Source organism: Fringilla coelebs (genome assembly GCF_963513975.1).
Source record: "Fringilla coelebs genome assembly, chromosome: 3".
In the NCBI taxonomy this organism is placed as follows: domain Eukaryota; kingdom Metazoa; phylum Chordata; class Aves; order Passeriformes; family Fringillidae; genus Fringilla; species Fringilla coelebs.
In genome coordinates this window covers 114,447,426-114,519,514 of record NC_140030.1, presented here as the reverse complement: position 1 = coordinate 114,519,514, position 72,089 = coordinate 114,447,426, and the positions used below count along the sequence as shown (strand labels likewise).

The window sequence follows — 72,089 nt, the reverse complement described above, 5'->3', positions numbered from 1 at the left end:
TATTTGGCCTATATTTAAAATTTCAGGTTTTTATTCCCATTTCTATACATACATTTGTTTTTTTTTAATTATCGTTATACTTATAATTTTACATTTAAATCCAAGTCCTAAATAAGGTGACAAAACAGCATCGAATTCCCACCAGTATCGTCCAAACGCATCAAGATACCTCCACCAGACAACCAACTGCCTAAAAAAAAAAATCGCAACACCATGCTCTTTTCACTAACAATTCTTATCCCAACACAAAAATAGAACCAATATAAAAGAAAGCCCTAGAGAAACACACACAGCAAACCACAAAAACTACTAAAAAAGAATCAAACCACCTTACCAAACTCCAAACCGTACCACTCACCCTGACCGTTACTAAAAAAAATAACTAAAACTCTAGCTCTACACTAACTCAAAGAATAACCAACACCCTATAAAAATAATTTTAAAAACTGAACTCATTAACGATATAAAAAACCCTGGAACGCTAAAGAATAAAAAATAACTACTCAAATTAAAAAGCTGCCTAAAAAGACCCACCATATAAATACCCACGTTCCCAAAAATAAAACTAATAAAAAACAACCAAATGCATCAAACAAAAAAAACAACAGGACAAAACAAACAAAAAAAGCCCCCAAAAGAAATAAACTTGATTTTGCAACAAAAAAATTATTCCTAACTGAATAAACCCACAGAGCCTCAATTTATCAAAATAAAAACACCACCTAGAAATAAACACAAAGCCTAAAGAGAAACGTAACCATAAACAATATCTCCCAGATTACCCGTAACAATAAACCAGACACGCCAATCAAAACAGACCACATAAGTAAAAGCCCTGCATGATAATAAACAAAAACGCTATTACAAATATTTTTAAAACCCCGCTGCTATTAACTACACCCACCTCAAACCCACCAAAACCAACACTACACACTCACGCCAATAAAAGCCACCACAACAGAACTTAAAACCGAACCTCTACTTCAGACTACGACCCATAACAACCACTGCGCACCTTTAAAACCATTGCGTACCCCGGCAAAAAAAAAAAAATAAACCCGACAACAAAACTCCATAAAAAACAACCCCTTATCACCACCGCCTGAAGCGAGAACCATCACGGTCAGGAAGAACACCGTATCCCTCGGCACACGCCAACTGCAAACAGAACCAAACGATACAATAGATCGCTAAAACCCACCTCAAACCCACGACACCAAAGACCTTTCCGCAATCGAAGCCCGCGCTCCCAGCACCGGACGGAGCGCGGCTCCCGGCAGGAAAGCGGCTCCTCCGGCGGCTCCTCCGGCACGCAGGGGCGCCGCCGCCCCGGAGACCCCCGCCCGCTCCCCCCTGCCCGCCGGGGCCGGCACCGGGCCCTGCGCGCCCCGGCGGCGCCCGAGCCTCGCGCCCGCGGCGGGCAGAGCGGCCGGCACCGGCCGGGCCAGCGCAGCGCCCGTGCCGCCTCTCCCGCCCGCCGGCCCGCCCGAGCTCCCCTCGGCTCCGCACGGCCCGCACCGGCGCGGCTCTGGCGCTCCCGCGGCAGCCCGGACGCGCCAAATTCCCCGGCCGCCTCAGCAAGTGCCCGGCCGCTGCCGGCAGGGCTCCCGAGCGGCGACGTTCCGGGCCGGGCCACGGGCACAAGAAGCGCCCTCAAATGCGGCGGCACGGCCCCATTTCAACCCTGCGAACGCTGCGACAGCTGCAGCTTCCTGCAATTGGACCCCGAAACTGACCCGCAGGCGGGGCTCACCTCACTTCACCAAGGGCAAATAAACGTGTTCTCCCCTTCAATTTCATCCCCGATAATAGCAGAAAAGAAGGGGCCTTCCTTAAATGAAATCCTTCAAATTGTGGAGAAAGGGGGATTTTGACCTCAGTTCAAACCCTTTAAAAGGAGGGACAACAGGGCTGCCCCCTCCATTTAAACCTTAGGATGATGAAAATGGGGTGGCAACCTTCAAATCAATCCCATAATACGACAACAATATTTTCCCCATTCCCCTTAAAATAGAACCCAGGGATTCCCTGTCACCCCTGTGGTACCCCTAACAGCCTGGAAAAGCCAGGTTTGCCTTCAATCAACACCCTTAAAACCACAAGTGAAGGGCGATCTCCCTCCCAGCTCAAACACAGACAATAATAGAAGAGTAGCTGCTTCCCTCTCCTTCATTTCTTTTCTCCTCATAAGCTCCATTTTTCTTTCCTGAAGGCACCGGGGAGGGACTGGAAAGACGAAATTTAAAAGGGAAAGGACAAAAGTCCCTGCTCCAAATCCACGCGGGCTCACCCGTTCGGATGCTGCTTCCCGCCACAAACATTCGTCCCTCGGCACCTCCTTTAGGCAACGCTCCAGCATCCAAGTGCGGATCCTGGTGCTCCCCCAGACCCTGCGAGAAGCTCTCACCGTCCTTCCAGGAGACAGCCCCGGGAGCCCCCATAAACCCCTCTACTCAGCAGCTCCACACAAAAGAGAGCTGAGGCAAACCCTCCCCCCTAAAACAGCCCCCGGCACGGGCTGGCCCCTCATCATCCTCACACCTGGCGCTGGTGCCACCCTCCAACAGCGCCTCTCCCCGTCCGGCACACAGCCCGCTTCTCACTGACCCACAGCAAACATAAATCTGCTACGCGTGTTGGCTTTTCTTAGTCCATCTGGTTACACGTTTAAAACACGTACGTGCGCCGATGGCATTGATGGAAAGCTTTCCAGTGGAGAAAACTGTCATTCAGGTAGCACACGTTGATAAATCTTCAGAAAAAGCAGAATCGGCGCCACCTCCTAAGACCCCTGCTGAGGAAACCAGCCCTCCTTAGGACACCCAATGCAGCAGACCTCGAAAAAGGAGGGGAAAAGTCAAGCCCAGAGTGGAAAAAGAGATTATAAGGACACCAGCCTTTAAAAAAGGCCTTGGCACAGGAACAGTGGGAACCAGTCACATTTCTTCTTTCCTCGCTTTCTGTGATGACATATATATGAAGCAAGAAAACCACATGAAACACAAGGCACAGCTAGGATTTCACAGGTCTTGGGTTTGGCATTCTGGATGACAAGCGCCTCTTCCAGGACTGCCACACGATTTGAGGACTGGCAGAGAACGGAGGCAAAAGTTGCCCGAGAGCCCTTTCTATTCCCTTCAGCCTTTGCAGCTGTTCTTATGGTTTCAGGTCCATTCCTAGATAAAAACGCTACAGCAATGTTTCCAAAACTACTACCCATCTCTTGTCAGAGTTTCCTACGTTGCTGGATAGAGTGGAGAGAGAGAGGGCTTCTTCCCAAATGATTTTAGAGACGACTTCCTATTCCATAAAAACGAATAACCTGACAGGTTTTAGAATTCTACACCCACCCCTCCCTGTGAATTTGGTGGCAGCTTTGGGTCCCTCTGGGGGGCGGCAGCCAGCATGACCCCCTCGTTCGCCACCCACCGCAGTGCGGCTCGCTCTCCTAGGGACCTTGGGGTGCCCCAAATGGCATCAGAGCCCCGAGTCTTCACCCCCCCTTATCCTCACCCCTAAAGAAGGCACAGAACGAGTCCAACTGCCCGGGACAGCACCGCAGCGCGTCCTTCAAGCCCCTTCCACACGTACATCCCCCCCAAAAAGGGATTCTGCTGCAACAAGAAAGGGGGGGCAGCCCCCAGAAGGGTTGAGGTTCCTCCCCAGCCCCGCTGTCACGGCCCAGGGGCAGAGAGAGGCAGTGGCACAGACGGCGGCGACCGCACCGCACGGCACAGAGCGGGGGCCTCTCTCAGCGTGATGTCAGGAAAGCCGCGGGTCCGGCGGCGTCGGGCGGGGTGTCTGACCGGCACGGGGGGATCCGCCGAGAGCCTCCGGCCCCATGCGGTGACTCCTGCAGGGGCCGAGGGGCGCCGGGCTCCCGCCCTCGGGGCTTTATTCTCCGGCACCCCGAGCCCCGCGGCTGTGGGAGAACGAAGGAAAGGGGGGACGGGGAGAGAGGAGCGATAGCAGGGGATGAGAAAGGGCAGGGGGGGAGGTCGGGCTGTGGAGGAAAGCGGGAGAGGAAGGGAAAGCTCGCGAGGGGGGTAGAGGGAGGGTGGACAGAGGAGGGGGAGAGGGGGAACAGAGGGGCGTAGCGCGGTAGGGACAGCACAGGAAGGAGCCGGGTTTGTGGGGGGAGAGGGAAACGGGGGAAAGGGAGTGAGAGAAGGCGAATACGGGGAGGAGGAAGGAGGGGGAGACAGAGGGACAGGCGGGGAAGCCTCACACAGCCCCGGCTGCACCCCGAGCCCGCCCCGGCCTTCCCGGGACGGTGCGCTGGGCGGAGCTCGCCTCGGTTCGGTGACACTTCTGCCACATTCAGCCATTATCGGCTACTCTCGGCTGCATTCGGCTCTTCAAGGGCCATTATCGGCTACACTCGGCCACATTCGGCCATTCCGCAGAGCTCAGCTCGGTTCGGCCCAGCCCGGCTGGACTCGGCTCACACATTTCCTGACGGCAGCCCCTAGGAATTCTAACGTGACACAAACTGCAACCTCCAAAAGGCTTGCGGGTTTTTAAAGAAATGTCAGTTTAACTTAACTCTCGGGACAGAGCTGAGGGCTCCTGTAGGATAAGAATATGTCCATGTACAAGCAATTCCTTCATTTGCATCCTGATTTTATGGAACCCCCCCCTCCCCCCAAATTCCATACATACCACAAGCAATGGGCACTGCCTGTTTGGCTGGCACTGCCTGTTTGCAGATCTGGACTGGCACGCTCAACTTCCCTCACAGCCACATTGAAGAACAATGTATCAGATTTCTCAGACAGTTCCCAATCAAACTCACCTATAATCACTGAGCAGAAAATCCTTTGGGGTTTAGTTCCATTTCTCACCTGTTCCAGGCAGAGGGAAGATGGGTTTGTGTTGCATGTGGCAACAGCAGCAGCAGGGATGGATCAGGGTTTTATTTGTTTGGTTGTTTTTTAATATAAAAAGGGTAATAAAAATGAACCAGGTCTGATGTAAATGTCTTGAAGTGCCATTCAAGCTTTTGGTACCCAAGAAGACCGTCCTGATTGCTTAGTCCAGTCTTCCTCTGTCTCCTCCTTCTTCGCACTTACACCCCATTGTAGGAAGCTCTCCAGGATTTTTTTCCCGTCTTGTATTAGAGAGAGGGTGGATACTAAACACACAGACATGCACAAACAGTCTGTCTTGCTCTCCAAAAAGATAAAAATGCCTGAATTAAATATTACATGAGTAGTACGCTCTCAAGCTGTTCAAGAAAAGGGAAAGTGGAGCTTTCATGTCCCTCTGAGAGATGTTGAATAAAATCTTCCCCCCGAGTTTGCACACAGTAATGAAATACTGATTTTTGTGACCAAACAAGGTAGGTCTGTATGAGAACAGCTCAGGAGGCTTTCAGGGCTCACCATGATCTCAGTCCCCTGAATTATTGCCCCGATGTAGGCTTTTTTTTTTTTTTTTTGCCAAAAGACATACCTGTTTCTTCCCTTTGTTTCCGAGTTTCCAAGTCACCCTGTAATTCGCAACCTGCACCCACCTGACACGGGGAGGCTAAATCCAGCTCCTGTGCTCCAAGCCACGTGTCCCCAGTACAAATGGAAGTCAGGAACACAGAAGCAGCTGTGGAAGAGAGAAAAATCTAAACGGATATTCTTCTGTTTCCCCACAGTATTACCAAGCCAAGCTGCTCAGTACCTCCAGGACTACGTTTGAAAAGAGTTCCCTAACTCTTTTCCCAGCTGGAACATCTGGAGTGGCTTTGCCCATGCAAAGGGCAACAATCCCATTCTCAAGAAGGAAAAAACCAGTTCCTACAAACTGTAAGAACATCAACTTCTCCTCCTACTTCCTCTTCTTCTGAAATATTCCATCTCATTCCCAAATTCCTTACAACTTCTGAGTTTAAATCCAAGCAAAAAGCAAAACTCGTGCATTGGATGCTCCTGTCAGATTCTCCATGTGACTCCACATTTTCTTACACCTTAAGTCTTCATGCTGTCCTGCCAGGATGAGTTTCACAGATGAATTGGCACCTGTGAAGAGAGGATTTCCCTCCCCCACTGCCATAATGACAGAATTAATGGGACAGAAATTTTACACGATGTCACTCCACAGAGAATACCTAATCCTTATCACTTGGCAGTTCAGCTCCTCCACATCACAAAGCTAAGCTAGGACAAGCCAGCCTCGGGCTTCACAAATGGCAAGGCAATAGGCAACGCTCTGAGGACACGCCTCAATAATATCATTACAATTTCCACATCAAGTAAGAGCACGGATGGCGCAGGATGCAGATTCTTTCCTCTCCCATGCTAGAAGCCCTCCAGGCCACAGTAGATGCTAGGGGTCTGTGTACAGGAGTTTTGAAAGTGAAGATGCTTAATTCTGCTAGCGAAGGCTAATAGAGGCCCTTTAAATAACAAACAGGTTTGTAAAGGTGCAGGTTGTCTCTGTCCCCACGCTGAGCCAGCCGGAGCCCTATGGCCATGGCCAATGGTGCCTTGGCTCTGGGCTAAACCTTTGTCACACCTTCTCCACCAGGCCAAGTGGCACCAGATTTACTTCCTAAAAAGAAAGACAAAGATCAGTGCTGGAACAGTCACACTTTACTACCCCCTGCAAACTCAAACAGGGACTGACCTCCTCAGGGGAACCCCCTCACCCAGACTGATGTCCTCTGGCACAGATCTTATCCTTCTGCACCTGAAAAAAAGTTATGACAAAAGTCAAAGGTCTGCAGGATAACTTCAGAGCTCCAAACATCTTGTGTCCATCTAGGAATACCAACTCAAGTCCAACTACACGCCACATTACAAATTTCAAGTCCCCAGGACTTGTCCTATTACACCAGGCCGGGCAGCAGGGCAGAGCAGCTCCAGCACAAACCTGTGCAGACACCCGTGACACAGGACAGGACATGACAGACAATGGGGACACAACACAGACAGAAACCTCTTGTCAAGAAGAGTGACTGCAAGGACTGAGAGAATGCAAAATGAGATGACTGAGGGGAGACCGATGGTGGGCTGATGAGGCTCAGAGAACCCTGGAGGAAGAAGATGCTAACAGAAGGATTGATTCCAAGAAATGCAAAGATGGATGCCCAAGAATCCTACTGTCAGAATCCTCTACCTGTCCTCAGATTCTTACAAGTCCTAAGCAGCCATAATGGATCCTTGCAGGGTGCAGCTGCCCATACAGCTCAGAACAAGACCTGAAATGCCATATGACTGGATGCTTCTAAGGAGAGATGAAATTTGATGCCTGCCTGAGCTCCCGAGTCAAAAATTCTATGTCATGGGTGCCAGGCCAAGGAACACAGAGATCACAGATGCTAAGAACGGTACCAAGGTTTTTGATAGGCCCCTCAAAGAGCTAAGGTAAAACACATAATATACCCAGACACATATAATGCACGATGGACAAGTGACACCACACACACCGGGGACTGCTCTGCCCTGCACACCTCAGAACTATGATCAAAAGCAACAACTGATGGGGCCTAAGGGGCCACTGCTTGGACATCCCTGACTCCAAAGCAGACTCAAAAACCTCTCCCGGTGACTCCCAACCCAGCACCCCACTTTCATCTCTTCCGCACGCCACAGCCCTGTACTTATCTCTCGGACAGCTGGGCATGGCAATCCATGCCCGGTGCAAAAGAAAGCGGCCTCGCCATCTGGGAAGTCCCTGCTGTCTCCAGGCCACTGCCTCTTACTCTGCCAAGAGAAAGAAAACCAAACATCAGGGCACAAGCTTAGCAGCTCATTGGCCAAAGCCCAACAAGTCTGCCACTCACCCCTCTCCTAAGTATGCCCGGCTCCTCCGGCCGCACGCTTCGGCCGGGCTCGGAGGCCAATGCCATTGTTGAGGGGTCTGCCTGGGTTAAGGGGAGACAAGGTGATGTGGCATTGCTGAAAACGGAGGGACCCGCGCTCCTAGTCCCTACCTCCCTGACACACCACAACCCCTCGGACATTCCTCGGGGCTACCAGGATGGACCATGAAATAGAAAATTTAAAGGCTTCCTCATCACAGAGGCCTGTAATACTTCCACAGGGCTCACATGTGCAGGAAAAGCTGTGCATCGGCCTGTTGGTGACGGGGGCTGGACACACACCGAGTCAATTGCCTAAAGCGCACAAACAGGAACGGAGGCTTAGAGTCGCAACACAAAGTGAGATTTCAGCAATAACAACTGCTTCTGTACACTACTCAATGCTCACCTTGACTGCTGATACCTACCTTGACTTCCTAAAAAGAAAGACAAAGAACAGTGCCGTAAGAGAATGCCACTTTGCACTCGCCCTGCAGAGACTAACAGTGACTGACCTGTTCGGGGAAACCTCCTCACCCGGTATGGAGCCCTGTGGAACAGATTTATTCCATATGAATCTGAAAAAAAAGTGAGAACAATAGTCCAAGTGTTGCAGGATAACTTAAGAGCTCCAGACATCTTGAGACCATCTACAAATCCCATCTATTTACCAACTACACCCCACACTACAAATTGCAAGTCCCAGGACTTATCCTATTCTGCCAGGCCTGGCAGCAGGGCAGAGCAGCTCCGGCACACACCGTGACACACAACAGGACATGACAGACAATGGGGACACAACACAGACAGAAATCTCTTGGCAAGAAGAATGACTGCAAGGACTGAGAGAATGCAAAATGAGGTGACCGAGGTGAGACCGATGGTGGGCTGATGAGACTCAGAGAACCCTGGAGGAAGAAGATGCTAACCAAATGACTTATTCCAAGAACTGCAAAGATGGATGCCCAAGAAATCTACAGTCAGAATCCTCTCTACTGTCAGAATCCTCTACCAGTCCTCAGATTCTTACAAGTCCTAAGCAGCCATAACAGATCCTTGTAGTGTGCAGCTGTCCATGCAGCTCAGAACAAGAACCTGAAAAGACATGGGAGCGGACGCTTCTAAAGAGAGAAGAGATTCTGATGCCAGTCTGAGCTCCTGAGTTAAAAGTTCTATGGCATTTGTGCCAGGCCAAGGAACACAGAGTACACAGATGCTATGAATGATGCCAGGGTTTCTGATAGGCCCCTCAAAGACCTAAGGTAACGGACATTAAATACCCAAACACCACAGAATGCACGATAGACAAGTGACACAACACACACACCGGACTGCTCTGCCCTGCGCACCTCAGCTCTGTCATCAAAAGTGAGAATTTCCTTTTAGGTGGCCCATGGGGCCACTTCATGGACACCCCCATCTTCAAAGACAAATCAAAATCCCCTCCTGGTGGGTCCCTACCCAGCACCCCACTTTCATCCCCTCTGTGGGTCGCAGCCCTCTACTTATCTCTCAGACAGCTGGGCATGCCAGTCTGTGTCAGGTGCACAAGAAGGCCACCTCGACCATCTGGGAAGTTCCTGCTGACACCAGGCTATTGTCTCTCAGTCTGCCAAGAGAAACGAAACCAAACATCAATGCACAACCTCAGCAGCACAGTGGCCAAAACCCAACAATTCTGATAGTCACCATTCTCCTGAGAATGCCCGGCTCCTCCGGCCGCATGCTTCAGGCACGCTGTCAGACCGACACCATTGTGGCAGGGTGCACCTGGGTTAAGGGGAGACAAGGTGATGTGGCACTGCTGGAACCTGAGTGCACCCTCGCTCCTCCTCCCCGACTCACCACAACTCCTCGGCCATTGCCAAAGGCTACCTGCGTGACACCTTTGAACACAAATGGCAGAGGCTTCATCACCGAGTCCTCTAATACGTCCACAGGGCTCACGGGAGCAGCAAACATGGTCCATCGGCCGATTAGTGAAGAAGTCTGGCACACTCCAAAGGGATTGCCTGAAGGGCACAAATGAGAATGGATGCTTAGAGTTGTACCAGAAAGTGAGACTGGAGCAATAACAACTACTTCTGTACACTAGTCACCTTGCCCAGCTCACCCTTAGTGCTGGTATCCAGATTTACCTCCTAAAAACAAAGACAAAGAACCGTGCTGTAACACAGACACCATTTATACTCGCCCTGCAGAGACAAACAATGACAGACCTGCTCAGGGTAACCCCCTCGCCCGGGATGGTGCCCTCTGGAACAGATTTATTCCATATAAGCTGAAAATACAGAGAAGAAAACAGTCAAAATATTGCAGGATAACATAAGAGCTCCACACATCTTGCGTCCATCTACAAGTCCCATCTAGAGTCCAATTACACCCCACATGACAAATTTCAAGTCCCTGGGATGCCTCCTACTACACCAGGCGATGCAGCAGGGCAGAGCAGCTCCAGCACAAACCTGTGCAGACACCGGTGACACAGGACAGGACATGACAGACAACGGGGACACAACAGGGACAGAAACCTCTTGGCAAGGAAAAGGACTGCAAGGACTGAGAGAAAGCTAACTGACATGACCGAGACTGATGGTGGGCTGATGAGGCTCAGAGAACCCTGGAAAAAGATGCTAACCAAATGACTTATTCCAAGAACTGAAAAGATGGATGCCTGAGGAATCTACAGTCAGAATCCTCTCTACTGTCAGAATCCTCTACCTGTCCTCAGATTCTTACTAGTCCTAAGTAGCCATAAGGGATCCTTGTAGTGTGCAGCTGTCCATGCAGCTCAGAACAAGAACCTGAAAAGACGTGGGAATGGATGCTTCTAAAGAGAGAAGAGATTCTGATGCCAGTCTGAGCTCCCGAGTCAAAAGTTCTAAGGCATTGGTGCCAGGATAACAAATGCAGATCACAGATGCCAAGAATGCCAGGGTTTCTGATAGGCCCTTCAAAGGACTAAGGTAAAAGACACGGAATACCCAAACAACACAGAAGGCACGATAGACAAGTGACACCAAACACACACCGGACTGCTCTGCCCTGCGCACCTCAGCTCTGTCATCAAAAGTGAGACTTTCCTCTTAGGTGGCCTTAGGAGCCACTTCATGGACACCTCCAGCTCCAAAGTGGACTCAAAATCCCCTCCTGGTGGGTCCCTACCCAGCACCCCACTTGCATCCCCCGCTCTGTGGGCCACAGCCCTTTACTTATCTCTCAGACATCTGGGGATGCCAGTCCGTGTCAGGGAGAAAAGAAGGCAGCCTCGGCATCTAGGAAATTCCTGCTGCCACTGTTGTTCAAGAAATTCCTGCTGTTTCTTCTTAGTCAGCTACATTGAAGACAACCAAACATCAAATGCAGGATCTCAGCAGAACAGGGGCCAAAACCCAACAATTCCAGTACTCACCATTCTCCTAAGAATGCCCGGCTCCTCGGGCCCCACGCTTCAGCTGCGCTCAGAGGCCGACACCATTGTGGCAGGGTGCACCTGGGTTAAGGGGAGACAAGGTGATGGGGCATTGCTGAAACCTGAGGGGACCCTCGCGCCTTCTCCCTACTTCGCCGACTCACCGCATCTCCTCGGCAGCTGCCAAAGTCTACCTGGGTGACACCTTGAAATGGAAAAGGCAGAAGCTTCCTCACCAACTCCCGTCATACTTCCAGAGGGCTCACAGGAGCAACAAACCCGGTGCATCGGCCGCTTGGTGACTGGGCTTGGCATGCTCCGAAGGGACCGCCTAAAGCTCACAAACAAGAACGGAGGCTTAGAGTCGCACCAGCAAGGGAGCCTTGAGCAATACCAACTGCTTCTGTACACTACTCAATCCTCACCCTGGCCACCTCACCTGGACAACTGATATCCAGCTTTACTCCCTAAAAAGAAAGACAAAGAACTGTGCTGTAACAGAGTCCCACTTGACACTCCCGCTGCAGAGACAAACACTGACTGACTTGCTCGGGGGAACCTCCTTACCCAGGATCCGGCGCTCTGGCACAGATTTAATCCATCTGAATCTGAAAAACATGTTAGAAGAAAAGTCAAAGTGTTGCAGGAGAACTTAAGAGCTCCAGATATCTTGGGTCCACCTACAAATCCCATCTAGAGACCAACTACACGTCACATTACACACTGCAAGTCCCCGCAACTTTGCCTGTTGCACCAAGCTATGCAGCAGGGCAGAGCAGCTCCAGCACAAACCTGTGCAGACACCTGTGACACAGGACAGGACATGACGGACAATGGGGACACAACAGGGACAGAAACCTCTTGGCAAGGAAAAAGACTGCAAGGACTGAGAGAAGGCAAAATGAGATAACTAAGATGAGATCGATGGTGCGCTGATGAGGCTCAGAGAACCCTGGAGGAAAAAGATGCTAAGTGAATGCAGTTCCTGGAATAAATCAAAGATGGATGCCCGAGAATCCTACAGCCAGACTCCTCTCCCTGACCTCACATTCTAACAAGTCCTCATCTGCCATAATGGATCCTTGCAGGGTGCAGCTGTCCAGACAGCTCAGAACAAGACCTGAAAAGACATGGGGATGGATGCTTCTAAAGAAAGAAGAGATTCTGATGCCAGTCTGAGCTCCTGAGTCAAAAGTTCTTAGCACAGGTGCCAGGACAAAGAACACAGATCACCAATGCTATGAATGATGCCAGGGTTCCTGATAGGCCCCTCAAAGGACTAAGGCAAAAGACAGGACATACCCAAACAACACAGAATGCACGACAGACAATTGACACCACACACACCGGGACTCCTCTGCCCTGCGCACCTCAGCTCTGTCATCAAAAGTGAGAATTTTCTTGTATGTGGCCTAAGGAGCAACTTTGTGGACACACCCATCCCCAAAGCCAAATCAAATTCCCCTCCCGGTAGGTCCCTACCCATCACCCCACTTTCATCCCCTCTGTGGGTCTTGGCCCTCTACTTATCTCTCAGACATCTGGGCATGCCAGTCTGTGTCAGGTGCACAAGAAGGCCACCTCGCCATCTGGGAAATCCCTGCTGTCACCAGGCTCTTGTCTCCGAGTCTGCCAAGAGAAAGGAAACCAAACATCAGTGCACAACCTCAGCAGCACAGTGACCAAAACATAATTCTGCTACTCACTGTTCTCCTGAGAATGCCCGGCTCCTCGGACTGCAGACTTCAGGCTTGCTCAGAGACTGACACCACTGTGGCAGGGTGCACCTGGGCTAAAGGCAGACAAGGTCATGCGGCATTGCTGAAACCTGAGGGGACCCTCGCTTCCCATCCTCCCGACCTCCCCGACTCACCCCAACTCTTAGGTAATTGCCAAAGGCTACCTGGGTGGCACCTGTGATTTGAAAGGCAAAGGCTTCATCACCAAGTCCTCTAATGCGTCCACAGGGCTCACAGGAGCAGCAAACCCGGAGCATCGGCCGATTGGTGACGGCGCTTGACAGACTCCAAGTGCATTGCCTAAAGCACACAAACGAGAAGAGATGCTTAGAGGTGCACCAGAAAATGAGACTTGAGCAATAACAACTGCTTCAGCACACTATTTAATGCTCACCTTGCCCACTGCTCACCACTTTGACTGCTGATACCTGTCTTGACTTCCTAAAAAGAAAGACAAAGAACCGTGCTGTAACACAGTCACCATTTACACAGCTGCTGCAGAGACAAACACTGACTGACCTGATCAGGGGTAACCCCCCACCCGGGATGGGGCCCTCTGGAACAGATTTAATCCATATATATCTGAAAAAAAAAGAAGTTTGAATCAAAGTCAAAGTGCTGCAGGATAACTTAAAAGCTCCACGCATCTTGTGTCCATTGACAAATCCCATCTAGAATCCAACTACACACCACATTACCAATTTCAAGTACCCAGGAGTTTTCCTATTACACCAGGCTATGCAGCAGGGCAGAGCAGCTCCAGCACAAACCTGTGCAGACACCCGTGACACACAACAGGACATGACATGACAAAAAAAGGGGACACAACAGGGACAGAAATCTCTTGGCAAGGAAAATGACTGCAAGGACTGAGAGAAGGCCAAATGAGATAACTAAGATGAGATCAATAGTGAGCTGATGAGGCTCAGAGATCCCTGGAGGGAGACAATGCTAACTGAATGCAGTTCTTGGAATAAATCATAGATGGATGCCCGAGAACCCTACAGCCAGAATCCTCTCCCTGACCTCACATTCTAACAAGTCCTCATCTGCCATAATGGATCCCTGCAGGGTGCAGCTGTCCAGACAGCTCAGAACAAGAACCTGAAAAGACACGGAAGTGGATGCTTCTAAAGAGAGAAGAGATTCTGATACCTCTCTGAGCCCCCAAGTAAGGAGTTCTATAGCAGTGATGCCAGGAAAAAGAACATGAAGAACACAGAGATCACAGATTCCAAGAATGGTTTCTGATAGGCCCCTCAAAGACCTAAGGCAAAAGACAGGACATACCCAAACAACACAGAATGCACGATAGACAAGTGACACCACACACACCGGGACCGCTCTGCCCTGCGCACCTCAGCTCTGTCATCAAAAGTGAGACTTTCCTTTTAGGTGGCCTAAGGAGCCACTTTGTGGACACCCCCATCTCCAAAGCCAAATCAAAATCCCCTGCCGGTGGGTCCCAATCCAGCACCCCACTTTCATCCCCTCTGTGGGTCTTGGCCCTCTACTTATCTCTCAGACATCTGGGCATGCCAGTCTGTGTCAGGTGCACAAGACGGCCACCTCGCCATCTGGGAAGCTCTGTCTGACACCAGGCTGTTGTCTCTGAGTCTGCCAAGAGAAAGAAAACCAAACATCAGTGCACGATCATGGCAGCAAATTTCCCAAAACCTCACAATTCCAGTACTCACTGTCTCCTAAGGATGCCCGGCTCCTGGGGCCCAACGCTTCAGGCTTGCTCAGAGACCGACACCACTGTGCCAGGGTGCACCTGGGGTAAGGGCAAACAAGGTGATGTGGCACTGCTGAAACCTGAGGGGAGCCTCGCTCCTCCTCTCTGCTTCCCTGACTCACTTGGCTCTGGCCAAAGGCTACCCGGCTGACACCTTTGAACAGAAAAACAAAGGCTTCATCACAGAGTCCTGCAATACTTCCCCAGGACTCACAAGAGCAGCAAACTCGGTGCATCAGCCGGTTGGTGACGGGGGCTTGGCATTCTCCAACTGGATTGCCTAAAGCACACAAACACGAATGGAGACTTAGAGTTGCACCAGAAATTGAGACCTCAGCAATAACAACTACTTCTCTCTGCTGGTCACTGCTCACCTTGCCCACCTGACCTTAAATGCTCATATGTGGCTTTGCATCCTAAAAATGAAGACAAAGAACAGCACTCTGACAGAGCCACCCTTTACACTTCTGCTGCAGAGACAAACAGTGACTGATCTGCTCAGGGGAATCCCCTCACCTGGGATGGGGCACTCTGCCACAGATTTTATCCTTCTGCATCTGAAAAAAAGTTAGGACAAAAGTCAAAACTTCACAGCTCCAAACATCTTGTGTCAATCTAGGAATACCATCTAGAGTGCAACGCCACACCACAAACTGCAAGTCCCTAGGACTTTTCCTATTCCACCAGGCTAGCCAGTAAATTTCATAACCTAAACTAAAAGTTATACTTCTGCTTCCACAGAAAAGAAATCACAGGAGATTGCTACTTACTGTGTCAAACCTTTTTTAAAACACACAAGAAAAAACTAACACAAACAGTTCTAAAACCAAAACAAAACTTATAAGCAACTCCAACTAAAACCACACATCCAAATACACTGTTTATTGGCTACCAATCCTAAAAACCCATTTTCTACATCCATGGTTAGTATACTTGGTAACAACAAAACTTAGCCCTCAAAAAATTGAAATTGCAAATCAAACAATCCAATACATAAGATAAATTCTTAAAAAACCATTTATACGCTCTTACCTGAAAAACATTCAACCACTCAAATAAAAATCACTAAAATTAACACAATATATACACAATTCTATAATATTTAGTTAGAAAACTCAGAAAAAACCACAAAAAAGATACCTCAAGGAAGCAAAATTATAATTTAAAAGAATCAAAATGACCAGGACTGATCATAAAAACACACGAAAAAAAACCCCAAAATGACTCAAACACAAATTCGATCCTGAATAACAGCTCTTACGAGAGTGACGAACCGGGTCTGACGGCCAGTTGCTGAGGGGGTCTCGGCCCAATTCCACCGGACCGCCTGAAGCGCACAAAGGAGAGCGGAGGCTGAGAGATGCAGCAGAAAGCGAGACCTGCGCAACACCAACCGCTTCCATCCGGGGGCCACTGCTCACCTTGCCCACTTACCTTCACTCCTCCTGCTTCACTTCCTAAAAATAAAGGCAAAGAACAGTGCTGTAAACTCATAGTCACCATGTACGCTTCCCCTGCAAAGGCAAACGGTGCCTCACCTGCTCCAGAGAAGCGAACACCAGGCACGGGACGCTCTGCCATGGGTTTCATCTGGCAGCACCTGAAAGAACGGGAGGACAAAAGGCAGACCGCTGCAGGATAACTTAAGAGCTCCAGACATCTTGTGCCAATCTGCAAATCCCATCTCGAGTCCAGCTACACCCTGCATTACCAATCTCCAGGACTTGTCTTAATATGCCTACAGCAGGCTGGGCAGCAGAGCAGAGCAGCTTCGGGCCAAACACCCAGACACCAGTGACACAGAACAAGACAAACGAGGGGACACAGCGGGGAGAGAAAGCTCTCGGCGAGAAGGATGCCAGCGAGGACCGAGAGAAGGAGGGATGAGATGACCTAGGTGAGAGTGAGGGCGAGCCCACGAGGTTCAGAGAACCCTGGAGGAACAAGACACTACCTGAAGGACTTAGGGCAAGCACGGCAAAGAAGGGTGCCCGAAGATCCTACCATCAGAATCCTCTAGCTAGCCTGGAATCTGCGCAAGTCCCAATCAGCCAGAATGGATCACTGCGATGCACAGCTGTCCTGAACAGCTCCGAACAAGACCTGAGAAGACGTCTGACTGGATGGGTCTGAAGAGAGATCCTATGCCAATGCCTGCCCAGGCTCCTGGGCACAGGCTTGGAAGGAATCAGCACTGGGCCAAGGAATACAGAGATCTCGCTTGCAAAGATGGACACCGGGGTTTCTGATCAGCCCCTCAAAGGATTAAGGCGAAAGAGGCACAAGGGACAATAAGACACAGAAGGCACGAGAGACAAGTGACACAAGTGACATGCAGCACGGGGACTGCTCTGCCCTGAGCACCTCAGCACCGGGCCCACCTCTCCCACATGCCCGCCCCCAAAGCGGCCACTCCAAAGGCCCTCCCAGCACCTCGCTTTCATCCCCTCTGGGTTACATAGCCCTCGACTTATCTCTTGGACGTCTGGAGATGAGAATCCACGCCTGGTGCGAAGGAAGGCCGCCTCGCCCGCCGGGAATTTCCCGCAGTCACCCCGCTGAGGTCCCTTGGTCAGCTACAATCAAGAACACAGACATACATTTAAAAAAAGAACAAAACCCAAATATTCCACCAAAAATAGTCAACTCCCTTTACCCCAACTAAACTCTTGAACGCAATTAGAAAGACCCCATGCCCAGTCTCCTTAAGAAAAATTCTGAAATCTCTGTCAAAACCCCCTTAAAGCTAAAAAAGTTGCACCTCTAACCAAATCAAAACAAAAAAAACCTGTCTTTTGAGCTATATAAATTAATTACCCTAACACATTCAAACCACCAACAATAACAACCCTAGTTAACATTAACACTCTTACGCAGTCCCTGCTACCCTCATCGCAACATAGAAGACAAAACCTACTTCTATTCCTAACTGAACACAATTATCACAAAACTTAACTGGAATAAAAGCTAAAAAAACTCACTAAAAGTAAGAATTTAGGTCTATTCTGATACAAAAATTCATACATTCTATACATGAACTTCCCCCAAACCAAATATTTTAAGAACCAAAAAAAAAACTCCAAGAAACATTTAAAATAACTTCTATCAAGCCAAAGAACATAAAACAATTAAACACCTCATCTCAGCTATCTAGGACCAGCTACAACAAAATGTGTTTAAAAGAAAACCTAAATACCCATTGCCATCTCACAACAATACACCTCCAGCAACACCAAACAACTCAAAATAGTGTAACTCCCATCCAAGAAATACTCCATTAACTAAAACACCAAAAAGGAATCAATAAAGCCCACTCAGCCTTCCACAACCCCATTCAACCTATACACAAATCTAATAGAAATAGAAACTTACAAAATTTACTATATACTATCATACCTTAAATAACTCCACCATTCAACACTACTGTAACAACAACTTATTACAACTCCAGTACAACCTAAAATCCAAAGCAACAAAATAACACGCCACTATTTACATTACCAATACCTTTTTCTCCAGTCCTCCAACAACCGAATGCAAACCTCAATTCACCTTCACTTAAGAAACATACAATACACCTATAACCAGCTACCCCAAAAATAAAAACACAATCCTACCATCTACCATAAATTCATCCAAATTGAACTAAAAAAAACCCCTCTGAATAACAAAATATTTTCAAAACTCATTCCCATTCTCCTTAAAAAAAATTTACCATCGAATAAAGCAAAATCCTAAGCCTAATGAAAACACCAAATTCCCCAAAATAAAATGACAAAAGAAACAGCATCAAATTCCCACCAATATCATAAAAAAGTCAGAACAGCTCCACCAGCCAACAACAAAACACAGCCGACAAGAAAACTCCAAAGCACCTCAAAAACAAACACTAAAACACAACTCCTACTACCCTCCCAAGTACTGTGACTAAAACACATATTCGATACAAAAACCTCCTCTGCTCTGCCATCAATTCCACATAAAACAAATAAATTACTCTCATCATACAGCACACCCTTATCGATAATCTGTTTCACCCTCAAACCTTGAAAATAGTATCAAAATACCCCAAAATAACAACTTCAATCTCTAATGAAAAAACTGATCTCTAACTAATAAAAAACCCCTAAATTACACAAACTGGAAAAACTCCACCATGCAACCAACTACCAGGAAAAAACCCTCACTATGCCCTTCTAAGATTTCTTATCACAGCACAAAAATGGAACAAAAATAGAAAACAACCCTATAGAAATCCACACAGCAAATCACAAAAACAACTAAGAGAAAATAAACCCAACCAAATTACTGAACTCCAAACCGTACAACAGACCCTGAATGGTACTAAAAAAAATAACCAAAACACTACTACTTGAACTCAGAGAAACCAATGCTCTATAAAATTAACTTAAAACTCCAGACAAATTGATGATAGAAACAATATCTAAGCCACTAAAAAATAAGAGCATAACTAGTCAAATAAAGAAAATAGCTTAACAAATCCACCATATTTATATTTAGTTTTTATTGATGCAATATATTATAAATATGTAAGAAACATAACATTCAAAAAACATTATTTTTATGTATCATATTTGCTGCTGCAACTCATTTTTTCTTATTTTCAATTTTTATATCTATGTAGGTATTTATCATCTATTTCCATACCTAAATTTCAACCTTTATATTATTTGTATTCATAATTTCTTTGATATAAAACCTGCCTATTGCCAAATAAAAAACAAAAAACCATTTTGTTTTAAACTGTTTTAAAAATATATTTACATTTAATATTTTTAATCTATGATATGATACTATACCGATGTCCTATAAACATATATTCTTAATATATTTTTCCTATGATAGGATATATGCAGTATCACTAGTATTATGGATCGTATCTATTTTTATTATTTAATACTTATGAATGTTTTATCTCTTTATAAATGGATGCATATATTTGTAATACATTTTCAGATTTATATTTTGGATGGGTTTTAAAAATAGTTATAATCTATATTCATATTTACTTTTATAAACATATAACATATTCAATATTAAACAATATAGTAACTTATTGCAATATATATTATGAATTATACACAATATATATTATATATTATAAAAAATCATTAGTAGCTGACATAGATAATATCATATATATTGTAATTTATAATACTACTTATGTTTTATTCCTCTATATTCGGTCTATATTTAAAACATGAGTTTTCTGTTCCTATTTCTATACATGTATTTGTTTTGTTCAAATAGAGTTATAATTCTACATTTAAAATCCAATTCCTAAATAAAATGACAAAACGAACAGCTTCAAATTCCCACCAATATCGTCCAAAAAAATCCAAATACCTCCACCAGCCAACCAGCTGCCTGCAAAAAGAACCCACACAAGATTCTTTTCATTAACAACTCCTACCACATCAGAAAAGTAGAACGGAAATGGAAAAAAAACCCAGAAAAAGACACACAGCAAACCATAAAAAATACTATAAAAAACAATCAAACCAACGTACTAAATTCCAAAACGTTCCACTGACCCTGAATGTTGCTAAAAAAACCACGAAAACTCGGCCTCCACACTAACTCAAAGAATAACCGATACTCTATAAAAATAATTCAATCAACGGAAGTATTTCACAAGGTATAAAAATCTCAACCACTGAAGACACCCACCACATAAATACCCATGTTCCCAAAAATAAAACGAATAAAGAAAAACCAAATGCATCAACAGGCAAAAAAAACCCCAAAACAAAACCAACAAAAAAACCCCACAACCAAACAAACAAAAAAAACCAACCAAAAACCCACGGACAAACAGCACTCTAAACCCCTGTGGTACCCCTAACAGCCTGGAAAAGCCAGGTTTGCCTTCAATCAACACCCTTAAAACCGCAACTGAAGGGCGATCCCCCCCTCTCAGCTCAAACACAGACAATAATAGAAGAGAAGCTGCTTCCCTCTCCTTCATTTCTTTTCTCCTCATAAGCTCCATTTTTCTTTCCTGAAGGCACCGGGGAGGGATTGGAAAGACGAAATTGAAAAGGGAAAGGACAAAAGTCCCTGCTCCAAATCCACACGGGCTCACCCGTTCGGATGCTGCTTCCCGCCACAAACATTCGTCCCTCGGCACCTCCTTTAGGCAACGCTCCAGCATCCAAGTGCGGATCCTGGTGTTCCCCCAGACCCTGCGAGAAGCTCTCACCGTCCTTCCATGAGACAGCCCCGGGAGCCCCCATAAACCCCTCTACTCAGCAGCTCCACACAGAAGGGAGCTGAGGCATACCCTCCCCCCTAAAACAGCCCCCGGCACGGGCTGGCCCCTCATTATCCTCACATTCACACCTGGCGCTGGTGCCGCCCTCCAACAGCGCGTCTCCCGTGAAGGGGGGAAGAACAGTGGACAGAGGAAGGAGAGAGGGGGAACAGAAGGGAGTAGCGGGACAGGGACAGGACAGGAAGGAGCAGGGTTTGTGGGGGGAGAGGGAAATGGGGGAAAGGGAGCGAGAGAAGGCCAGGAAGAGAGGAGGGAAGGAGGGGTAGAGAGAGGGACAGGCGGGGAAGCCCCACAGAGCCCCGGCTCCACCCCGAGCCCGCCCCGGCCTGCCCGGGATGGTGCGCTGGGCGGAGCTCGGTTCGGCGACACTGTCCGGCAAAATTTTTTTGCTATTTTTTGCTAACCTCGGCTATTGTAGGCTGTATTCAGCTGGATTCGCCTCTTGGGCGCCGCTGGGCGCGGTTCGAGCCAACTCGGAGCCGCTCTGTGTGTTCGGCGCGGCTCGGTTGGGCACGGCTCCCCTGAGGGCGGCTCGGCTCCCTGAGGGCGGCTCGGCTCCCTGAGGGCGGCTCGGCTCCCTGAGGGCGGCTCGGCTCCCTGAGGGCGGCTCGGCTCCCTGAGGGCGGCTCGGCTCCCTGAGGGCGGCTCGGCTCCCTGAGGGCGGCTCGGCTCCCTGAGGGCGGCTCGGCTCCCTGAGGGCGGCTCGGCTCCCTGAGGGCGGCTCGGCTCCCTGAGGGCGGCTCGGCTCCCTGAGGGCGGCTCGGCTCCCTGAGGGCGGCTCGGCTCCCTGAGGGCGGCTCGGCTCCCTGAGGGCGGCTCGGCTCCCTGAGGGCGGCTCGGCTCCCTGAGGGCGGCTCGGCTCCCTGAGGGCGGCTCGGCTCCCTGAGGGCGGCTCGGCTCCCTGAGGGCGGCTCGGCTCCCTGAGGGCGGCTCGGCTCCCTGAGGGCGGCTCGGCTCCCTGAGGGCGGCTCGGCTCCCTGAGGGCGGCTCGGCTCCCTGAGGGCGGCTCGGCTCCCTGAGGGCGGGAAAGCGCCGCCCCTCACGTTCAACTCGCTCGGCTCGGGGCTCTCCCACTGCCGCGTCCCGCGGGCTCGGCCTTCGCAGGGACACGGACGGCAGCGCGGGGTTGGGCAGGAGCTAATTGGGCAGTGACCGTACTCACGCTAATTAGCGGCACGAGAGCAGGCGGCTTGGTTCGGCTGAGCTCGCTTCGCTTCAGCCAGGCCCGGAAACTTCGCCTCGGGTTGGGTCGAGGCCGCAAGGTTCGGCTGGTCTCACCTTGGTTCGGCTGAGCTCGTACGAGTCGTCCGAAGGCGGCGACGTTCGTTCCTGTTCAATTAAACTGGGCTAAATTCGGCTTGTTTCGGCTCTTCGGCTGAGCTCGGCTTGGCTCGTCTAAACTCGGTCATATTCGGCTCTTGGTGTAAAATCGCCTAATAGCGGACACACTCGGCTATCATCGGCTCTTCGGCTAAACTCGGTTATTTTCGGCTAAACTCGGCTATCATCGGCTCAACTCGGGGGGGCTCCAGTACCGCTCTCTGCGCACAAAGCGGCAGACTTACCGGGGTGCGTGTGCGTGTCTTCGCCTCGGGGCTGCGGGCAGCGAAGGCGGCAAAAAAGGAACAGGAGCCAGCTCCGCCAAAAACTCCTCCGAAATAAATGCCAAAAACCTGCCTCTAACCCAACAAGAACGAAACAAGCCCGCTTTATTCAAAACCATATTTAAATACATTTATTATTTATATTTTTCATATTTATATTCAAATGCATCTTTATAACGGACATTGATGTGTTATGTAATTTATATATTACGTCTATTCCTATTGTTTGTATTAATTTATTTTTGTGGTTTTATAAATATCTTGATATATTGATTGTATATTTCTACATTTAGATTTCTAGTCCAGTAGTAATTGTATTATTTAAAACAAAAGCCCATCTCTATCCCACAAAATATCAAAAAAGCCTTCTTTTAAACTATATTGAAATATTTTTATATTCATACTTTTTATTTATTATTATATTCACATTTGTATTTATAGAGACTATCGATGTCCAATATTTAAAATTACATATAATATAGATAAAATGCCAAAAATAACTTTAAATTAATATTAAAAATATGTATCATATCTATGGCTACAACTTTTTTATATTGTTAATTTTTATGTAAAACTTTCTGTATTTTTATTTCTATATTTAAACTTCCACCTTTATACTACCTGTTTTTAAATTTTTGTAATCGAAACCCTGCCTATTGCTAAATAATAATTATTTAAAACCCATTATATAAACTACTTTAAAAATATGTTTATATTAATATTTTTCATATTGATGTTTGTAATTTGTTATATCTTATATAACATATTGACGTACTGTATTTATATCTTTATCTATAGATTTCCTATAAAATATTCGAATAAGATTTATACAGTATTACTTGTATTACATATTGTACAGATTTTCATTTTTTCTATCTATTATTTTTTTTAATATACGTTTGCATATATTTGTAACACATTTCTAGATTTATATTTTTTTTGGAACTTTTGTTTATATCTGTAATCTATTTTTATATATTCCTATAGACATATTAAATACTAAATAGTAAACAACATTGTAACTTATTCTACTGTATAAGACTATTTTTGCTACAAGTTTCATTTTTACATATCCGGTCGATATTTAAAATTTTAATTTTTTATTTCCATTTCTATACATCTAATTGTTTTGTTTATTTATCGTTATAGTTCTAATTTTACATTTAAACTCCAATTCCTAAATAAAACTACATACAAACAGCATCGAATTCCCACCAATATCGTCCAAAACATCAAGATACCTCCACCAGCCAACTAACTGCCTCCAAAAAAATCGCCAGACCATGCTCTTCTCACTTACAAATCTTATCACATTAAAAAATAGAACAAATAGAAAAGAAAACCCTGTAGAAACACACACAGCAAACCACAAAAACTACTATAAAAAAATCAAACCAACTCGCTAAACACAAAACCGTACCAGTGACCCAGAACTTTACTAAAAAAGAAAAACAAAACTCTACCTCTACATTGACCAAAACTCTATAAAAATAACTTTAAAACCCGAAGTAATTAACAATATATAAAAACCGACACCACTAAAGAAAAAAAAAAACTACCCAAATTTAAAAACTGCCTAAAAAGACCCGCCATATAAATACCCGTGTTACCAAAAATAAAAAAAATGTAAAACGGCTCACCACCACAAACAAAAAAAAACAAACAACAAAGCAAACAAACAAAATCCTTAAAACTAAATCAACTCAAAATTGCAACAAAAAAATTAATCCTAACTGAATAAACCCACAGTGCCTCAATTTATCAAAAGAAACATGCCGTCTAGAAATAAAGACAAAGCCTACAAAGAAACGTAACCATAAACACTATCTCCCAAAAGATCCGAAACAATAAACCGTACACTCCAATCAAACAGACCAAATAAGTAAAAGCCCTGTAAGATGATAAACAAAAGCGCTATGATAAATATTTTTTAAAAACCCCTCACCTATTAACTACACGACGCCACCTCAAACCCACCAAAAGAAACACTGCACACTCACGCTAATAAAAGCCACCGCAACAGAAGGTAAAATCTCTGCTTCACGCTACGAGCCATAAAACCCCCTGTACACCTTTAAAACCATTCCGTACCTCAGCACAAAAAAAAAAAAGAGAACAAAAACAAAAAAAATAAACCCGACAACAAAACTCCATTAAAAAAAAACCCTTATCACCACCTCCTGACCCGAGAACCATCACGGTCAGGAAGAACACCGTATCCCTCGGCACACGCCAACTGCAAACAGAACCAAACGATACAACAGATCGCTAAAACACACCTCAAACCCACGACACCAAAGACCTTTCAGCAATCGAAGCCCGCGCTCCCGGCACCGGACGGAGCGCGGCTCCCGGCAGGAAAGCGGCTCCTCCGGCGGCTCCTCCGGCACGCAGGGGCGCCGCCGCCCCGGAGACCCCCGCCCGCTCCCCCCTGCCCGCCGGGGCCGGCACCGAGCCCTGCGCGCCCCGGCGGCGCCCGAGCCCCGCGCCCGCAGCGGGCAGAGCGGCCGGCACCGGCCGGGCCAGCGCAGCGCCCGTGCCGCCTCTCCCGCCCGCCGGCCCGGCCGAGCTCCCCTCGGCTCCGCACGGCCCGCACCGGCGCGGCTTTGGCGCTCCCGCGGCAGCCCGGCCGCGCCAAATTCCGCGGCAGCCCGGCCGCGCCAAATTCCGCGGCAGCCCGGCCGCGCCAAATTCCGCGGCAGCCCGGCCGCGCCAAATTCCGCGGCAGCCCGGCCGCGCCAAATTCCGCGGCAGCCCGGCCGCGCCAAATTCCGCGGCAGCCCGGCCGCGCCAAATTCCGCGGCAGCCCGGCCGCGCCAAATTCCGCGGCAGCCCGGCCGCGCCAAATTCCGCGGCAGCCCGGCCGCGCCAAATTCCGCGGCAGCCCGGCCGCGCCAAATTCCGCGGCAGCCCGGCCGCGCCAAATTCCGCGGCAGCCCGGCCGCGCCAAATTCCGCGGCAGCCCGGCCGCGCCAAATTCCGCGGCAGCCCGGCCGCGCCAAATTCCGCGGCAGCCCGGCCGCGCCAAATTCCGCGGCAGCCCGGCCGCGCCAAATTCCGCGGCAGCCCGGCCGCGCCAAATTCCGCGGCAGCCCGGCCGCGCCAAATTCCGCGGCAGCCCGGCCGCGCCAAATTCCGCGGCAGCCTCAGCAAGTGCCCGGCCGCTGCCGGCAGGGCTCCCGAGCGGCGACGTGCCGGGCCGGGCCACGGGCACAAGAAGCGCCCTCAAATGCGGCGGCACAGCCCCAATTTCAACCCTGCAAACGCTGCGACAGCTGCAGCTTCCTGCAATTGGACCCCGAAACTGACCCGCAGGCGGGGCTCACCTCACTTCACCAAGGGCAAATAAACGTGTTCTCCCCTTCAATTTCATCCCCGATAATAGCAGAAAAGAAGAGGTGTCACTCAAATGAAATCCTTCAAATGATGGGAAAAGGGGGATTTTGACCTCAATACAAACCCTTTAAAAGGAGGGATAACAGGGCTGCCCTCCTCCATTTAAACCTTAGGATGATGAAAATGGGGTGGCAACCTTCAAATCAATCCCATAATACGACAACAATATTTTCCCCATTCCCCTTAAAATAGAACGCAGGGATTCCCTGTTACCCCCCTGAGGTACCCCTAACAGCCTGGAAAAGCCAGGTTTGCCTTCAATCAACACCCTTAAAACCACAAGTGAAGGGGGATCCCTCCACAGCTCAAACACAGACAATATTAGAAGAGTAGCTGCTTCCCTTTCCTTCATTTCTTTTCTCCTCATAAGCTCCATTTTTCTTTCCTGAAGGCACCGGGGAGGGATTGGCAAGATGAAATTGAAAAGGGAAGGGACAAAAGTCCCCGCTCCAAATCCACACGGGCTCACCCGTTCGGATGCTGCTTCCCGCCACAAACATTCGTCCCTCGGCACCTCCTTTAGGCAACGCTCCAGCATCCAAGTGCGGATCCTGGTGTTCCCCGAGACCCTGCGAGAAGCTCTCACCGTCCTTCCATGAGACAGCCCCGGGAGCCCCCATAAACCCCTCTACTCAGCAGCTCCACACAAAAGAGAGCTGATGCAAACCCTCCCCCTAAAACAGCCCCCGGCACGGGCCGGCCCCTCATCATCCTCACAGCTCACACCTGAGGCTGCTCCGAGCCCTCATCATCCTCACAGCTCCCATCTGAGGCTGCTCCGAGCCCTCCTCATCCTCACACTCACACCTGGGGCTGCTCCGAGCCCGCCTCATCCTCACACTCACACCTGGCACTGGTGCCACCCTCCAAAAGCGCCTCTCCCTGTCCGGCACACAGCCCGCTTCTCACAGACACACAGCAAACAGAAATCCGCTACGTGTGTTGGCTTTTCTTATTCCGTCTGGGTCCACAATTAAAACACGTGATGACATAAATATGAAGTAAAAAAACCACATGAAACACAAGGCAGAGCTAGGATTTTACAGGTCTTGGGTTTGGCACTCTGGATGACAAGCGCCTCTTCCGGGACTGCCACACGGTTTGGGGACCGCCAGAGAACGGAGGCCAAAGGTGCCCGAGAGCCCTTTCTATTCCCTTCAGCCCCTGCAGCTGTTCTTATGGTTTCAGGGCACAGCTCGATCCATTCCTAGATAAAAACGTTACGGCCCTGTTTCCAAAACTACTACCCATCTCTTGTCAGAGTTTCCTACATTGCTGGATAGAGAGTGGAGACAGAGAGGGTTTCTTCCCAATTGAATTTAGAGACGAGTGCTATTCTTTACCAATACCCATAAAAACGAATAACTTGACCGGTTTTAGCATTCTACACCCACCCCTCCCTGTGAATTTGGGGGCAGCTTTGGGTCCCTCTGGGGGGCGGCAGCCAGCATGACCCCCTCGTTCACCACCCACCGCAGTGCGGCTCGCTCTCCTTGGGACCTTGGGGTGCCCCAAATGGCATCAGAGCCCCGAGTCTTCAGCCCCCCTTTTCCTCACCCCCAAAGAAGGCACAGAACGAGTCCAACTGCCCTGGACGGCAGCGCAGCCCTTCCTTCAAGCCCCTTCCACACGTACATCCCCCCCAGAAAGGGATTCTGCTGCAAGAAGAAAGGGGGGGCAGCCCCCAGAAGGGTTGAGCTTCCTCCCCAGCCCCGCTGTCACGGCCCAGGAGCAGAGAGAGGCAGTGGCACAGACGGCGGCGACCGCACGGCACGGCACAGAGCGGGGGCCTCTCTCAGCGTGATGTCGGGAAAGCCGCGGGTCCGGCGGCGTCGGGCGGGGTGTCTGACCGGCACGGGGGGGATCCGCCGAGAGCCTCCGGCCCCGTGCGGGGACTCCTGCAGAGGCCGAGGGGCGCCGGGCTCCCGCCCTCGGGGCTTTAATCTCCGGTACCCCGAGCCCCGCGGCTGCGGGAGAAGGAAGGAAAGGGGGGATGGGGAGAGAGGGGCGATAGCAGGGGATGAGAAAGGGCAGGCGGGGAGGTCGGGCTGTGGAACAAAGCGGGAGGGGAAGCTAAAGCTCACGAGGCGGGTAGAGGGAGGGTGGACAGAGGAGGGAGAGTGCGGGAACAGAAGGGAGTAGCTGGATAGGGACAGGACAGGAAGGAGCCGGGTTTGTGAGGGGAGAGGGAAACGGGGGAAAGCGAGCGAGAGAAGGCGAATACGGGGAGGAGGAAGGAGGGGTAGAGAGAGGGACAGGCGGGGAAGCCCCACACAGCCCCGGCTCCACCCCGGCCTGCCCGGGACGGGGCGCTGGGCGGAGCTCGGCTCGGTTCGGTGACACTCGGCTCCGTTCGTCCACGCCATTATCGGCTACACTCGGCTACTGTCGGCTTCATTCGGCTCTTCGGCGCAGCTCGGCTCCCTTCGGCCGACTCGCCGCCGCTCTGTGTGTTCGGCGCGGCTCGGTTCGGCTCGGCTCCCTGAGGGCGGGAAAGCGGCACCGCCTCACGTTCAACTCGCACAGCGCGGGGTTCTCCCACTGCCGCGTCCCGCGGGCCCGGCCATCGCACGGACACGACCGGCAGCGCGGGGTTGGGCAGGAGATCTTTAGGGCTGTGACCGCACTCGCGCTAATTTTTGCCCGTGAAAGCAGGAGGCTGGGTTCGGCGGAGCTCGGTTCGGCCCAGCCGAGCTCGTAAGATCCGCTTTGGTTCTCTTCGGCTCGGCCGACCTCGGCTTTGTTCGGCTGAGCTCGTTCGATGCGGCTGAAGGCGGCGACGTTCGCTTCTGTTCGGTGCCACTCGGCTCCGTTCGGGTTTTGGTCTGAACCCGCCTGCTTCGGGAAATCTCGGCCAGGTTCGGCTCGTCGCCGACACTCGGCGCTTCGGGCTACCCTCGGCCATTATCGGCTACACTCGGCCACATTCGGCAGAGCTCGGCTCGGTTCGGCGCAGCCCGGCTGGACTCGGCTCACACATTTCCTGACGGCAGCAGTCCCTAGGAATTCTACCTGGCACAAACTGCAACCTCCAAAAGGCTTGAGGGTTTTTAAAGAAATGTCAGTTTAACTAACTTTCGGGACACAGCTGAGGGCTCCTGTAGGAGAAGAATATGTACGTGTACAAGCAATTCCTTCATTTGAGTCCCGATTTTATTTAAACACACACCCCCCTCCCCCCAAATTCCATACATACCACAAGCAATGGGCAGTTCTGGTTTTTTATCACTTCGGCTGGCACCGCTTGTTTGCAGATCTGGACTGGCACACTAAACTACTCTCACGGCCACACTGAAGAACAATGTATCAGATTTCTCAGACAGTTCCCAATCAAACTCACCTATAATCACTGAGCAGAAAATCCTTTGGGGTTTAGTTCCATTTCTCACCTGTACCAGGCAGAGGGAAGATGGGTTTGTGTTGCACCTTGCAACAGCAGCAGCGATGGATCAGGGTTTTATTTGTTTGGTTGGTTTTTAATTAAAAAAGGGTAATAAAAATGAACCAGGTCTGATGGAAATGTTTTCAAGTGCCATTCGAGCTTTTGAAACCCAAGAAGACCGTCCTGATTGCCGAGTCCAGTCTTCCTCTGTCTCCTCCTTCTTCTCACTTACACCCCATTGTAGGAAGCTCTGCAGCCTTTTTTTCCCGTCCTGTATTAGAGAGAGGGTGGATACTAAACGCACAGACATGCACAAACAGTCTTTCTTGCTCTCCAAAAAGATAAAAATGCCTGAAATAAATATTACACGAGTAGTACGCTCTCAAGCTGTTCAAGAAAAGGGAAGCTGGAGCTTTAATGTCCCTCTGAGAGATGTAGAATAAAATCTTCCCCCCGAGTTTGCACAAAGTAATGAAATACTGATTTTTGTGACCAAACAAGGTAGGTCTGTATGAGAACAGCTCAGGAGGCTTTCAGGGCTCACCATGATCTCAGTCCCCTGAATTATTGCCCCGATGTAGGCTTTCTTTTTTTTTTGCCAAAAGACATACCTGTTTCTTCCCTTTGTTTCCGAGTTTCCATGTCACCCTGTAATTCGCAACCTGCACCCACCTGACACGGGGAGGCTAAATCCAGCTCCTGTGCTCCAAGCCACGTGTCCCCAGTACAAATGGAAGTCAGGAACACAGAAGCAGCTGTGGAAGAGAGAAAAATCTAAACGGATATTCTTCTGTTTCCCCACAGTATTACCAAGCCAAGCTGCTCAGTACCTCCAGGACTACGTTTGAAAAGAGTTCCCTAACTCTGTTCCCAGCTGGAACATCTGGAGTGGCTTTGCCCATGCAAAGGGCAATGATCCCACTCCCAAGAAGGAACAAACCAGTTTCCTGTTAAATAAAGCAGTTTGAAATCTGACCTGTCAGATGCTCTCACTGACCAGCAGCAGGGATCAGCATCCAGGCCCACGTGGAATTGTTTATTGCAGACTACTTCTTCCTTTTCTTTCTGTCTCTCTATTTTTCTCACACTCTCTCTTTCTGTCTCTCTCTATTTTTCTCACACTCTCTCTTTCTCTCTCTCTCTATTTTTCTCACACTCTCTCTTTCTCTCTCTCTCTATTTTTCTCACACTCTCTCTTTCTCTCTCTCTCTATTTTTCTCACACTCTCTCTTTCTCTCTCTCTCTATTTTTCTCACACTCTCTCTTTCTCTCTCTCTCTATTTTTCTCACACTCTCTCTTTCTCTCTCTCTCTATTTTTCTCACACTCTCTCTTTCTCTCTCTCTCTATTTTTCTCACACTCTCTCTTTCTCTCTCTCTCTATTTTTCTCACACTCTCTCTTTCTCTCTCTCTCTATTTTTCTCACACTCTCTCTTTCTCTCTCTCTCTATTTTTCTCACACTCTCTCTTTCTCTCTCTCTCTATTTTTCTCACACTCTCTCTTTCTCTCTCTCTCTATTTTTCTCACACTCTCTCTTTCTCTCTCTCTCTATTTTTCTCACACTCTCTCTTTCTCTCTCTCTCTATTTTTCTCACACTCTCTCTTTCTCTCTCTATTTTTCTCACACTCTCTCTTTCTCTCTCTATTTTTCTCACACTCTCTCTTTCTCTCTCTATTTTTCTCACACTCTCTCTTTCTCTCTCTATTTTTCTCACACTCTCTCTTTCTCTCTCTCTATTTTTCTCACACTCTCTCTTTCTCTCTCTCTCTATTTTTCTCACACTCTCTCTTTCTCTCTCTCTATTTTTCTCACACTCTCTCTTTCTCTCTCTCTATTTTTCTCACACTCTCTCTTTCTCTCTCTCTATTTTTCTCACACTCTCTCTTTCTCTCTCTCTATTTTTCTCACACTTTCTCTTTCTCTCTCTCTATTTTTCTCACACTCTCTCTCTCTCTATTTTTCTCACACTCTCTCTCTCTCTCTATATTTCTCACACTCTCTCTCTCTCTCTCTATTTTTCTCACACTCTCTCTCTCTCTATTTTTCTCACACTCTCTCTCTCTCTCTCTATTTTTCTCACACTCTCTCTTTCTCTCTCCCTCTATTTTTCTCACACTCTCTCTCTCTCTATTTTTCTCACACTCTCTCTCTCTCTCTATTTTTCTCACACTGTCTCTTTCTCTCTCTATTTTTCTCACACTCTCTCTCTCTATTTCTCTCACTCTCTCTCTATTTCTTTTTCTTTCTCTCTCTTTCCCCTGTATTTCTAATTTTATTTTCCTTTCAACCTTTAGAATAAAAAAACAGCAGTACAAATTTTCAGGCTACCTGGGATTGAAAAAAGCCCCAAACTCGAATGATTTAAAGAAAACTATTTACTCCCTAGGAACCTGAACTTTTCTAGTGCTGCACCAGACATATAGCTTTTATTCCTTTTCATATATACTTTATAGGGCCCCAATTACTGCTCCAGCTGTCGGCAACAAAGATCAATATCCATTAACCCCATCATCAGCACTCCCATCTACATTCCCAGTCAAATAATGGCACAAAAAAGAGGCAATTGCATCACGATTATACAGATACATAAACAGGCAATCCATTCCCACAGCTACGGGTCACCATCAAGCCCACCCGTGACAAAAACCTCGCTGCTGCCACCGCCCCTAAGTTCCGCCCCGGACCCCTCCTGCGAGCCCACGCAGCGCCCCCTGCCGTCTGCCCCGGCGCACTGCAAATACAGCGCCCCACCATTTTGAGAAGGTCAAAAGAGTCCGGGACACACGCGACGCGCCACACTCAATATGGCGGCCGCGAGAGGACCCCGGCAGAGAGAGGCGTTTTTGCAGATGCCTGTCAGAGTCCCGCCAAATTACGCCAGCCTGCCGCGCCACTGACCACAGAGCCCGCGTCCGGGACACTTGAAACGCCACAGAAATTATCGCCCGAGCCGCGCCGGCATTGGGGTTTTGATCAGGCAATCCGGTTAGACAAACCCAGAGGGCTTCAATTTGCCCGCGCTTTTCGCCGCCATCTTGAAAAGGTCAAGAGAGTCCGCGACACCCGCGACACGCCACACTCAATATGGCGGCAACGAGAGGACCCCCCCCCCCCGCCAGAGAGAGGCGTTTTTGCAGATGCCTGTCAGAGTCCCGCCAAATCACGACAGCCAGCCGCACACTGACCACACGGCCCGCGTCTAGGACACTTGAAACGCCAGAGAAAATCCCGTTCGAGCCGCGCCGGCATCGGAGTTCTGATCAGGCAATCGGGTTAGATAAACCCAGAGGGCTTCAATTTGCCCGCGCTTTTGACCGCCATTTTGAGAAGGTCATAAGATTCCGCGACACTTGCGACATGCCACTCCCAACATGGCGGCCGCGACAGGACCCGCAGCAGAGATAGGCGTTTTCGCAGATGCCTGTCGGAGACCCGCCCAAAGACGCCCGCCCGCCGCGCCGCTGACCGCACAGCCCGCGTCCGCGGCACTCGAAACGCCGCAGAAAATCCCACCGGCGCTGCCGTGGCGTCGGGTTTCCGTACAGGCAGTTCGGTTAGACGGACCGGGGGCCTTCAAGTTGCCCGCCCTTTTCGCCGCCATATCGAGAAGGTCAAGCGAGTCCGCGACACCGGCGACCTGCCACTCCCAACATGGCGGCCGCGACAGGACCCGCAGCAGAGATAGGCGTTTTCGCAGATGCCTGTCGGAAACCCGCCCAAAGACGCCCGCCCGCCGCGCCGCTGACCGCATAGCCCGCGTCCGCGGCACTCGAAACGCCGCAGAAAATCCCACCGGCGCCGCCGTGGCGTCGGGTTTCCGTACAGGCAACTCGGTTAGACGGACCGGGGGCCTTCGATTTGCCCGCGCTTTTTCGCCGCCATATCGAGAAGGTCAAGCGAGTCCGCGACACCCGCGGCATGCCACTCCCAACAGGGCGGCCTGGCGGCTGCCTGCCGCTGCGCCGCTGCAGTACCGCGCTCTGCCCACAGGGCGGCAGCACTGCCGCCCACCCCAACCGGGGGCAGCGGGCAGGGAAGGCGGCGAAAAAGAACAGGGCGGAGCCCCGCCAAAAACTCCTCCGGAATAAACGCCAAAAAACAACCCCACCCCTGCCTCTAACCCAACAGGCTTAAAAAAAAAAAAAAACAAAAAAAAAAACAACTGAACCACCAACAATTTCTTTAAAAAAATATTTAAATATTTTACATTTTTTTTCAAAATATTGTTTCATATTTGTATTCACAATTATATTTATCATGTATATTGATGTATTATGTTGATTTATAAATTTATTTTTCTAATTTGTATTTAGATATTAATTTAAACTCTATATTTTATCTATTCCTTAGATGTATTTCTATGTTTTTATACATATTTTTATCTATTGATTATATATTTCTGGTTAAGATTTTTTGCTTCTGTAAACATTATATTATTTCAAATGAAGCCCCTGCCTCTACCCAAAAAAAAAAGCAAAAGGAACCCCTTTCTTTTCAACAGTATTGAAAGTTTTTTTTAAAATTATATTTTTCATCTTAATACTCACATTTACATTTCTAATTTTTAATAATATGTAGTGTTATTTGTGTTCTATATTACCCGTCTTCCTATTATTTATATAGTTATATATTTTTATTTCGATCTATGTTTTAAAATCTTGTTTATATATTTGTATAGATTTAGAAATAGAAAACAATAATATCTATATTCATAGTCTTTAAAATAAAATCCTGCCTCTAGCCGAATAAGTACCAAAAAAACCCCACAACTCCTTCTTGTAAACAATATTGAAATAGATATGTTTCTATATTTATATTATATTTTAGTTTAAAATGTATATTTATGGATAACATTTATTTATAGATTTATATTTTCTATTTATTTATAAATTTATATTCCGTATTACATCCACTCGTATTACTTATATATATTTTTAATATGTTTCTACATATGCTTGTATATCCATTGCATATCTCTGTTTAAGATTTTTACTTCTGTAGCACTTCTATTATTTAAAAAAACAACCCTGCCTCTACCCAAATAAAAGCCGAGAACAACCCGTTTATTTTTAAGTGTATTTAAGTTTGCTTTTTAGATTATGGTTTTCAGATTTATACCCACATTTACATTTAAATGTATATTAATGTACGGTGCTATTTGTGTTCTATACTACATCTCTTCCCATTATTTATATTTCTGTATATATTGTGTTTCTATATCTATATTAATATATTGATTACATAAATTTCTATATTTCAAAATATAGAACAATACTACCTATAATCATATTATTTAAAGTAAAAACCCTGCCCCTAACCAAATGGAAACAAAAAAAAGCCCTTTCTTTTAAATTACATTGATATATTTTTATATTTATATTTTTCATATTTATAGTGACATTTAAATTTACAATTTTTATTGCCCTATAATGTTATTTATAGTCTATATTACATCTCTTCAATTACTTTCTTATATTTATATTTAAAATTAAATTTCTAATTTAGTTCTATTTATATATATTTTTACATATTTCATATATTTCTATATTTAGATATACATTCCTAGATTACTTCTATTAATAAAAATAGACTACCTTCCTCTAACCAAATAAAAACCAAAGACCCCCTTTATTTACACCATATTAAAGATTTTAAAATAATTTGATTATTCATAACTATATTCACAACTACTTCTGTAATTTTTTTTCTATTTATAGATATTATATATATTATAGAGAAGACCTTTTATTATAACAACAAAAAAATATTTTTATATTGGGTAGTTTTATTACTTATTATTATTTATATTAAATGTTTCTAGGTATCGGTATGCATAATATATATTTGAATAGTTGGATTGCTATTTTTATCTTCTTTATATTTATATTATTTTAAGATAACCCCAGCCAATAACCTAATAAAATCCAAACATTCCACAATTTATTTTAAACTACAATTTCATGTTTCTATATTGACAATCTATGTTTATATGTCTCTGTATAGAAATATATCATCTTACCGGCCTTTTTGCAGTCTGTTCCACCGCCTGGAGAGGGGCAGGGCGCTGACGCGGGCTCTGCAATACCACTCTCTGTCCACAAGGCGGCAGAATAACCGGGGACGAGGCCTTCGATTTGCCCGCCCTTTTCGCCGCCACATTGAGAAGGTCAAGCGAGTCCGCGACATCGGCGACCCGCCACTCCCAACATGGCGGCCGCGACAGGACCCGCAGCAGAGATAGGCGTTTTCGCAGATGCCTGTCGGAAACCCGCCGAAACACGCCCGCCCGCCGCGCCGATGACCGCACAGCCCGCGTCCGCGGCACTCGAAACGCCGCAGAAAATCCCACCGGCGCCGCCGTGGCGTCGGGTTTCCGTACAGGCAGTTCGGTTAGACGGACCGGGGGCCTTCGATTTGCCCGCCCTTTTCGCCGCCATATCGAGAAGGTCAAGCGAGTCCGCGACACCGGCGACCCGCCACTCCCAACATGGCGGCCGCGACAGGACCCGCAGCAGAGATAGGCGTTTTCGCAGATGCCTGTCGGAAACCCGCCGAAACACGCCCGCCCGCCGCGCCGCTGACCGCACAGCCCGCGTCCGGGGCGCTCGAAACGCCGCAGAAAATCCCACCGGCGCCGCCGTGGCGTCGGGTTTCCGTACAGGCAGTTCGGTTAGACGGACCGGGGGCCTTCGATTTGCCCGCCCTTTTCGCCGCCATATCGAGAAGGTCAAGCGAGTCCGCGACATCGGCGACCCGCCACTCCCAACATGGCGGCCGCGACAGGACCCGCAGCAGAGATAGGCGTTTTCGCAGATGCCTGTCGGAAACCCGCCCAAAGACGCCCGGCCGCCGCGCCGCTGACCGCACAGCCCGCGTCCGGGGCACTCGAAACGCCGCAGAAAATCCCACCGGCGCCGCCGTGGCGTCGGGTTTCCGTACAGGCAGTTCGGTTAAACGGACCGGGGGCCTTCGATTTGCCCGCCCTTTTCGCCGCCATATCGAGAAGGTCAAGCGAGTCCGCGACACCCGCGGCATGCCACTCCCAACATGGCGGCCTGGCGGCTGCCTGCCGCTGCGCCGCTGCAGTACCGCGCTCTGCCCACAGGGTGGCAGCACTGCCGCACACCCCAGCCGGGGGCTGCGGGCAGGGAAGGCGGCGAAAAAGAACGGGGGCGAGCCCCGCCAAAAACTCCTCCGAAATAAATGCCAAAAAACAACCCCGAAAAAACAAGTCCTCTGCCTCTAACCCAACAGGATTAAAAAACAGAAACAACAACAACAACAAAAAAACAAAACCCAAAAAAACCCCCAAAACCACCTGACAATATCTTTAAAAAAATATTGAAATAGTTTTAAATTTTTTTTTCAAAATATTCTTTCATATTCATATTCAGATGTAAAATGAATATTGATCTCTATTCATGTATACACTTCTATTTCTAAATAAATTCAGATTCTATATTACATCTATTGCTATTACTTCCGTTCATTTATATATCTTTATAGATTGATTATATATTTCTGGTTTAGATTTTTACTTCTGTAACACTTCTATTATTTAAAATAAATCTCCTGCCTCCACCCCCAACAAAGCTGAGAAAAACCCACAACCTTTCTTTTAAACAATATTTAAATAGACTTTATTTTTATCATTTTTCATACTTATATTCCCATTTCTATTTATAACGTATATTGTTGTCTAATATTTATACCTTTGTAATTGTAAATTTCAATTATATATAAATTCATATTCTATTTTACATGTATTCCACTGCTTAGATTTATTTATACATTCTGTAACACTGACGTTATTTAGAATAGCCCCCCTGCATCTACCCCAGAAAAAGCCAAATAGAATTCCTTTGTTTTCAACTGTATTTAAATGTCTTAAAAAATTTTTACATATTTATACTCACAATGATATTTATAATTTATATTGCCATTTAATGTTACTTATAGTCTATATTACATCTCTTCATATTACTTACATATGTTTATATTTATATTTTAATTACAGTTATATATCTTTATCTATTTATTATACATTTCTATATTTAGATATACATTTCTAAAATACTTATATTATTTCAAATGAAAACCCTGCCTCACACCCAATAAAAACCAAAGACACCCCTTGATTTAAATCATATTTAAACTTTAAAAATTATTTTATTTCTCATCATTCTATTTAAAAATGTTATTTATTATACTTATCGATATTATATATATGAGATTACCTATTAATATAATAATAGATAGATCATTTTTCTATTAGATATTTCTTTCACTAATATTTATTTATATCAAGTATTTATAAGTATTGGTATACATATTATAAGTGTGAATTGACATTTTTATATTATCTATGAAAACCCAAACCTATAGCACAATAAAAACCAAAAAACCCCCAATTTATTTTAACTACATTGAAACATTTTATCTTTACAATCTATTTTTATATATTCCTGCATTTATATCATAGACTAAAATTTTCATCGATTACAATGTTACAATAATACATTACACTATAGGTTTATATATTTATCTATTTGTTTTCTATATTTATGTTCACCACTATCCTATTATATTTATTTTTAAGTTTATAGTTGTTTTTATTTTAAACTATGGATCAAACCATACAAGATCACTTACCTAGCAAATCAGGACCACAGAAACGCTGCCCCTCGGTCAGCACCGGTGCGCAGCGCGCGCTCATCCCGTCGCAGCGTATCCAAACAAAACCCGTTTCTATTGCTAGCAGAACAGAGATCCCACAACATTTAACCCTGCTAAAAACTCAAAGAGCCCCAACTAGAAATGAAATTTAAAACCCCCACTAGAACTGGCCCAAAACCTCTACACATCCTAATCCTAAACTTCCTACCAAACCAGTATCTCAAAAACAGAAAAAAATCAAAATACACACTGAAAATGAAATAACTGCCAATAAAAACAAACACCCAAAAAAACAACCAAACAAACAAACCAAAAAAAAAAAAAAAACAAAAAAACCCAAAAACAACAAAAAAAAAAAAAACCCCAAAAACCAAACCAACTCAGTCAATTCAAAACTGCACTACTGACTCTAAACATTACTACAAAAAGCCCCCAAAGCTCTACCTTTATGGTAACTCACAAGTAATAACCAATCATCTATAAAAGTTCTCAGAAATTTAAAAAAAATCATTAAAAGCATAAAAATTAAAAATCTAAACTATTAAAATACTAAAAAATATCACTACCCAAATTAAAAAAATATTGCCCATAAAAACCCAACATAGAAATGCCCCTGTCCCCAAAAATAAAACCAAAAAAACCCGTCCAACCAGAAATAAATCGGAACTTGGGAACACTAAAACCATCACGTTCAAGAAGCACACCATGGCCCTTAGCATACACCAAGCAGAAACAACATAAAACAATACAGTCATTTCTTAAAAACCACCCTAAAACCGCTACAGTAAAAAAAACCCTTTCAAAAATTAAAAACTGCATCTAACAAAAGCCATCTAATCAATTACCACCCAAAACTCCAGCACCCGAGCTAGCCCTACCAAACCTCTACGTTTACACACGCAATCAACAACACCAAAATCCCAGTAATACGTACCAGAAGTCTATTACAGAAACCTCCTGAAATTAATCCTACCTCAAATACAAACCAAGCCATCCACAAAGTCAGCTTGACTCAAAAAACAAATTGCACAGAGTTCATAATACCAAAATAGAAAATAACACAGCATACACCACCAATGAATATATTATTGAAGGAAATGAAAAATCGCCACTTTTTTTTTTTATTTTTATACTAACTTCTTTTATTAGCTAGAACAAAAGATTTTGCCAGGACTGTAAGAACAACTTCTTCTCCTCCTTCCTCTTCTTCTGAAATATCCCATCTCATTCCCAAATTCCTTACAACTTCTGAGTTTAAATCCAAGCAAAACTCGTGCGTTGGATGCTCCTGTCAGATTCTCCATGTGACTCCACATTTTCTTACACCTTCAGTCTTCATGCTGTCCTGCCAGGATGAGTTTCACAGATGAATTGGCACCTGTGAAGAGAGGATTTCCCTCCCCCACTGCCATAATGACAGAATTAATGGGACAGAAATTTTACACGATGTCACTCCACAGAGAATACCTAATCCTTATCACTTGGCAGTTCAGCTCCTCCACATCACAAAGCTAAGCTAGGACAAGCCAGCCTCGGGCTTCACGAATGGCAAGGCAATAGGCAACGCTCTGAGGACACGCCTCAATAATATCATTACAATTTCCACATCAAGTAAGAGCACGGATGGCGCAGGATGCAGATTCTTTCCTCTCCCATGCTAGAAGCCCTCCAGGCCACAGTAGATGCTAGGGGTCTGTGTACAGGAGTTTTGAAAGTGAAGATGCTTAATTCTGCTAGCGAAGGCTAATAGAGGCCCTTTAAATAACAAACAGGTTTGTAAAGGTGCAGGTTGTCTCTGTCCCCATGCTGAGCCAGCCGGAGCCCTATGGCCACGGCCAATGGTGCCTTGGCTCTGGGCTAAACCTTTGTCACACCTTCTCCACCAGGCCAAGTGGCACCAATTCCCTGTGCTGCCTGAAACAGTCCCTGTCACCCCGGCCAGCCTTTATGCCCTCAACATCCCTTGTGCTGGAGATCCAAGGCACACTGCAGGACACCTTTTAGGCAGTGTAAGTGTAGCTTAGAGACAGCACAGTCCCTGGTCCTGCTATTCTCAGCTCTGCTGGGCAAGGATTCACAGCCCTTGGACTCCTTCTTTAAGCAGGACACTTTAAAGCCCTGGCAGCAGCAGCAGCAGCAGCGGCAGCAGCAGCAGCCGCCAGGATTCCTAGACCCTTCCTGCCCTTGTCACCCCCAGCTCCTGGCCGTGTAATCCAGTGGGCTGGGGGTGATTGGCCACTAGCGAAGGATTTAATGCCATGGCAATTACACCTCGCAGATCAGACTGGGGCCTGATGACACAGAGCTAAGAATGCCTGTGGCAAACATCAGCCTGTATGGCTTCAGGCTGCTGCAAGCGAGAAGGGATTTCCCTGTCCCACATAATATGTGCTCTTACCTTCTCCAGAATGAAGAGCTGCAGAGCCTTTAGGAGGAGGAAAGGATTTTGAAGACTCCTGCTAAGAAGAAAAGATATCTGAGGGAAAAGGAAATGATATCCAATACCCCTAAAAATCACATAGGAGTAGGGCGCAGAAATACTTTTATGGGCGTGACAGTTTGAGAAAGAAATAAGTGCAAAGGGTGTAGAAAGAAATAAATTCTAGATTTGATGTGTAGGGATGAATAGGATCTGTAGGACTTGTGTCAAAGTTTGTGTGGTCTCTGTGTGAACATGTGTGGAATGGGGATAGCTCAGCTCGGGTGACAGATCTGGAGGAACAGCAAAGCAACCTGGCCGAGGGGAAGGTGACCCTGGCCAGGAGACAGGGGATGGAACAAGGCTGTTTTTAAGGTCCCTTCCAACCCAAACCATTCTATGGTGTGACGAAACTGGGGAGTTGTAAGGGAGAAGAAAGAGGAATTCCTTTGCAAGGATAATTTTTTGCCTCTCTAGTAGCAGGCTTTTATTGGAAGGATTGTTTTGCTCTTACACTGACCTTGGCTGAAGGCGCTTCACCGCGCAGAGAGTGGTAACAGCCTGGTGCACACGTTGTTCTTGGGCAGATCACACAGAGCTAGAGGGCAAAAGCCCCCAGTAGTTCTGTGACAGGAGCAGATACTCCTCCCAACTTTTGGAAATATCCATTAGGGATTTTTCCAGCAGATGGCAACAGCAGACCGGTTTGTACTGCAAGGCCAGCCTTTGCAGGCTGCCTAAAACCTGGCTGGGCTCTACCCAAAGCATCTTTCAGGTCTGCTACTCCTGCTCCTGGTATTGAGCCTACCTGGTACCTCAGGGCATGGTTACTGTAAAATAGAATAAATCAGCGCTGCAGAAAACTGCACTACAAACTCTGGAGCTCTCGGTGTGTTTGCAGGGCTTAAAACACACCTGGTGTATTTTAAACAGATGGAAATGATGGCTCCCCCTGAATAAACATGATGTCATCTCTCCTAGATGTCTTTTTTGAAAAATAATAATTCAAGGGGTGATCAGAATGGGAGCACAGACAAACACAAAGAATAAAATATAGAGCGTTTGATGTTTTATCTAAAGCTGTGTCTTCCCTACCATGCCTGGAAGCTGGATTGATGGACCAAACTTTTCAGGGCATTCTTGTCATTGCTTCTGAGCCATCTTCACCAGCTGCTCTTGGGAAGTGTTTGTATTGCCTTGGAAAGGTGATTACCCTGCTGGAAACTGCAGGCTGAGCCCAGCCTCTGGAGGAAGGAGCTGTGCCGCAGATCCCCTCCCGAAGGCGCTGCGGACGCCGATACCCGCGGGAGGATCGGGGGCACTCCGAGCTCCACCTGTCTCTGCCCAGGTCCCGGGGAAGATGTGGGAGTTATTTTTCAGAATCACGGCCCCGGCCATCCTCACCTCCATCAAAATTTTGAGAGTGCTATTGTTTTTAATAAAGAGCAACACGGCTCTGCCATTTGCAAATTACAATACGAGTGAACCTGGAAGACAAAACACAAGATAAATTTACACGTGGACGTTCACATCTTTTTCTCCAAAATGCAATCAACGTGTAGCTTTTCCCTTAAGCTGAAGTATGGACCAAATTCATAGAATCATTCAGGTCAGAAAAGACCTTCAGGCAGTGAAAACAGGCAATTAGGTGTGGTGTGAAGCTTGGGGAGCACTGAAGAGGCTGTAAAAGTCAACTGATATTCTTTGGAAATTACAAAAAAAATGGAAGTAATTAATTAACAATGTATCCCCTGCAGAAATGACACAAGAGATGGCTTGCAGGGGAGATGCCTGAAAGCCAAAGCTGAGCTTCAGTGGCGTCTAAGGTGGGAATTTTGCAGAGTGCCTGTAGACAAGTTTGTTTTCACTGTGATCAGTGAGCAGTGACCACCCCAGAGCAGGGGGTGTTGTGGCTCACAAGACCTGGCTGTATGCCAGTGGTGTGGAAAAGGGTGATCCTGGTTGACATTACTGCTGTGTTTGCTAAAGGGAGGAGCTGCTCAGTCCTTGTCACTTCACTGATGGTCCCAGTTGTGGTGCAGGTGAATGGCACCACTTGGCCGTGTTTCACCTCCTTGGTTATTTTCTGTGCAGGGAACTGCAATGCCATTGCAACTTTTCTGCTCTCACATAATTCTTTGAGAAAAAAAAACCAGTATGTTGAAGGGGAAACTGCCTTGTCCCTGTCCCAAAATCCTTTATCACTTGTGGTAAACCCAGGGCACACTCCCTGCACGTGTTATCTTCACGGTAACACTGTTTACAAGTGTTGTGAATAAACCCAAATCCAACTGAGAAAGTTCCTCTTTGCTCACATTTCAATACAAGGCTGGAACTATCACCTTGCAAAGAACTTTCCTCTTCCAGTGGTAGATGCCAAAGAAAAACGCCAGCCTATGAATGCCTGCCACACTACAGAACACAAAGGTGCTGCTGCTTTCAATGGGTTGGGCTGAGCGCTTTTCTGTTCTTCCTTTGCCTTTCTAATGGGAACGACTGTGAGACATCTTTGAACTACCTACAGATACAAAAGATTTAGTAAACCAGTATTCTTTATCCCATTTCTCTTAAGGGTTTGTCCTGACAGATGCCTTCTTCCTCCGGAGGTGTAGACCACAGTTTGGTCCTTTTTTTCCCCCAACTTTTTTTCCCCCTTTAGCTCCTGAAGCATTTCACACCATAATGGGCAAAGGCCCAGCAGTAATTAAACTGACTGAACACTGCAAATGTAGGCAAAAGAAAAGGCTGGGAGTGACTCTTGTTCTCCAAGCTGGCACTGCCAGCTCCTGAGGTCCCAGTCAGGACAGCCCATGTTTCTGAGAGTACCTGTACGCGCGTGTGTGCAGACCTTGGGTACTGCTGCAGCTTGGAGCTGCAGGCTCAGAGCTCACACCGAGCTCCTGAATCCTCCAGGACAAACCCACCTCTCCCTGCTGCTCTCTGGTTGTGCCTGTGGAACAGGGAGGGAAGGAGAGGCACACAGGTTAACACAGTGGCAGTGCACAAGCTGCCAGGTATCACCCATCTGACCTGCACCAAAGAGGAAAGCTTATTTTTCAAAACTCTCCATCATGCCATACAAAACACTGAATCCTTCCAAATCTGGAAGGCATAGCCTGGCATGATGCCTCCCAGGTCATGTCTTACATAAGAGTTCTTTTTCTCCTGCACAATGGTCTATAATCCTACTCTTAGAGATATTCACTAAGCGACCTTAAATCATGACAGCCAGGCCTCTGCATGACTGTGCTTAACTCCTGCTTAGCTCAGGGCAGCTCCCCATTGCTCAGGCTTCAGAAACCACTGAAACTCCCATCTTTTCCTGGTGGCTGCCTGCTTGCAGCTGCCCTCCTCTCACCAATGGGGTCACCTGCCAGGCTCTCTAGTGCACAGGGCACAGCAGCCTCCCAGGGGAGTATTTGCCTGGTGGAGAGGTGATTGAAAGCCTGGGGAACAAAAAGCTCAGTGATACTGTGGCTCTGAAGGTGCAAGAATCATGACCTGGAGAAGGTCACCTGGTTCATGCTGAGCACGGTCTCTGGTCACTTCACTGAGTGTTCAGCTGGAGAGACCATTTCCATGCGCTGGGCTTGGTCCATCTCCATCCCTGCTGTGAGGAGGTGTTCTGGGGGGATGCCACTGCCTGCTCAGCAGAGACTTCACACACTGCCATCAGCAGGGGAAGCCTTTGAGGCCACACCAGCCTGGTAGAGAGTGAGTGAGCCATTCTGACAGTGTTAACATCACCACTGATGAACCCTCAGCTTGAATCCCAAATTTCACCAGAGCAGTTCTTCCCAAATTTTCTGCTAACAGCTGTACAGTACAGCTCCTCTGCTGTTTCCCAGCTAGAGATGTGTGCCAGCACAGAAATATCAGTGTATTTTTTTCCTCAACACCTATCTGATAAAGACTTTTTGGCTGTAATATTGACATTGTTGTGACTATTAAGTCATTGGAGACTCATCTATGCTAAATAAAATAAAATAAAATAAAATAAAATAAAATAAAATAAAATAAAATAAAATAAAATAAAATAAAATAAAATAAAATAAAATAAAATAATAAAACCCCTACCTTTAGGCACCAAATTCTCCAACACCAAAGCAAGTGTTTTACTGCTGCGTACTTGGGCATACCGGGCAGTTTATTTTCATTCAGAAAAATGAAATAAGCTTTCCCAGTAGAAAAACCCTCTGCAGCAGCAGAGGATATGCTAGCACTAGTGTAATTAGAGAGGTCAGGAATCAGATAACACCACCAACATTGCTTTATCTTTATGAACTGAAAAAAGAACCCCAACAGTTAAGTAAATGCCTTAAAAAAGTTAAAGCTGCTGAGGTTAATGCATTGTGGGGGTTGAGTGAGCTTTGTTTGTGTGGTAAATTTATTTGCCAGTTACAGCATGAGTGCAGCAAACCATGATGTTTGTCTGGAATTCATGACTATTCAGTTATGGGCAGCTCTAAGAACCAGACTGAGTTAGGACACAGCACATGGTAATATAATTTGTTGGAATAAGCCTGTCTGCTGTAGAAAAATGTTTTGAAAGATTTTAGATGTTTGGGTAAAGAGCTGGCAAAGTCTGCAATCCAATTCCCATCATGAGGTAACCTATCATCAAACATTGGCTCCCAAAACAAAATCTGGCAGATCTGAAGTTTACCACATTATGTCTCCCAATCTGCTTTCGCAGCCTTTCTCTTCCTCAGTCTCTGAGGCTGTTTTCCGTGCGATGCTGAGAAAACAGAACGCTTTGCCAGCGCGCTCCTTACTTTTGGTTATTTTTAAATCTCCACAAAAGCTCCCGCTTTCTTCTGTAGCCAATGCCTCTTGTTTATGGAAGCAGTTCCAATTTATTTTCTATAAAGAAAAAAATCTACTGCCTCGAAAGCGCTGCAAGTATCCACATTGTTCTCCTGCATTGTTTCCCTTATAAAAAAGGAATTCTTTGGAGCTGCAGAGGCATTGAGTCGCCTCCGCTCACTCTTTTTTAACCCCTCCCAGCTCTCAAATAGTGGCTTTCAAACAGTGACCTTTCCTTTTCGTGAAGGCCAGCTTGTTATTTTGGGTTGGATTTCCCTGCCGATTGTTCTGCGTTTCCTCCAGCGTTGCTCCGTGGCCAAGCTGCTGCTGCCGTTCCCGCTCCCGGTGGGATAACCAGGGTGACCACCACCCTGTGCTCCTCCCCCCAGCCCCGCTGCTCTTGGGGGCTTGGGTGCAACCACGGGGAGAGCCAGACCCCTGGCAGCCTTTCCCATCTTTCACATGGATGGCCCAAAACCATCACCTTCTGATAACAGCCACAAATGATAAAATCCTGGCAGCAGCGGCTATTTGCACACGTGGCGGTGTAACCATCATTCAGACGCTCAGAAATGCAACAGCAGCTTTCTAGAACTGCTCCCAAGGAACAGTGCCCATGGATGTCATAGGAAGACACACATAAAAACCTGACCCTTCCTGGTGAAACAGCTGATCCACTTCTCTGCATGGGAATAAACACCTTGTTTATATTCTGAGAGTAATTACTTGTCATCCCTGTATATTCTCTTTCTTGTAACAAGCTTTTCCTTAATATTACAAACCTCTTGGAAGGACAGGCAGAACCCATCCCTTTTCTCATAGTACCTCTGCAGGATCAGAGGTCACGACAAAATGCTGAACCCACAAGCAAAAAGCATGAGACACAAGTAGGATTCAGGGTGAGCCTTGAAATCAGTCAAAACCTCTAATATAATCTTTAAACAGAATCTTGGCTACCTGAAGCAGAGTGGTGCAAAGTCCACCCACTCCAGGCTTTTTTTTTTGAAACAGTCAAGATGTAAAATACAGATTCACTGTGCTGAAGGATCTCATCTCGATTTCTAGATGCTGACACTGAGCCTGGCAACAAGTCCTGTCAAAAATAAACTGGGACATCTCAAATACACTCAGCAGAAAAACATGTACATCTTGATTCCTTGAGGACTGCTGCAGGCCTAGGAATCCGGAGCTCTGAGCAGACAGGCTTTGTTTTAGGAGCAACATGTTCTGCTGCATTCGTAAGAAAATGTTCTCAGAAATTTCAGCTCACCAAGAGTTTGAAAGCTCCATGTCTTGGTCTGATCTTGGGAAGTAACCTGAGTGTGAAGAGATGAGGTTTCTTGGTGTCTTGTGAACTTGAAGCGCTGCTTTTCAGCCAAAGCCCATCTAGACCCTGCCCTCAACTTGCATGTACAAGGCACAGAGACAACAAGTGGAGTTTTCTAAATACTCATTTAATTTTCAAGTCGTTTATATTTCAGAATTCAAATTGAGACAAATTGTATTCCTTTACCCAAAATATTTGTAAAACTTTTCGCTTCTGTTTCTTTCCCAGTAATAGTTTCCATCTGCCACTGACTGCATGGAAAACTTCAATGTCAAAATTTTAAGAAATGCTTAGTATTTTTACATCTATTTAGCAATCTTACAATCTTCAGATAAAGGAGAAAAAAAAGATGATTCTAATATAATCTTTTGCCTTGTACTTATTTCATTGAGACGTGCGATAGGAAGCTGAGATCCTGTGCTAGTCAAACTTTTAATGCACTACACTAACAATATAGGTAAAGCCTTGAATAACTGGAAAAATAATAAAATAAGTGGGAACAAAAAGGAGAAAATTACCCTCCCACCAAACCCTTCAACATTGGCAAATACCTACTGTGTTCAGAAAACAGAGTGTGAGACAGAAGGAAGATGACAAAAAGGAGAAAAAACAACATCTAAAATTTGAAAATGTTTCCTGAAGAGCGAGACAAGATGAAAATTTAAACTTAAGGAAAATATTTTGGTGCACCAAATACTTTTCATACAAGTCTCTGTTTTGCAGGATAAATGTTTAAGACACAAATGTTGGCCATCTGTAACAGCAGCAGTTGAGTGAGGCAGCAAGATGGAAAAGGTGTTGTGGCAAATTGCCTTGCCTCCCTCTGGAGTGCTGCACTGCAATGAGCTGGCCACGATCCCAGAAGCAGCAATGCCATATTTGTGTTGTGAGAAATGCAAGGTGCTCAGGCCTGGGAAAAGATCTCTTCTTGTGTCCACACTGCCTGTTCCAGAACTGCTTCAATACCACACTTTATGCTCACTGCATCCAGAGTGAAACATTTCCTCATCTCTATTTCTGCTTATAGGGAAACGACTTTTTCCTCCTTGTGAGTATTTGGGCTACAAATGCAGCAATGAATATGCTACCTAGTAGAAAAAAGGGAAATAAATATGTATAAGTGGCTCTCCTGCTATTTGTGTGGGCTTGTGTGTGCCTGAGCACAGGCAAACATAAATACACACATATCTTATGCCTACAGAATATTTGTGTGTGTTCAGTGGCTCAGTTCCAGCGCAAACTACAAACACCCATGCTCATTATAGGAAAATGTGTAGTTCTTACTTGAAAACTCTCTGAAATCTCTAAAAACATAAAGGCACCTGCCTCACATGAAACATCTCCCCTGAGCTCGTTTTATCAAGCAGTGTTTATACTTGGAGTGTACGTGACACTGTTCACTTGAGACACCATTATCCAAAAGTCCTCCAAAGCTTATTCCAAACTATCTGAAAAAAAGTATTAACATCCTTCTTCAATCACTCTTTTAACCAGTTCCTAACACATCTCCTCACCCCCTCATCGATCCCTCTCCCCAGAGCACTTCTATTCATCCCACTAATGAGAGGCAGATTGATTTCTATCATTTCACCTTCCACTGCCTTATTGATGCACGGCTCGTTCAGAGGGAGGACAGTCACACTGTGGTGACAGTGACAGAGAAGCTCAGTCAGATGACATGGATGCTCTGGGTTGAAAGGAAGGTGGGGCTATTCTGATTTACACAAATCTTTAATGGTGAGGACTTTTTGAGAGCTAAAGCTAAATTATAAACTGATCAGTTTCCTGGCAGCAGTCACCTTTGTTTTAAAATGAATGACTGTCTTTACAGAATCTGAGATTATCTGCTAAGTGATTACATACCTACACACATGGCAAAAGATTTGCACCTTCCCTGCACCCCCCCTGTCAGTGTCAGTGTTGTTCCTAGGTGTCCAACCACCTCCGTGGGCCCGCTCCAGACATGAGCTGTGAGGAATGCAGCTGTTGGCTTACAGGGAAAGTTAAGGAAGTGAGGTGAGGGGCATATCTTTCAAGCAGTTCAAAGACTGTTCAAACAGTTCTGCTGCTTCTGCCTGTCTCTCTCTCTTTTAATTTTTTTTCCACATTTAGGCTTTAGTGTCTCTCTCTTTTCCCAGGGATACATGTTAAAGGAAGTTCAACTGATCAGCAGGCTATATTCCATGTTATATCAGGCCCTTTCCATGCTATTCCAGCCTTACTTGAAGAGATGATGTATTTGATAGCTTTTAGCTAGGCTCCATCACTCCAGATTTCCCCCATTTTTCCACTTTGCACTTATGATTTGTGATGGGCAAATCTCAAAAGATTAGAAACTTGGCTTGGATAAGCAACCCTATGTTTGAAGTTTACATTCCAATTTTCAGCAATCAGGGTCGCTGCAACAAGTGTATGAATTACTTGCCTCAGATTCATGGGATTTGAATGGCCAAAGACTCTGGCATACTTTAGGAAGAGAAATAAGCTGTTAGCTGTATTTCCAGCTCACATAGCTACCTTGCCCCAGAATTAAACAGACCAAGGGGATTTATTGATATTCTTGCATTAGGGGACATAAGAGCTGAAGGCATCAGAGGATTGTTTGACTTTGGAGCAGGACTCAAACGCTCCCATGTAAAGGCTTTACCCTTTGGATGCTCTGGCCAGACAAGGGGCAGGGGTAGAGATGAAAGCTGTGAATGCTTGTACAGGTGATGTCCTTTGAGAAAATAAAATGTGTGTACTCCCCAAATGCACCAGGGACTGCATGGCACCTATATTTTCCTCTGGGCTGCAGAGTGCACTCTTAGCTCACTCTCCCTGGAAGATTCTCTTGATGTTACTGTGAAAACCTGACCTGTTCTTCACTGACATTTGGCACCACTTTGGAATCAACTTTCCATAGAGATAGATCAACTACAAAATTGGCCTTGACTGTATTTTCTCACTGAGAATGCAGACAGGAGATGAAAATCAAAGTTTAATCCTGTTGCCTGAAGTAGCACAGCACAAGACAATGCCTATCTGGGATGCAGCATCTCTCTTTTTATTTATCTATTGTATGTCTCTGTCTGAGACAAGTAGGTTCTTGCTCGGTTTCCAAACAAAAGAGCATCACAGAAAATACCTCTGATGAACAAAACAAATGCATCTACTTTTTTTTTTTTTTGGTAAGGTTTTACATCAGCTAAAAAGAAATCTGGCTACAGAAAACAGAAGGGTCTGACTAAAACAGGGTGGAGGGTTGATGGAATTTTGATTTGTCAAAAAAGTTCTCATGGGGGAGCTCTGAGGGTTATCAGCAGGAGACAAAGCAGTTCACAAGTTTTTTAGCTCAATTTTTGCAGACCTGAGAAGTCTAGCAGTAAGCATTTTGGGGCAGGAGCTGGGTAAACATGATGGATATTGGCCACAGGTATCTAAGGCAACACAAAGGAAACAATTTCTCTGGTGCCAGCAAAATGGGCACTGAGCTCTTTGGAAGGTCTGGCCTGAGAGAGTGGTACAATGAAAAAGAAAAAAAGGTTTCCTCAAATGGGCGGTACGAGGCTTGGGGAATGAATGTTTGTGGAGCACTCAGCCCCTGGTATGAAAAGGTGCTGTAAAAGTTCAAAGTATTATTGTTATGGCATACTTACTCAGCAAGGCAGGAATATCAAAGGCTTTCTTCTCCCAGCTGGCTCGGCCTTATCTCAAGGAACTGTTGGTGGGTGGTGATGGCTCTCAGGGACTGCTGATGACAGAGGAGTGAAGGCACTCACTTTCCTTGCAGAGCTGCTCTGGGCACCCTCCTGGTCCTGCCAAGGCTCCAGTTCCTCCGTGGTGCTTTTTGGTGTGCACACACCTCGTTCCCAGAGAAAAGCCTGGAATGAAAACACAGAGCTCTGACACCTGGCTAATGGAGGCACTCAGGCAAGGGCTTTCACTTGCCTGGGAAATAATTGATACAAATTGCTTCAGACATTCAAGGCTGCTGGTCCTCCTTCCCACAGGCTATTTTTAGGCCCAATTAGGCAGATGAAGTGACACGAGAATTAATTTGGGTACACTCAAATGTTTGGGCTTGCCTTTTTTTTTTTGTTTTAAACGCTTTTCTTTAGATATATGGCAAATTTCTGAATTACAAAAAGCAAATAAAGGGATTTTTTTCTTTCCCCCCTCCTCTACTAAGTGATGTTCAAGCACTGAAAGCCTTGCTCACTGCAAAACCACTTAGGGCTGATTGCTGGGAAATTTCCTCTCAACACCTTAAACACAAAGCAAATAACAGAATACGAAATAACACATATTCTTGGCATCAGACTGCACGATAGCTCCTCCGGGTCTGTCGCAAAGCAAAGGCTACCAACCCACTCATCAGAAGATAAAATACAATTAAATAATTCATTATATAAATATTTTGGGTGGGGAGATATGAATCAGCTTATCTCTATTATTGTTATCATTATTATTAGCTGGTGTTTGCTAAGACAGAGATTTTCAAAGCCTCCTTTCACATTAAGGAGCCCAAATTCCAATGTTAAATCCCACCCTAAATTTTATGGTGATAGCTTTTGCAAGCTACCGGGGAACATAGGCAGGGAGGGAAGTATAACTGATGAGATAATATTCATGGCTGTTGTTACCCAGAATTTATGGACAAGCTATTCCTGTGCTATTTGAATATAATTCATACATTTAGGCTAAGGGGAGATCTAGAAGTATTCTCCAGCAAAGCCCCAACCTGTGCAATGTCTTCCCAGAAAAGGAGCTGGTGTAACTACCATGGAAAAGGTAAAACCTGACTGCAGGCCTCTGCAGTTATTGTGCTTTCACAAACCCTTCCAACACCTGAAAGCCTCCCAGTGCTCTGGAAGAGGCAGGCCATGAGCTGCCCTAGGTTCACAGCCGGGTGAAATGCTAGCGGTGCCCAAGCCACAGGAGTGCTGTCCCAGAACTCGGCAGGGCAGCTCTCTGCCTTTGCAGGCTGAGCTGGTGAGGAGCTCTGCCTCCCGAGCCCATTCCCGTGGGGGCTCAGCGTGTGGTGCGTGCTGGCCGTGCGAGGTGACGGCTCCCGTGCAGTGCTCAGCCTGCAGGACGTGCCTCCAACACCACTGGCTTTGTCCCCCACGGGAAGAGAGGTGGGGAAGCTGGTTTTGGCCTTTGCAACAGGCAGGCCTCGCAGGATCAGCTGCCACAGCAACTGGATGTGAGTGCCCTGATTTTGCCTGTGCCCTCCATAACCCCAGGCTGATACATGATGGAAGGTGGTCATGAAATGGCACCTGATTGTGAGACACAACCATCCCACCCCCAGGGAAACCAGGACTGCACTCTCTGCTGTAAACACAGCACTAGGTGAGAGCATTCCAAATGGAATTGAGTGACAGGATTTCCTTGCTCTTACGTCACAGTCCCAACTTTTCACTGTGTCACGTCATAAGTAAGTACGAGAATTTGAGTCTGACTGCAGTTTACCTTCACATAAACTAAGCTTTAATAAGTATCTGATACTTAGACAAAACCCTTTAATACATCAGGAGAAACAAATGGTTTTTTTCTCTGTTATTAGTACCTTTTAGGATATCACACATATCTCTCCCCTAATTTCTTTCTGAAGGCAACACATACATAATTTTGAGTCTCGAGTTTTTTTCTCACCTGTATCTCCTAAGCATGTCTCAGCACTTGGATGGTTGGTGGCAGAGGAGTAATTAATACTTTCCAATAATAAATTATGAATCTGGGGAAGAAAAACTTAAAATATCATCAGCTTCTCAATATTGAACTGCTCCAAGATGGGTTTATTTTAGATAGTCCAGGCTGTAACCTTACCTCAAAATACTGACTCATAAAAACTACTTACATGAACAAAAGTCCCAATTCATTGAAAAAACCTGAAGTCTTCATAAGGTCCTTGCCCTGTTTCCTCCCCTAAAAGGGTTTGTAGTTCCTGCCTCATCACCCACTTCTCTGGCTCACATTTAAGCACCATACTCACCTTTTTATCTCCACCCATGCTTTGCAGTGAATCTTACCATGGCATCCCTTTAAGCAGTACCAGCTGATGGTGCTGAGACCCACTAACTGAAAGATCTTCAGTCTGTAAAGAGCTAAAGAAAAAAGAACAAAACACAATACATGTTAGAAATATATTTTCAGAGACTTGAAGGAAACATTAGCAACTGCTTTCTACCAAGACAACGAGCCATGAGGAAAATACTGAGCTTCCAAAATGGCAAAAATTATGCTCTCACAGGCACAACATCAAGGGAGATTTGTCCTCTGTCCTTGTCTGTAGCACAGGTAATGGATTCTTCCAATCCCTGTCTCTCAGCAGCTTCATAGCAGGACATCCCTGCAAGGTCACTAAAAGCTGAATCTCACAGAGAAAAGTCAGTTCTCCACAGTCTTTCAAGAAATCTTTGCAAAAAGGGACAATGCAGCAGAGGAGGGAAAGGAAAACTGCTATAAATATCTGAAAGGGTCGAAATTAAAAGAAAGTTGGAGTTTATCCACAATATCTTTGTGTTGACACTAGATACGCATGCAGGAAAATTTTCCTGACTTTTCTAATAGAAATTACTCCGAAGGAGTAAATGCTTTGTTTCAGTCTCATTTTGTCATGCCCATAAACATTCCAGAGATGAAAGGTACCTGGCTGAATTCGGGTAAAAATAGATGGGATTTTGAAGAGCGGGAAGAAATGCCTGGGAAAAGTCACCTACATATGGTCTTAATCATGCCAATGGATAACCCCCACATTACCCTTTAAAAGGTCATCTGATAAACATCAACATTGGGCTTTTCTCACAAACCCAACACCTAAAATTGCTTCAGGCTACTGTAATATGGCATGAGAAGTTAAATTAGAAGCATATATTTGGTAATAGCACCTCTGAGAGGGAGTCTTCAAAAGCCTGTGCCCCCATTAAAGGATTAGAAGTCCAGCGCACATATCAGCAACTGCTCTCCATCCAAAGAGAAACAGAACAGGAGACAGAAATCAGCATTTTGTTCTGATTAGCTTCTTTGATTGATGTAATGTCTTAATTACCTTTTTTTTTTTTTAAAAACATTGCTGCAAGCTTGCCACTAAGGGAAGTACTATAAAGAATACCACTATGAAGCAGAGATTTCAAAGCTCTCCCTTATGTCTCGTGGGTCTGGTAGTGACCTTCCCAGAATATTTGGTGGTAAGACACACAGAATAAAGCAGTCTCCAACCAGCTGGTAGTCTTGGGTCCAATTGTTTTCAGGGGTACCCAATACCCAAGTTACAGACTTCAAGGTAAAATCATTCAAGAATAAGAATGGGATCATTAAATACTTCTGGAAATGTGCTAATTCTGTATGAAACAATGCAAGATATATTAAAAAAGAAGCAGGGATAATTAGTCAGTACATTCAAAAGCACTTCCTTGTTGTTTGGGCAAATTTCCCTTCTGGAAGCAAATCCATTCAATTTTCCCGGAGTGCCAACATTTTGAGGTTATCTGCCCCAAAGGCAGATAGATCAGATTGTCCAAGAAATAAGGATGAAGGCATAGGGCACACCCTAAAGACTGAAGACTGGCTGAGAAATTGGAGAGTTTAAGGGAAAAGAACTTCTCTGTCTCAAGGTCACTGATGGTTTTAGGATGTATTTAAATGGGGAAGAATACTCCTAACCACAGTTTTTTATAATTTTGGTTTTTCTCTTGCTCCTGACTCAAAGTTCAGGGCATCTCTCCATTTTCCAAGTTAGAGCTCTGAGTTATGCTCTGGCACTTGTGGGTTTTAAGAAAGCATAGATGGAAGGAAAATTTTGCTCCGATTTTGATAGCCTCTTGCGGCCAGTCAGAAAATCTTCTGCACATGGGTTTTCATAGGATTTCCTGTTTCATCCCAAATTCATCTTTTCAGTTCACAAATCAGGAAACAAAATTTCCTCAGTGCTGGCTGAACAATTCTTGCCCAAGAACTGGTGATCAGGCTCTGCACACCTTTTACCAGATTTCAGGATTTGTGGGGGGTACAGCCGTAATTTCTGAATCTGTCAGAGGTGAGCAAGGCATGACAGAACTGGCCTTGCCTTCAAACAGACACAGTGACTTTGAACTCCTAAATTTTCTCTCTCTAAAGTCCTAAGTTATCCTCATGGGTTTTCTCTCCTGGATTCATGAGAGCAGTAGAGTAGCTCAATTGAACTTTCTTTCCCACCTCCCACTGAAGAGGGACATTTCTGAGCCCATTTTTCCTAGTATTTCTGTGTTTAACAGGTCCCACCCCCACGGACTCCTATCTTAAGAGCATACAAGCAGGAGCAGGCTGCTGCAGCAGGAATCCAGAAGCTGGAGCTGTCAAACAGAGCCTTATTAGATACCAAAGGGGCTAATAAAAGAATGGGTGTTTGTTGTATTTCTGGCAGGGATGGTTGCTGAAAAGCCTGGAGAGGAGGATCCGAGACACCTCAGCCCCCAAGTTCCGATGGATGTATTTCTAGTTGATCAATCTCTCCGTCTTTGTGCCTGAGCTACTTCCCACTTCAGGCCTCTGACAGCTGGACAAAGCAGGGTTTGAGCCGTGCCTTGCTCTAAGTAAGTGTGGAGAGATGTTTTCAGTCTGACCTTGCCAAATCAGCCCCAGGCTTGGGGCTTTTGCTGAGGTCCAGGGAAGATTTTCCCACTGAATCGCAAGTGGCAAAAACGAATTCTGTCCAGAGCAATGTGCTGGAGTACTGAAGTGACAAGTGTTTGGGGAGACAGGAATCTACCTTATGCTCTGCAGAGCCTTTAGCTTCATAAAGCAGAGGAAAATACTTGTATATGTTGATTTGGTGGGGGTGGGGATTGTTAAAAGCTAATTATAATTTGAGAAACAGAAGGAGTATATTTAAGCACACAGTGAACATATTCACGATTATCCTTCTATATTAAAGAGATAAAATTTGGCAAGAGCAAATGTGGGCTTTGTTTGGCTTTTTGTTCTCAAGTTCTCATATTTTCTTAAAGACCATCAGATAATGAGACGTGGAAGCACACATACAGATATAACATGATGCAGCACCGAACAGAATATAACAACAGACAGGAAAAGCAAATCTTCCACATTAAAATACTTTTGTGCATTTTTCCTCTCTATTTTTTTTCTCCTGTTCTTAAAACAATAAAAAACCCAATTCAAATAATGGCAAACTCCCTTCAGGATTTCCATTCCATACAACAACAGTTCCCCTCCCTCACTTGTTACCCTGCTCTCTGTTTCTTCCCTCTAGTCAGAATTGTAGCTATGCTAAATAATTAAAACGTCACTGGCCTTTTCCTAATCACGTTTTACACCCAGGACTGTTTTATTTCATAGATTTCCCTGAGTATTTTTACTTTCCTGAGAAAATATTTTGCATGAGTGTGTCATATGTTAATGATAAATATAGTGGGTGATATTTCATAGAGTCAATAATGGGCCTTTTAAGATATTGCAGAGAATTTCTGTTCCGCTTTTAAATAGCAACTCTTCCATAATTATAATGATGACAACAACAACAACAACAATAATAATAATAATATTGTAAGTCCTTTACCCAGAGTACCGGCTTGTGTCAGAGATGGAGAGAGATTAATTCATCATATTCATGTCCTCCTTTCTCCACAGGAGTAGAAAAGGTGTGACAACAAATCATGCTTCAAGACTTGCTCTCTTCAGCCCTCTCTTCAGCTGTCCATAGTTCATATTTGGGAATAGAACAGAGCAAGCAGCCAGGCACCTTAGCTTGTACTGCTCAGTACCAGTCTGGCTCCACATTTCTGATTTCCTGGTAATGCTCAATCAGGCATGATTGCAAAGGGGAGCCTGAAATGAGTAAGAGAAAAATGAGATGTCAAATCTTGCATTTGAAGGATTTAGCAAAGTGTGTAAATAAGTTATGGCATTGATATCCTGACAGATTGCTCAGCCAGGGGACTGGAAATGGAAAATGAAAAGCCTATTGATTAAATAATTTTTAAATCTAACAGTGGTTTTAGTAGCTTAATACCCTCTTACACAGAATCAAAATTTTTCTCCCCTAGGCAAAGCCTCAACTTATACATATGCTCAAGTTCTCCACCTTAGCCAGTCAAGCCTTGTTTGCTTTACGCAGGGGGAAGCTGTGACGCTGATTTCAAGAACCGCGCCGTGTGCCAAAGGCCAAGAATCCCAGATTATCCTACAGAAGTCAGTTCCCAAACTCCCTCCCGGCATATTAAACAGCGACATGTTCAAACAGAGCAGTGCAAGGGAAAAGCCAAAGGAGCCCTTGTTGGCTGAGCACGCCCATAAATGTGCTTCCACCAGCTCCTGTGATCAGCCTTTCCCAGCACAATCCTCCACTGGCCCCCTGAGAGCTGGAATTGTACTGATGTCAGAAAGCCACTGCCCCAACACAGGGCTTCTTCACCAGATTTCTGTTAGGGGAGCAAGAAACTGCAGCCCTTTTTGGGACTTTTCTCTGCAGCAGATAACTGAGACCAACCTTCAGTAGGTGGAATGTGGGCTCAGAAGATGCAGGTTCCAGGTCCAGGCCTGTTGCTGACCTACCGAACAACACCAGACAGGTCACTTCATGCCTCTGTATAATGCACACAATGATACTGGGCTCCTCTGTGAAGTGCTTTGAGTCTCACTGGGAGAAAAAGTCTGTAAGCCCCCCAAATATTTAATGAATAATGAATTACAGGGATGACAGTACATGAAATGTGTAACAAAAAGCCATTTAAAATCTCAGTGCATGGCAAGTTACCAAAACATGGGTGACCTGGAGGCTCAATTCTCATAATTCTTCCTCTCATCTAATAAAATGGCTTTTTGAAGTCTGGACAAGTGAAAATGGACTTACTAATTGCATTGTGCTCATTTCTAGATGGAAAGATTAATCACAGGAGCCAGGTGGGGGTTTTTTTGGCTCTTGACTGATTTCGTCTAAGTGGTCAGGGACATTAGTAGGATGTATTAGTGGGAATCACTCAGCAATACCAGTTCTGTCTGAATCAGATAAGAAAAAATTAGTTTTTTGCTCTTTCTGGGCTTGATCCTTTTGCAGGTTCAACTCTTTCAAATGTGGATCAGGTTGATCCTAAATCCACTACGCCGTGTTTAACTCTGGAGCCACTTCTCCTACCTGATGACTTCAGACTTGGGAGTGGGTCTGTCTGCCTGCTCAAACCCGAGGTGGGAGAGAAGGTGGCTGCTGTGGTGGGATTCTCCCCGGCACTGAGCTACTCCAACAAACACGCAGAGCCCGAGTGCTCTGCTCCGCGGCTTTGTGTGCGATCTGGCTGTGTGGAGGGGTGCCTTTCAGCGTGCTTTTACATGTGGTTTGGCCATGCTGAGGCTGTTTCACAGCTTGCTTTTACATGTGGTTTGGCTGCAGCCAGGCTGATTTACTGAGAGTCTTTACATGGAGCTTGGCTGTGTTATACTGAGGTCTGCATGTTTGGGATTTTACTACTCCTGCACTAAGACAGGGCAGGTCTTAATTCTGGAGAACAATTTAGATAAAGTGAGAAGGCAAACCCAGCCTGGCACTGCTCCCTGCAGCACCATAATAAAAATCCTCAAGCACTGTAATGCCCCAGCTTCCTCCAACACAACCCGGGCTCCTGAAGTTGAATGTTTTCTGTTTTAGATGCAGGGGATTAGATGCAAATCCTTGCCTCCATTTCAGAGCTGGGATCCAAGTGGCTTTCAGCCACGTCAGCTGCTCCACCTTGGTGTGGGTTGAATGTATAGTCAATAATATATTACATAAAGAATGAGAATTATTAAACCTTTTCATAACCAGCAATCTATAATCAATATTTCTCCAGGCAGTTTTAGCTGCATGCATGTTAAAGTAACAAAACTCCCTGAAATTGTTATTCCCGACCCACACAAAACATGCTGGCAAACTTTAATGAGTAACTCTGAGGTATAAACATGGAAGTGTTATTTTGATGCAAAGATTCAGGCATGACTTTTGTCTGACATTAGCTCCTTTTGAAACACTTGTCCACAGGTTGGCCCTTTACAAACCGTAATAACTTCTGTCTCTGTAGTATTAATCAAGCTAATTCCTTACAGAGAAATAGGATTATTCACTAATTTTTCAGTCTTACTCTTCTCTCCCCTGTACATCTCTGGTTTTCGTTGCTTGGATCAAAATTCCCATTACCTGCAATTTTCTTGTTTTATGCTTCCAATGCAAGATGGAAAAAAAACCTTCCAGGCTTCCTATCACATAGCTGCCAGTACTGTTCTAATTTTGATTTTCCTTCCTTTTATGTGCAGTGACTTGGATTTACATGGACACAGGTTTTATATCAATTGTCTCATAACTTGTCTTTACTTTTGCCTGTCAGGTCTCAGAGGAGATAAGGCTGGGAAGGAAAGTAAAGGGGGAATTACAGTTACAGTGAATTCACTTCCAAGAGTCCACCTAGAGAGAGAGATATAATTTCCAGATGCTATTGCAGGACTTAGCAACTTAACAGGGCATTAGATGTCACTTAAAACTTTTAATCTCATACCAGGGACTGAGCTGCAAAAATAGTCCAATGAGCAGAATACTGCAATAAAGCAAAGAAAATGCTACTCAGTGAGCAAGTTTTCTAGAAACAACCATGCTCAGCAGATGAATTAGAAAAGGCAGAACAAATCCTTTCACCTTTGGTCAGTTCTTGAAGCAGTAATCTTAGTGAATCATCAGAAAAAACCAAATATTTTCTCAGTGAAAATGTGAAGGAAACACTCCAGCCATTAATGTTTTGACACAGAAAGAGCATTTGATATTAAAAATTTTTAAATGCTTGTGTCTATTTGCTTTTTGTAGATTTTGCCTTTTGGTTAAAGTGTTCTGCATCCAGTCCCACTGCTGTGACCTGGATGAGAGCAGCATCTTCCAAGGAAGCTGAGGAACTGAGCACAGCATGTCTGGATGTCACTGTATTTTACCTTTTGTATTTTCTCTCAGCTCAGAAAGCTTGATACAACCTCTGTTTCCTGAGCCCAGAGTGGATTTGCAGAATTTCCTCTTCCTGGAAGAAAGATGGAAAAAAATGTTTAGAGGAGCATTTTACTTAATTCCATGAAATAAAATTTTTGATGATCTAAATGCATCTCTTTTGGTTTTGGAACTGAGATTTTATTTTCAGTTATCATTTATAGAACAATTTACAATTTCAGTTCAGTTTTCATAAACAGGTACAAAAATTCATAATAAAAAGTATTTTCGTTGAAAATATGATATGCTTTTAGTAGAAGAGATGCACTTCAGATCACTTTCCTTTTTTCTTTTTTTTTTTGTTTAGTAGAGTTCATGACTTGCCGTGTGATGAGGGGACACTGGAATTTAACAGCTTTGACCATGTTTAATTTATCTTTGTGATCATCTGTAAACAGGAGATGGAGACACCTGGGCCATGGACTTGTAAAACACAGTAAGTAACACTGGCGAGGAAACCTGTGCAGTCCTCTCAGACCAAATTCCTGCCTAAGCCTCTGAAGATAAGAGTCAAATTAAGCTGTTTCTTCTGCTAAAAAATGTATTAGCACCATTGGAGGCAGAAAGGCTCAATATTCCCTGTGGGCTCCAGCTATGAGTTAATGCTTTCCAAACCCTTCCACGTGTTGGCTGAAATGAAGCCAGGGTTTCTTCACCACTGTTATCATATCAGGTTTAATCAGAGTCCAGCATCTGAAGTACAAGGATTTGTTTTCAAATTAACCACATATTGCATCTCTTTGATCAGAAACTTTTACTGCCACTTGTTTATTGGATCCTCAGGAGATGGATTTGGAAGTTTAAAAAGTTCAAAATCAAGAGTTTCAGAGTTCTCTCCCAAAACCTAGAACTTCTCATTGTTAGGTTTGTCTCCTGACTAAGAAAAGATAAAAGGCCTTTTAATTTATTTTGGAAAAAAAAGTAATGACTTTTCCCTCAAGAATGTCATTCCAATCTACACTCGCAGAACTGCTGGTAGCAAGCCTGGGATACAGCAGAAGAGCTGCCTAAAACAGAAGCAAAGTTTCTTCAGTTTTGCACCTTTTGTGGGTTCTGGTCTTTTCCTTGTAGGTTTTCAGAGATAATGAACGAAAAATTGGCCCCTTGTCCTCAGAGTGGATATGCCCTCAGCTGCACTTACCAACACCTGGGATCAGGGCTCTGCCATGCCGTGTCTTTGCCAGCAAGGGAGGCAGGGAACAAGGGTACCACAGGCAATGATGAATCTTTCAACAATGAAATGAAAATGAAGATGAGAATGAAGAGCAAATTCAACCTTGGGAGAATGGACATCCCTAATCCCTGACAGAAATAAATGAGGATAATGCCTTTTCCATGCACTGCTGTGAGACACGGGCTGAACTGGCTGCCACGGCATTTCTCCAGCAGCCACTGCTCCACAAATAACAAACTCCATCCACTTATGAGCCACTTATTGAAACTTACCAGAAGCACAAAAAGATTGTTTTCCTCTCCTTCTACCCAGTCAACCCTCCTGCTGGACACAACAGCTCTGCACACCCACATACAAATCCCTGTTGCTGCTAATAGAATGTATCACTGAATTCCAATGACCAAACATCCCAGCATCTCCAGCATCAGAGGAGCAGCTCACCATGAACTGGTGTTTTGCACTGACCACTTAAAATGCTATAAAGATACTGAATCCCGGGAGCTCAGGGGAAAAAAACCCCAAAGGTGCCATGTCAGTAGATGAACTCAGATTTTAAGAGCTTTCCCTATTATTTTTCTACTCATTAATGAGTAGATTCAGTCTGTATAGAACTGACTTCTTTCCTAAGTGGCAAACTCTGCTCTGGACCCTGCTGTTGATCGAGGACTTTGAAGAAATCCATCTTCTCTCCCTGTTCCTTTGCCTACAGAACATGAATTTGGTCATAAGACTAATTCTTATGTTGAAGAGAAGTTCTTCACTCTTCTCAGCATGGTTTGAGAGTGAAGAATACATTGAGAAGGGTTACTCCTGTCTTCAGGGTGAGGTTCCTAAATTATAATCAGGAGAAGAAAGACTTTGCCACCAAATAATGTAAAGTGCAACTAATGAAATAGAGGAAGGAATTGAGGCAGGAGACCCAATTTCTGGAGATTCCATAATAATAATTATGGAATGATTCATTACTGGGGATAAACCACAATGAAGGTGTTTGTAGATGTGACTAATAATTCTAAAAATGCTTCACCATGCTCATTTTATTGGATTGAAGAAAGGGAGATGCAGGAACCACAGAGCTGTAAGGACTGAGTAGGAGCCAAGCAGTTACATGCATAAATGCCAAAAAAAGTCTTCTAATCTAGAGAGAGTTACAGATTCTGCCTTTTCCCCTGTTACTTCTGGCCTCATGGACAGTACAAATTAGCAGTTAATGGAATTGTTACTGCAGCACCTGGAGACCATGTAGCGTGCCACTGGAGAGAATTCCCAAATGAAACTATGTACTTTGGCTCTATAACCAAAGTAATATCACAGGCTTCAGGCCCTCCTGTGATGCACAAGAAAATCTCACTGAATTTTCTTGCAAACCACCGCATTTCTGGAACTGGGATGTTATCTAGCTGAGCAATTATTAGAATTCCTTGGATAAAAATCAACTAGAATAAAATTCTTTGTTAGTGGTGTTTTCCTCCTTCTCTAGCTTTTCTCTTTTCCTGTGATTTTTAACAGCAGTCAGTACTCATTACAAAGTTTTTCACCAGCACTTAAGCCTCAGTGCTGAAACCTGAACAGGCAACAATCTGCAGAGAGAAAACCCCACACATGCAGAAACACTGGGGCCTGCCTAACCTAGCTGGAAAATTCCTGAAGCAAAGGAAAGAGGGAATCTAGGTGAAAAAAACTGCCTGTGGCAGCATATCCCATTGGAAAATTCAGGTTTCACATCTGCCTTGGTTGGCTTATAAATAAAACAATAAAAAAAATTCAACAGTTTGCTATCCTAGTCTTACCCAGTTGCTCATGTCAGAAATTTAGTAGCATTAATAGAGAGTTTTTTTGACTGCTGAAGAAAGTTTCCCATGACTTACGCCGGTGTGCACTCAAACAAGAACTCTGAACGTAGTCCGTGTTTGAGGCAAAGAGAAAAATGAAAGTGCTTTAAATCAAAGCACAGGATTGCTGTGCTTTGATTTAAAATTCATATATAAATGGATTTTTAATTTGTGAAAGCCCTGGACAAGATGCAACATGACCCTCCACAGAATTGTTCCTAGGCTTCAGTGGTGAGCTCCTGATTACAATGGTTCCCATGTTGCACCAAATTTCAGTGCAATTTTGAGTGTGGGCTTCCAACAAAAATCACCATGTCTGCAGGTTATCCTGAAATACATCTTAATAAATCCCAGCCAGTATTGAGTCGAAAAGGGGGAAGAGAGAACTTCTCACCAAGTTGCAACCAGTAGCCTTGAAAATGAAATATTCCTGCTAAATTCCCACTAAATTTTCTCCTGTGAGCAGCCTACATTGAGTCTTGTAGATAAGGGAGTCATTGCTTCAATTGGATTAAATAGTTGCATCAAATTTGATTTACATTCTGGAGAGCTAAAGAAAATAACTGTTTCTTTCAGTAGCCATACAAGGAGCAGATTTCTCAGTTGGATGTCCTACATTTCTCACTTCTCAACAACTTAGTTGCAATATATTGTCTTTTCCTCCTACTTAGATATTATTTCAATCATTTATCAATTTAATTAATAATTGGTTGATAATTGTCCACATAATCTCTGTATGGAGACAGTCAACCCTCTTCTGAAATGTTTTAGGCTTTCCCATAAACTTGGAGGATCTGGGGTTTTTCCCCCTCACCAGAAGCAGAAGTAGTTTTTCTGTCACTGTGAATAAACACACAAAGGTTTAAAAAATGTCCTCTTTTGGCCATTGAGTGGTTTATCAATGCAACATTTAACACTATAATACAAGATTTGAGACTAGTCTTAATTTTGGGCCCATCAGACTTATGGGGACTAGTTAGCATTGGCACCAGATGGATTTGGGTTAGGGAAACCTTAGGAGAAGCCAAAGCCTGCCTTCACAGAAAGGTGAAGGGAGCACCTTTTTCTCTTTTCCTTCACTTTATAGCCTTCTCTAGATTCATAAGCAGAAGTGTCTAAGTTGTATATTCTTTTGTCTTGCCAAAATCTGTTAACAGACGTCTATTGTGTGTGTAAATATCCTATCTTTTAAGACATACTATTTAAAATTTCCAGGAGGTAAAGAAAGGAAAAGGAAAAGGTTGCTTTTCACAACCAAGGACTAAAAGACATAAAATTAATTGCCAATGCTAAGTAGAGGTGAGTCCACATAAGTATGATGGGCCCAACCTTAGGGGCAGGTCACAATTCTTACATTCTAGGGTTAAAAGGTTGCATTGATAAGCAACTCCAAATATATGCAGTTAGGAGGTAAATGACAAAAGCAATCCTTGGAATTTCTAGTTCCTGGGCCAGGACAGAGTCCAGGCTGTCAAAAAGATTCATGGTACAGCCCAGTTGGGTTTTACAGGCCCAAACTGAGTCTATTAACTTGGATCCAGAGCCAACAGTAGAGGCCAGGATATGTAGGTGGTGTAGGTTCCGATGGAAACATTTTCCCCACTGCTGCCACATGAACAATCTGTTCTTGAGTCAGATAGAAATATCCCACCCTCCCTGACCCATCCAGTCTCCTGGACAGAATTGACCTTGACATATACCTTGCTGCCCACCTTCCCTGATTTTCCTCCATGCTATCCTGTGGAATTCTCAAGAACCCTGTGAAATTAAGGCAAGGACTCAACGGGAGACAGTTTTGCTCACTACAGTGAGCTTTTATAGCCCCAGAAACAAGTCAGGTTAATGTTTTGTTTTTTTTTTTTTTTTTCTTTCTCCCTCCCTGGACACGAGCCACTCCAGAGCTTGTATCTGAATATTTGGTTCTCATGTATATTTATTTACTTAGGAGTGGCATTCCTATTTTTATAGCTTTGAGTTTTTAATTTTCTTGTTAGCAGCATTAACAAGGTTCATGGCATATAAAGTGAGCTGTGGCATTTGAAAAATGTTGGTCTAATGTAACACCAGCCTTTTTTTATATACATGTTCAATGGCAAACTCCTACTGACAGGCAGAATGCATTTCTATGTCTGGGCAAGTTTATAGATGGTGTTCCCACCTCTGGGCCATAAGGTCACAAATTTGTTTCTGATTCTATTAAAGAAACACTCAGCAATGGTAAGTCTGTGTGCTTCTTTCCTTTCTTTCCCTTTTTTTTTTTTTTAATGAGGGGAACTGTTTTATAAGATCCACAATCTTAAAGATACTCCAAGGAATCTGTTGACTGCTGGGCTTTTCACCCCTGTGACCTGACCAAATAGCACTGACTGCAGATTTGAGAAGCTTTGTCTGTTAGCAGCCAGATAAGACTGATTTTGGAGAAATCTTGCATGACTGAAAAAAGAACAGGCATTGTCCCTGTCATCTACCTGTGTGTCTGCCCTGGTTTCCGTGGGGTTTCATGGGATTTACCTCTGTACCGAAAGGATGTGCAGAAATTACAGATTCACAGTACCTGTTGTATGCTCCTCTTTCCTCAGCAGATCCTTGGTGTGACTTTGAGCAGGTCCCCAAAAGGCTTTGCTGCCTGGCCCTGCACACATGTGGGATGGAGGGAAAACCATTCCTCCCTTCCCTGCCTCCGCCTCTTTGCCAGGTTTTAGAGGCAAGGCAGGGAGAGATCAATAAAGGCCTTTGCACCACACACATGAATAAGGATATTGACTGAACTCATGGCAAGGACAAGCAGAAAGGTGAATCAGAGGTGGCTGCAGTGCCCTAGGAAGCAACAGCCCTATTTTTTCTTGGAGTTAGTTTAGGTATGTTCTCCTTTACGCCATGCGGTGGCTCCAGCTGCAGCTTCCTCAGCCTAAGCGTTAACTGCCTCACACCCAGCCTCGTTCAACAAGAGAGGAGGCACAATCCAGCCTGGCCTCCCTCAGCCATCAAATCCCTTCATGCTGGATGGAACACCAAAAGCTCTGGGCTTTGTGGCTACAAACATACAGAGCCTTGGCTTGAGAAATGAGCAGGGGCCAGCAAAAAGACTGAGCTGAGGGGCTGAAATTAAGAGCATGGGAGAGAGAGAATGCTGGTGGAGTTTGGAGGAGGGAGGATAAACTCAAATGTCTGCTGAAAGAATTCCAGCATCATCCATTACTGTCCAGAAGGCAGTCACAGAAAAGCAGAAGGGCAAGAAGCATAGCCTTTTCTGTGGGATTCTTTGACTTACTGTGGTTAGGCGGACCAAGGCTAAGTATCACGTGCCTCCACTGAAGGGAGATGCCCTGGAATAAAGCAAGGAATTTCTAGGCTAGGGAAAAGGCTGACCATGTTGAAACTGAGCACAGGAAAGAGAATTTGGCTGCAGAGTCTGACTGGAGGACTTCTAGCTACATGAGACGACTCCAGGTCCATTATTTCTCTAATTTTCTTATGCCCCCAAGGAAGCTTTTGCTGGAAATTAGCTTCCATTAATGGGAGGATTGGAAGAATGAGGGCCAGACTGTGACTGAGCATCTGGCAATCAGAAATAGGGTTCAAAGGAGAGGAAACTGCTCAAGCAGGATCTGACAGTGCTATTCTGCACTGAAAATTGACCCCTGCAAGCAACAGGCTGCCACTGCTGGTCATTCCATGTGGGTATTTCTGCAAAGTGACAGTTCAGGGAACTCCCTGCAGCCTGGCTCCAGTAAGCTGACCTTGCCCTCTGAAAATTGTCATCACCACAGATTCTTGTGGCCCAGCAACCTCCTAACTGATATTTTGTGCAGTATCACCTGCTTCAGATTCTCTCCTCCATGATAAGGATGGGTCTGGCTACCAAAAACAACCACAAAACCACTACTGAACATCTTTGCTCAGAGGAGACATTTCCTCCAAACAAGCACTTACATTTTTCTATGCTGTATTTGGTCACCTGAAATATAATTGTTTATGATCACCATGAAAAACCTTTACTAAAACAGGTTTCAAGTAATCTTCCTTCTCCTGAGAAAGGCAAGTTTTCTTTGGCTTTGGAGAAATCTGCAATCTTCTTAAGCTTTTAAAGAATCCTGACAGAAATTCCCTTAAAATAAAGATGTATAGGTAGGGAGCAGGTATGTATCTCCCACAAAGCAAAGGCAGTTATCCACTAGAGCAAACAATCAATTCCTCTGATCTCTATTAATCTGGTTAGTGTTGCAAACCACTTGGACAGTTTACAGCATCAATTCTGTGAGAAAAGCAAAAGTGGGTTTAATGTGTTTGTATTTTGGTCAGAAAAGAACCCAAAATAGCTGGGGGGGCTTGTTCATGAGAGACAGGATTAATAAGCAAGCAATGATCAACTACTCTGCCCCACATTTAGGCTTTCCCACATTTAGGCTTTCTACCTTATTAAATAATACAGACATTGGGATTGTTCCAGAAAAGCTGGTGAAACGGATTCAAGGTAATGAAGAGCCTGTGACTTTTTTTGGGTTTGGTTGTCATCACGACACCGAGAAAGAAATTGATCACAGTTTTCTACATAGAAAAACAGCAGATGTTTACCTTTCATGTTTATCTCCACCTACAAGAGATAATTTCCCATAAATACTCTGTACCATTAGGTGTGTATAACAAAAATGTTCTGCATATGCGAGCCCAGTGCTAAAACAACAAAGTACAGTGACAAGCATTGTTACTCATTACTCCAAGCAGCATTCCCTACAAAGCACAGTTTATCTGACAGTACTGGAAGACTTAGGGCTTGCTTCTGGGAGGGAAGGATGAGCACCAGGGCTGCTGTGCACATCTGGTTTGGGCTGGCTCCATCAGCTCCCACAGCACACACCGCAAACCCCACAGAAGTGGCTGTTCTGCAGCACAGTAGCAGACCTGAAGCGTGGACTAGACTAGATCCTCGAGGGGTATAAATCAAAAGAGCTGCACTGAAATCAGCCCATCTGCTGCTCTTTATGTCACCTCTGGTGTGGGACTACCACGGAGCACAATCACCCTCCAGTGCTTTCTTAGAGACAGCCACAACATGCCACATACCTCCAGCCCTTCCAGAAGCTATCCCGGTGCTCTCAGGGGTTCTGTCCCTTCCCTTTGCCTTTTCTTCCCTCCCTTCTTCCCCCCAAAACCAGCATCACACAGCATTTTGGCCAGGAGACCAATTCTCCAAACTGAAAACATCAAAACATATCTCTGGTTAGATCTCATCCCAACCCTCCGAGTCTGTTGACTTGGAAAGTGAATAACTAATAAGGCAGCATGCCATTGTTTTCTGTGTATGATAATGGAAATAAATTGTTGGCTCCAGCTCAGGCACTGATTGTTCCTTTGATATCACTGCCAGGAAGCAAAATAAAATGGATTTTTAAAAATCACCTTTCACAGAGTGCCACAGGCATTTGAAAGATGAGCCTTTTTCCATGTCAAAAGCTCTACCAGAAGTGCCAAATACAGGAGAAGAAAAAAAAAAATCCAAATCTTTCACTACTAAAAAACCAACAAAAACAAGAGCACAAGAGAGAGTGTGAGAGCAGGATTGCCTGGGCAGCAGGATGGCCTGGGTGGGCTGGCACACCACACATGTCCTAAGAGTGCTCATGAGGGAGGAGCAGAGCTGCCTCCATGGTGAGGAGCATTTCCTGAGGAATATAGAATACATCCTTTGCATTCTCTCCCCCAGTAAAAAAAGCACAGGTAGGCTGGATGAATTACTGTCTGCCTGGCAGCTCTTAAACCGATAATTAGAGACTTTAGGAAGCAAAAAGGCAGGGGAGTGCTTTGTCCTAGATCTTGAACCCCTCATAAATCTTGCTCATGTGTTTTTTTCATGGTTTGGGGGTTTTCTCAAGCTACACGAAGCAGCAATTTCATTGCGCCTCCAATCCTTCACAGCGTTTTGGTACCTTCCCCATGGAATTTGGGGGCAGGCTTTCAGGCACTTGAATTTTTTTCAGAGTGCTACCACCCCTACCTAACAGCAGCACTGCGACACACACACACAGGGAGGAGGTTCCTCCCTGGAGTTTGGAGCTGGCTGCAGATCTTACACGATCAGAGCATGGCGCTGTTTGGTTTTCATGACGTGCTGCAGTTTGATTTGGCTTGGAATGGAGGATGGAGCAGAAAGCCAGATTCAGATCTCAGGCCAAACACGGATTTTGTGTTTCAGCTACCAAACTTCATCATGGTTTGGCAAAGCTGTGCTCTCACCTGCTCACATCATGTGGAGAACACCTGTGATCCGCTGGAAAGGAGGTTGCTTGTGCTGTGAGAAGCTCCCAGCAGGAACGCCAGGCTACGAGAGCCTGCTTTGGCTGGCCCCAGCTGCTGCAGGTGGACTGGGAGTGCAGAGACACTGGAACATGCTCAGAGGAAAAACGGTGGTGTAAAGAGAAGCTGTCAGGAGCAGAGTGCAGCTTTGGGCCTTTCCTTGCAGTCATGATTCTCTGAACCTTTTCATTTCTAGCACTGGGACTCAGAAGCACAACAGCAGCCGCACGACCTGAGAGCAGACCAGGAGAAATAAGAACTATATCACTTTCTACAAAAGCCTGCTTTTGAAATGATCCCCCACACTGCCTCCAGGCAGCGTTCTTGGCTATCATTTTTGGAAGAACATGTTAGAAGACCCTTTTTTCCAAAGCTCACACCAATACCACAACTTAAATGGCAGAAGATCTGTGTGACAAGCAGCATAGCCTGCTAAATATTAAGGCTGTTGGACACAGATTTTAGGCCCATGCTTGGCTCAAAGTACATCCTTATTCTGGAAAGCATTTAAACAAACGATTACCTTCAAGGCTGTAGTAATGGAGCAATTTAAATGGGACTTTATGAAGTCCTTATGACATAGGTGCTGTTCTGAACATAAAGGTATGACGGGATCCCACCAAAGTACCCTGGAATAAAGTAAAGACTTTTGATTGGCTTCAGCAAATATTCAACCAGGTCCTAATTTTTATACTTACGACTAGCTTATAACAGGATGTTTAGAAAGAAAAAAGAAGGAACTTTTTTCTCCAGATAATACCATCTACTCTATTTCTGAAAATTAAGGGTGTGATTACTGACCCATAAGTACTTTACGATCACACTTTGGTTTGAACTTTTATGAGTGTATGTAGGTTTACTAACTCTAGCACTGCCCAGTAATTTATTTCCCAGGTGGGCCACGAAAGTCATCTGGAAGAAAGAAAACAGTGTCTAAGGGCTTGCTGTGCAAAGGGGTGATTGTGCTAGCTGGATTTGTGCATGGACGTTTTTGGAAACAGTTTTCAGAGAAGAGACTAAGTTTTCTAATAAAATAAAACCTTCTCCTTTAACCCAGAAGCAGTGCTTCAAACTCTTACTTATTTCATTGAAAGATAGATGATTGCTATCTGCTGCTCTTTTGAGGACAGAAACTGGGTTCAAAGGCAGCAAAAAGCTATTCAGACTCCAAAAGCTGCTGTGACAGAATTGTGAAGGAGCTCTGAATGTCTTTGCAACCCTGTCACCCTTCTTTCCCCAGAAGACAATCAACCTCGGGGGCTTGCACAAACTTTCATGCACTGAACAGTGGGACCCAGAGTTGTGGTACCCCAAGGGCAGCACAAAAGTTTCAGGTGCCAAAAGGCAGCTTCTCTGTGCTCAGTGACCGCCCCTTTGCTGCTGAGAAAAGCTGAGTCAGTGATGCTCACCAGAGGCACCTGTAGATGCTGTGGCACACAGCAGGTTGACTCCTTAGTGCTGTTTGAATCCCAGAGCACCGTGGTTTTGTTGACAGTAGCTGGCACACCTGTAAATCCCTCGCTGAACATTGATCTGCCTTGGCTGAAGAGACAAAAAGTAAACATCAGACCTGAAAATGCAGTCAGCATCGATGTTCTGGCACATGAACTATTAGGGATATTTACAAGACCCTGGAGACCAAGGAAGTATTACACTGTGCCATGCAAATGCAATATTAAATGAAATTTCTGCTTCTGCACTGATGGGGCCTCTACTCATTCCACCCAGCAAGTTCCTGGGAATACTTCAATGCAAAGAAAAACATCTACTTTGTTCTCTTAAAAAATCTCTCTTTGGCAATATGTATGAAACTTCAGGAAAGTGATTCCCAAGGAATCACCTCCTGGACACAGCACAGTTCAGATTGCTGCGACACTCATGCTAAAGTTATCTTGGTTTAACTTGAAAGCAGCACCTCCCTGAGGACTCCTCAAATCTGGAATGAGCAATGCATTTCTGTGTTCTGTGAGAGCCTGGATTATTTTTAATCTTCTGGACATGTTACAAAGATCAATTTATAGTCTCACAGAGATGGTAAGGACAAGGGTTTGCGGGCAGACAAAATGGGGGTTGGATGTTGTTGATTAGCGAATATTATTATTTCTGATTTTTCGAGGCAACTTTGACTTCCTTGCGCTGCTTGCTTCATTTCAGAAAAAAAAAAAAAAGTGGTGGGAACTGGCTCAGATGCAGGGACTGCAATGCAGCCATGTGCTCTTAGCCCATCAGAGAGTTTGATCCATACATTACAAGCTGAGCGAGTCCTCACAGCTCTGGACAGGTGCTGTGCACTAAAAAAATACAGAAGATAATAACAGCAAAGCTTTCTTTTACTCTCTCTGTCACCATTTTATATATACCATAACGAATTATGCCAAAGACTTTGTTCCCAAATTGCTTCAACGTGGAAGAGCACCTTGCTTGTAATTTTGAGACATACAGCTTGAGAGCATTTCCCACATTATGCAAGGTTTCCAATGAAAATAGCAAGGACAGAGTTTGAGCAAAACTACAGTATGTGCTTCCCATAATATTCAGCTCTGTATATTTTAAAATTCCCTGTTCATTCATGTTGCAGACCCAGCAGTTCAAACATGTATCACAGAATACGGCACAGACATGCAGACTGAATTTGTATACATTTCAGAAGTCATAAAAAACAGTGACCAGAATTTTCTCCAGTTCTACTTAAATCTCACTTGAACCTTAATTAGTAAATTGCAATTCCTGACACTTAAAGGGACCCCAGTACAATTGTTCCCTTAATTTTGGCAGATGAAAAGCCAGAACCACAGGCTTTTGTGTTATTTCCAACTAAAAGAATCAAATGGCCTATGTTTGCCCAAAGTTTCACAAGTACTTCTGCAAGAAAGCATGGCAGGGCACTTTTACAAAATGTTGGTAATGCCCAGAGTTCCACACTTCTGAATTTAAAGCTTTGCCACTTTTTTTTTTTTTTTAAACTTCCACCGTGATTGTTTTCATATGTTTGTAAGCATGGGCAGGACATTTTAGACTGGATCACTTTCCAGGAATTACAACAAAGATTTTCAATTTTTGGAGTAGAGAAAGGGCTTTTTATTTGGGAAATGCCATTCCTGGAAATGCCATTCACCAGTGTTCTTTCCTGGCAAGTCCTGAGGGATCATTCACAGTAAGAGCTGCGATGAGGTGACACTGTCCAGGTGGCAAGTCCCTCAGTTGCCATTGCAAACCACACGG

At 45.3% G+C, this 72,089-nt stretch overlaps 1 long non-coding RNA gene across 1 annotated transcript; it reads right to left on the bottom strand.

Annotated features, from left to right (window-relative positions):
* Window positions 1-40,436: 40,436 nt before the first annotated feature.
* LOC311152514 lies at window positions 40,437-50,444 on the bottom strand. Its single transcript, XR_014616077.1, has 3 exons — window positions 50,230-50,444; window positions 41,554-41,945; window positions 40,437-40,495 (listed from the first exon to the last, which is right to left on the bottom strand). It is a non-coding gene; the product is annotated as an uncharacterized lncRNA (long non-coding RNA).
* Between the last annotated feature and the right edge of the window lie 21,645 nt (window positions 50,445-72,089).